This window comes from Zingiber officinale, chromosome 2A, assembly GCF_018446385.1.
Source record: "Zingiber officinale cultivar Zhangliang chromosome 2A, Zo_v1.1, whole genome shotgun sequence".
In the NCBI taxonomy this organism is placed as follows: Eukaryota; Viridiplantae; Streptophyta; class Magnoliopsida; order Zingiberales; family Zingiberaceae; genus Zingiber; species Zingiber officinale.
In genome coordinates, this window is record NC_055988.1 from 73,510,453 (window position 1) to 73,582,541 (window position 72,089).

Here is a 72,089-nt window from a genome sequence, read left to right on the forward strand (position 1 = left end):
CCACTTGTTGCCCGGCTTGGAGACCAATACTACGTTTGTTAGCCAACTCGGGAACTGAACCTCGCGTATATGGCCGGCCTCCAAAAGCTTCTCAACTTTCGCCCGGATGATGACATTCTGTTCGGTGCTGAAATCCCTTTTTCTCTGCTTCACCGGCCGAGCGTCCGGTCGGACATGTAGCTCGTGCTGCGCTATGCTCGGCGAAATTCCGGGCAGCTCGTGCGTCGACCAGACGAAGACATCACAGTTTCTCCGGAGACATTTGATCACTTCTTGTTTTTGGTCTGCCTCCAGGTCGGATGCAATGAACGTTGTGGCCTCCGCTCGGGTCGGGTGAATTTGTACTTCCTCTTTTTCTTCATAAACTAAAGAGGGAGGCTTCTCAGTTATAGCGTTCACCTCGATCCATGGCGACTTCCGAGCGGAATTGGCTTCTGCTCGGACCATCTCGACATAGCATCGCCGAGCTGCTAGTTGATCTCACTTCTCCCACTTTGTCCTCGACGGGGAACTTGATCTTCTGGTGGAAGGTGGAGACGGCCGCTCGGAACTCGCTGAGCGCCGGTCGTCCCAAAATGACGTTGTATGATGAGGGAGAGTCAACCATCACAAAGTTTGCTGTTCGCGTCCTCCTGAGCGGCTCTTCTCCCAGTGAGATAGCCAGTCGGATCTGTCCGACCGTAAACCCATAGAGGGGGGTTGTCATGGGCAGCAGCTCGGCGCGGTCAATTTGCAGTTGATCGAACGCCTTTTTGAATATGATGTTGACCGAGCTTCCTGTGTCAATAAAAACGCGATGAATAGTGTAATTGGCTATTACCGCTTTGATGAGCAGAGCGTCGTCATGGGGCACTTCAACTCCTTCCAAGTCCCCGGGCCCGAAACTGATTTCGGGCCCACTCGCCCGCTCTTGGCTGCAACCGACTGCATGGATCTGGAGCTGCCGGACGCTCGCCTTCCTTGCTCGATTGGAGTCTCCTCCGGTCGGCCCACCAGCTATGATGTTGATCTCGCCCCGGGAAGTGTTGTCTCTTTTCTCTTCCTCCCGGGTGGACGGTCTGGGTTGCTCAGCTAGACCTTCGGGGATTGTCTTCACGTCTCTGTGTATGCTACCGCTCGGGAGTCTGCCTTTGCCGCCTATCGGGTATTGTCCGCTCGGCTTCACGAGGCCTCTGTCGCCTGTCAGCCGATGGTGATATGCGACCGCTACACCGGGGAACGGGATGGGTGATTAAGGGCAGACTCCAACAATCTCTGGTGTTGTGCTTGTCCGTCCGGTAGAATGAATAGAACATGGGAGTCCATTTCTTCTTTGGCTTGGGTCGTTCGGCTGCTACTTCTTGGACATGAGGTCTTGGATGAGAGCGAATTGCTTCGGACCTTGGTCCTCTTAGCGGCTAATGAGCAGTGTGCGGCTTCCGCTCGGCCGGAGGAGCCCGTTCGGTTGGAGTTTCCTTTCTTTGGGAAGCTTGGGCTTCCTCCACATTGATGTATTCGTTGGCCCGATGCGAGCGGAAGAAGTCCCCGTCCACGAGGCCTTGTGTAAATGCGTTCATCATTGTCTCTGAGGTGGCTGTTGGAATGTCCATGGCCACCTGGTTGAAGGGTTGGATATAAGCCCTGAGCGGCTCCCTAGGCTCTTGTTTGATGGCGAAGAGGCTCACGCTAGTCTTCTGGTAGCGCCGACTACTGGTGAAATGGTGGAGGAAGGCTGTACGGAAGTCTTTAAAGCTTTTAATGGATCCGTCCGGCAGCCTCCGAAACCACCGTTGAGCCGATCCAGAGAGGGTGGTCAGAAAAACTCGACACTTCACCCCATCTGTATACTGGTGAAGGGTAGCGGTATTGTCGAACTTACCCAAATGATCATCCGGATCGTTGGTCCAATTGTATTCACCGATCGCCGGGGGCACATAGTGCTTTGGCAGAGGGTCCTTCAAGATGGCCTCTGAGAACTGACGATTGACCCGCTCGGGCGAAGCGTCCGCTCGGGGGGCTTTGCCTTTTCTGTTATCCCGCATTGGTACTTCATCTGACGAAGAGTCTCTATCACGATTAGCTGCTATGGCTTCAGGAGGAGTGCGGAAGAGAGCTCGATGGAAAGGAACTATGGCCTGTGGTGCTTCCGCTCGCCACACAGGACGATGTGGCTCGCCGAGCCGCTCGGTGTGCCTTCTTTTTGTTCCTGAGCTTAGCGGCCCTTAACTCGATCGGGCGTTGAGTTCCTCCGTGGAAAGCGCAGCTGTGTGTCATCGGCACCGTCCATTGCTTGGTCGGATGCGAGGCGTTCCAAGCGGCACCAAATTGATCTGTCCAGTCGAATCAGCAGACACTGGGCACGTGGCGCTCTCCGCTGGCTCGGGTCTTGAATCTGGTGCGAACTTCCGGCGATCCTGCGAAGTCGGGCCGGAAGAGGTTCCTGCGACCCTCCGGCTCAAGTCGAGCAAGCTAACGGTGAAGAAGTGGCTCCCAGTTGTAGAGAACGCGTACCTTGGTATAAGGCTTCTATATAGGCGGTGAAATAGCTCACGCACACCTACCGAGGCAAATACATGTCCTTATCCCATACCTCGGTATGTGTTTGTCGAAAGCTTACGACACCATCTTTCTGCAGCCCGACACGCTTCGATGGGACAGAACACCTTCGCCAGGTTGGAGTATGACCTAGTCATAGGACTTGGCTATCATAAGATGTTCCTTGTCCTTCTCTCCCTACTCCATGCCGGGCATCCGTGGTAACTATCTCACGTCCGCCTGGCCGACACTCACATCACGTCCGGCCTCCATATGTCGGTATCCGGGAGATCCTCGAAGTGCTATGTGGGGACCGCTAGCGAGATGTTACCTTATGTCTACTGAGCATGACTTCCGCTCGGCCCTCCGTTCTTGTTCAATTGAGCGGAACCCGACTCGCCGGGCGCCACCATCTGGTTATTCATCGGTCGGTACCGGTGGGAGGTCGGCCCATCCTTCTCCGGTCGGCCGACCGATCCCGGCCGACTGCCACTGTGACTTCCACGTGGCGTTGACCCCTCAAAATGGGGGTCCCCTGTTCTAACTGCCGGATCAGTAGGTTAAGGGGTTCGGTAGATTAGAAATGAATTAATTTGATCCTGTGCAAGGACAGTTGCGCCCTACATCACTCACCCAAACCCAACTTCAGTTTTCTCCTCGAGTAGTCTTTCGCTTCGGCTTCTCGTCCCTCTGAAGCACTGTGTTCGTCCTTCTCGCTCCACCAATGTACTCTTCCGCAACTTCTCGTCCCTAGATGCACCAAGCCCATCGACTTGATTCCGTACCATCTTTTTCATCCGCTCGACTTGTTGTAATCCTAAGCTCCTGCACACTTAGACACAAGGATCAAATACACAGGACCTAATTGTTGGTGCGGTTAACACTAACGGTCTAACTCATGTTTTGATGAATGACAAAGTAAATTAAGTTAGGTTTGTTGTGATCTCGCGATCTAACTGAGTGTGCAGGAGAAGTCTAGATAGGTCAATGGTCCGATCGAATATCTGGCAAGAAATCCAGCTAGGTCGACGGGCTAACCAGATAGTTGGTACGAAGTCCAGACAGGTCGACGGGTTGACCGGATGTTTGGCACGAAATCCATCTAGGTCAATGAGCAGACCGGATAGCTGGCACGAAGTCTAGCTAGGTCGACGGGTTGACCGGATAGTTGCCACGAAGTCCAGACAGGTCGACGGGCTGACTAGATGTCTGGGAGGATGGTATGTCACGCCCCCAAAGGAGTCCCTACCGAAAGATTTTGGCAGCATCTCCCCTATACCGGTGACAATATGAGGTATACATATATACAAAATACATCAGCCATATACGACTGGAATATATACACACAACCATGCAGTTATATAATCAGCCTACTCGGTTGGAACATAAATAAACATAACCACACAGTTATATATATACTAATTAGCCCACACGGTGGCTATACTAAAAACTAACATAGTGGAAATAACAAATAATGATCATAAAACCACAATACAACTAACTACCAGTCGACTCAGCTTGACACGACATCACCAAAACAAATACAAGATACCATAAAATAAAACTTCATATAATATAATACACAAATACAAGAACAAATACAAAACCAACAATGCGAAAGAAAGCACTAACGACAGAAGGTGCTCGATGTGACATGGAATTAGCAGACAGGATCTCCAAACGACTTCATAAATCCTTTACCTGCTACCTGGCGAAATAACTAATTTATGAGGTGATGAGTAAAAAGACTCAGCGGATAATAGACAGATTGTGCATGAGTATAGTAAAGAACTAGAGATATAAAGGTATATAGTCTCGTAGGGAAAATAGCAGATACTACAGTGATATTATAATAAATGTCCATACTTGAAACTATATCCTAGGCTAGTAATAGAAGATCAGAAGTTGCAAAGAACTACTACAGTACTACTCATAACTATAAGGGTAACATGTGAGGTATATATATATATATATTACCAATAAGTAAACCAGTGTCTAAACACATACCATATGTATATATCTCAACCTATGTAAGCATATCAGCATAACTAAGCAACAACAGAATAAACTAGCAACAACAGTATAAGTAAGCAACAACATCAGCAGGTATAATAATAACAACGTATGCACTGATGGTCACCTCGCCCACTTCTTTGCACCACGACCCCTGTATGGTCGAGAGGCCGGATCGATGACAACTGTACTACCCAAAGGCTGCCACTACTCTCGAGTGACCGGGTGGACAGGTGCTAAGTAGCTATCTAGTTACAAAGCAAAGGGGGTCTCTGCTGCTCGTCACTCTAGTTACCACTACCCATGAGTGGTCAAGTATAACACGATAGGACAAGCGACATCTCCTCCAGCTACCACTACCCATGAGTGGCCGAGTATGTGGCGCGGCCCGACGACTCACTCCCCCACAAGGAAGACATGGTTGCCTACAAGCATGCAATGACATGATGCGTAAAATGCAGCAGTCATCATATATATATAAACGAAAAACAGGTTTGCTACATGAAGCCAGCTTACTCAATAAGGTATGAAAACATACAGTATTCAAAGCAAGTAAACATGGTGTCCAGAAACCATATATCCAATAACTAATATCTATTATTTGGTAATTTGGTATCTGCTAACTAGTATCTGCTAAATATCATAGATAGCAACGGGAGACTGTATAGAAATCGAAACGAGTAGCTCAAACATTGAGTGGATAAGTCTCAAGCACAAGAAAAATATGAGTGGGTTCAAGATAACCATAATAACTATCTGAATATACGTAGATCATGTAATTAATGTACTAAAGAGATAAAGCAAGAAGTACCCGTCTAAAAAAAAAGATCGTGTCGATCGTCTCCAATAAGTCCAAAAGTTTACGTCCAACTTGATTCCTACAATTACAGGACACGAGGCACAACTAAGGATCATAATCCTGGTATCAACTATTAATTAAGCTAAATTGATCCAAACTCTTCTTTCATATGTTTCACTTTAATCCGATAAAGACATAAGCTAATAATATAGGATTAGGGCACTCTAACCATTCCACAACTAACACTCCATATATGAAATTAAACCTAATTTATTAATCAATAGCCTTTTAAACAAGAAATCTTACCCCCAATTGATCCATGACTTCTGGTTGGATCGATAACACTTGCTAAATCTTATTTGAATAGTGCTTCTTGGAGGCCTTGGCCGAAAGCTTCTCATGGGACCAAGAGGACTTAAGAATAAAAGGGTAACTAGTGGTTGATACAGCCGTCCAGACAACTCACAGGGGCAGCGGCCGACAATGGCGCGATTTGTGTTGATGAACTGCACAAGGGCGGCATTAGAAACTAGGGCACAAAGCAGCATGGGAAAATTGAGAGGAAGAAGAAGGGACCTCGGCGTCGGCTGCTCGTGTGGACGAATGACAACACCGGCAGCTAACACACGATAGTGACGACGCGAGTAGGACAGATCTAGGGCTCTGCTGGCAATGGGTGCTCGGTGTCCGTAGCCGGAAGAGGGTCGACGGTGTCGGGCAGTAATGGTGCAGAGAAGGGCAAACCCTTTTCACCTCTTGTCGGCGTTGGGGCGGCTCTTGGCTGGCTGGAGGTCCATTGGCTAGCGTCGGACGCTGGCCGGCGAGGCTCGCCTCTCGATCGGGTTGTGATCGGTGGCCGCGCGAAGAGGAGAGGGAAGAAGGAGAAGAGGTTGTGGTTCGTGGACCTCAGCGTCGAGGTCGGCGGCGCTTGGGCAAAGACGTTAGAGGAGTGGTTCGGCGCACGGGTGGCTGGCGATCAGTGTTGGGCCAAGGCGGTCGGCTGCGATGTGAGAGAGGAGGGGAAGAAGAGATCGACGAGGGAGGAGAAAGTGGCATCGCGGGTCGGCAAGATTAGGGCACGGGAAGAAATTAATGAAAAGGAAAAAGAAAACATTTAAGGAAAATAAATATTTCCTTGTTTAAATCGGGTAGCTTAAATAGGCTTTATCCTCACCCAATAATTTATCCTTTTAACATACACCACACACGTTTCGAAAAATTTCCAGAAAATTTCTAAAAATTTCTAAAATTTTCGTTAAGGCTATTAGCCCATTAAACCTTATTATTTAATCACTATATTATTATTATTTGTCAATATTTTACATTCTCGCTCACTAATAAAAATTTGGTCTCGAAATTTACATCTCAACTCAGGGATCCTCATCTAAGAGTAACAACCAAACAACATACTTATATACTACTTCATCCAAGTATCATTAACAAATCTCCAACTGCAAGGGATGACTCTGTGGGTTATGAGCTCATCCTGCTTCCGCTACTCCCACACTGCAACTTAGCCAACTATGTGTAAATCAATTACATCTGAAATCCATATTACACACTATCAATAGATCCTCTAACATCTTTTTAGTGCGCTCAGGCTGTCCATCAGTCTGAGGGTGAAAATCTACACTAAAACAAAACTCCATACTCACGATGTGCTATAAATCCTGCCCAAAAACGTGTGGCGAATCACGGATCTCAACTCGATACAATACTCAGAGATATACCATAAAGTCCGGTAATATCTCTATAGTATAACCCTGCTAAGGACAATATGTCCTAAAAATTTCACCAAAGGACAATCAAAATGCTCACTACTAAACTCCGTATAAAAAAAATGTTCCCAACGAAACATTTCTGGAACTATACGAAGATGGTGTTCGTGATTCACCTCAAATCAGGAAATAGATCACAACCTCGTCAATGAAGATAATGACAACTGATCCAAACATCCTAAGAATACCAAATTCATCGAGTCCATGGAAATATCTAGGGCTAAGCCTAAATGGCAATATCAAGTACTCCTAATATCCGTACAACAGACATACTCAATCATAAGATCACTGGCAACAAGTTTGTAATTTGATCATCAACTAAAATCACCACATCTACTCTCACAAATTGTCTTCTACATTTTCCTTCACGTGATGTCTAGTAACGTAAAGAGTAAGCAGCAACCTTTATCTTTCCTGCACCAGTACAAATCATATATTTGAATATACTCACCAAGTTATACAACCAAGTAACGGTTATATCCCGTAAATGTTAAGCAGCAAGCTCTACACTCTTGCACATCGGTGGGGGTCATCTATCCGAATGTACCTTCTAGGTTATCCAATCAAATACATACAATCCATGGTCAAAGCCCCCATAGAATAGGATACATCGATCCTCCACAGACTAGTCAAGCCAACAGTGGTATGCAGCTAATTCAGTCCATTCTACGTCTGTACAAGTCATGTACTCAAATGTGACTTCTATGTTATCTAACCAACCACAATAATCCAAACGTCAGAATCTTCAGGAAATAGTGTGATTCGGTCCCCTAATGACCGAACTAATAAAAGTACTCAGTACTCTACTAACTACACCAACAAGAATGGCTACTGATCAAGTCAACAAAGGTAAATTGAACCTCTATAGACTGAAGCAACAAGAGTAAATTGGTCCTCTACGGACTGAACCAACTCGGATAAATCGATCCTCTACTGCCCAAGTCAATAAGGGTAAATCGGTTCTCTACTAACCGAAGCAACATGCTATTTAGCAGATACTAACCACTACCAAATTAGTGATAACCGAAACTAATAAGACTAGTAGTTGTTTGATAGATCTAACTAATGACTGACACAATACAAGTCATACATGGTATAAACAACTAGTCAAGTAACAACGGAAGTGTATAATAACAATAAACCACATACCTCCTATAGCTTGGAGATTCCTGCCGCTGCCTGGTCCCAAAACTCGAAAAGTCACATTGAGAATCCAAATCATGAAAATCCAAAACACGAAAAATAGGCTTCGTAAACCTGTGTCTCTGATACCAATAAATTGTCACGCCCCCAAAGGAGTCCCTACCGAAAAATTTTGGCAGCATCTCTCCTGTACCGGGACAATATGAGGCATACATATATACAAAATACATCAGCCACATACGGCTGTAATATATATACAAAACTACGCAGTTATATAATCAGCCCACTAGGCTGGAATAGAAATAAACACAACCACGCAGTTATATATATACTAATCAACCCACACAACGACTGTACTAAAAACCAACATAGCAAAAATCATAAATAACGATCATAAAACCACAATACAACTAACTGCGAGCCGGCTCGGCTTGACACGACATCACCAAAACAAATACAAGATACCATAAAACAAAACTCCATATAATAGCATAAACAAATTCAAGAACAAATACAAAACCAACAATGCGAAAGAAAGCACAAACGACAAAAGGTGCTCGATGTGACATGGAACTAGCGGACAGGATCTCCAGACGACTCCATAAATCCTTTACCTGCTACTTGGCGAAATAACCAATTTACGGGGTGGTGAGTAAAATGACTCAGCGGGTAATAGACAGATAGTGCATGAGTATAGTAAAGAACTAGAGATACAAAGGTATACAGTCTCGTAGGGAAAATAGCAGATACTACAGTGATATTGTAATAAATTTCCATACCTGAAACTATATCCTAGACTAGTAATAGAAGGTCAGAAGTAGCAAAGATCTACTACAGTACTACTCATAACTACAAAGGGTAACATGCGAGGTATATATATATTATCAATAAGCAAATCAGTGTATAAACACATACCACAGGTATATATCTTAACCTATGTAAGCATATCAGCATAAGTAAGCAACAACAACATAAACTAGCAACAATAGCATAAGTAAGCAACAACATCAGCAGGTATAATAATAACAGCGTATGCACGGATGATCACCCCGCCCATCTCTCTGCACCATGACCCCTATATGGTCCAGAGGCCGGATCGATGACAATTGTACCACCCAAAGGCCGTCACTACTCTCGAGTGACCGGGTGGACAGATGCTAAGTAGTTATCTAGCTACAAAGCAAAGGAGGTCTCTACTACTCGTCACTCCAGCTACCACTACCCATAAGTGGCCGAGTGTGGCACGACAGGACAAGTGACATCTCCTCCAGCTACCACTACCCATGAGTGGCCGATTGTGCGGCGCGGCCCGACAACTCACTCCCCCACAAGGAAGACATGGTCGCCTGCATACATGCAATGACATGATGCGTAAAATGTAGTAGTTATCTGTTGGTTGCTACTCGGAAAACCTAGAGGTTTCACTGTACAAAAATTTTGTACAAAGGTCTGAACCTTTTCCTAGCTACCATGTGTTCTTTTAAATTAAATTTTGGATCGCCTGCGGAACTTAACACGTTTGATCCAAAACTTAATCTATTCGTTCTTTTAGGTTTTGACTTGGGTCTCCTGCGGAACTTAACACATTCGACCCAAATCACCTTAAGTTATTAATTCCATTAAATATTAATTTCCATAATTGGTTCCCAGTACTGACGTGGCGAGGCACATGACCTTCTTGGATATGGGAGCAACCACCACCGACTAGACAAAACCTTTTATGGAAAGCTAATATTTAATTTCCTAAAATAACTTTAGGTTAACCGAAAAGAACAATCAAATCACAAGGAAAAGAAAAACAAAAGAACACTATATCGAAAACAAATTCGAAACTCTAGAATCGTATGCCTCTTGTATTTAGTATTATTTCCAAAAATAACTAGTATGATGCGGAAAGAAAAATTACTAGTTATACCTTCTAGAAAAACCTCTTGATCTTCTATCGTATTCCTCTTCTAACCTCGGACGTTGTGTGAGCAACGATCTTCCGAGATGAGAACCACCAAGCACCTTCTTCTTCCTTGCAAATTTCGGCCATCAAAACTTCTTCTAGGATGAAGAGGTTCGGCCACCACCACCATGCTCCAAGGGATGCTAGAAACAAAGCTTTCTTTCTCTCCTTCTTCTTCTTCTTCTCTAAACTTGATCCGGCCACCATATGGGTCTCCACAAGAAGGATGAGGTTCGGCCATCAAAGAGAAGAAAGGAGAAGAGGATGACCGACCACACCAAGGAGGAAAAAGAGAGAGGAAAAATAATAGAGTTGTTCTCCATGAAGGCACCTCTACCCTCTCTTTTATAATCCTTGGCCTTGGCAAATAAGGAAATTTAAATAAAAATTTCCTTAATTCTTTTACCATTGATAAGGAAAATTTATTTAATAAAAAATAATTTTTTTCTCATCATCAATGTGGCCGGTCACTTTAAACCAAGCAAAGGAATTTTAATTCAATCAAGAATTAAAACTTTCCTAATTTGTTTCCGGAAATTTTATAAAAATTTCTCTAATAATTTTTCCCTTCATGATGGTTAATAAAAAGGAAATTTTATAAATTAAAATATTTCTTTTAAACATGTGGATAAAAAGAAAGTTATCTTTAAAAATTAAAATCTCTTCCAATCTACAAATAAGGAAAATATCTAATCTTTTCTTAATCATTGTAGAAGCTTTATAAAAGAGATATTTAATTTTTAAATTCTCTTTTAAATCATGAACATGATTAAAAGGAAAGTTTTACCAAAATTAAAATCAACCTTTTAATCTACAAATAAGGAAAGAGATTTAACTCTTCTCTTAATCTTTTGTAAAATCTTATAAAAGGAAAGATTTAAATTTTTAAACTCTCTTTTAAATCATGTTATCCACATAAGAAAAATTTAAAAATAAAATTCCTTTTTATTTTAATAGGGCCGGCCACCTAAGCTTGAGTTCAAGCTAGGGCCGGCCACATGAATTCACCCATGAACCTAAACATGGCCGGCCCTAGCTTGGTCTCCAAGCTAGCTTGGCCGGCCCCCTATAGGATGGGTAAGAAGGTGGGTATAAGTGGGTATAGTACTCTATAATTAAGAGGCTACGATAGGGACCGAGAGGAGGAATTGGTTTTGGTCTCCCGATAAAATTAAGCATCCCGTGTTCGCCCCGAACACACAACTTAATTTTATCAATAATAATTCATTCCACTAGAGAACTATTATTGAACTACCGCACCAATCCCAAATTACATTTTGGGCTCCTTCTTATTATGAGTGTGTTAGTCTCCCTGTGTTTAAGATAACAAATGTCCACTAATTAAGTAAGTTACTGACAACTCACTTAATTAATATCTAGCTCCAAGAGTAGTACCACTCAACTTCATCATCATGTCGGACTAAGTCCACCTGCAGGGTTTAACATGACAATCCTTATGAGCTCCTCTTGGGGACATTCTCAACCTAGATTACTAGGACACAGTTTCCTTCTATAATCAACAACACACACTATAAGTGATATCATTTCCCAACTTATCGGGCTTATTGATTCATCGAACTAAATCTCACCCATTGATAAATTAAAGAAATAAATATCAAATATATGTGCTTGTTATTATATTAGGATTAAGAGCACACACTTCCATAATAACCGAGGTCTTTGTTTCTTTATAAAATCAGTATAAAAGAAACGACCTCAAATGGTCCTACTCAATACACTCTAAGTGTACTAGTATAATTATACAGTCAAGATAAACTGATACCTAATTACACTACGACCTTCTAATTGTTTGTTCCTTTCCATTTTGGTCGTGAGCTACTGTTTATAATTTATATAACATGATCCTCTGTGTGTGACACCACACACCATGTTATCTACAATATAAATTAATTGAACAACTACATTTATCACAAATGTAGACATTTGACCAATGTGATTCTTATTTCTAGATAAATATTTATACCAAAAGCTAGGCTTTTAGTATACACTCTAACAATCTCCCACTTATACTAAAAGACTAAGCTGCCATATCTGCTGCCATACATCTGATTCCCATCCTTTCAACATGCCCATCAAAATCTCTTGCCTTAAGGACCTTAGTGAAAGGATCTATAAGTCATCACTTGATGCAATCTAGGCGGCAACAACTTCTCCTCGTTTATACGATTCCTCGTATTGGGTGGTACTTGCGCTCTATTGTGTTTACTTGCCTTATAGACTTATGATTTCTTCGAGTTTGCTACTGCACCAACATTATTACAATAAATTGTAATAATTTTTTGGACAAATCAGAAATCATATCTAAGTCTATCTTGAGGTTATTGAGTCATTCAGCTTTTATGGCTACCTCAGAGGCTTGCCATATACTAAGCTTCTATGGTGGAGTCCAGAAAAACACCTATGCTTATCACTCTTCCATAGTTATGACTTTACCTCCTAAAGTAAACACAAAACCCCGAGGTTGACTTATTATTGTCCCTATCCGATTGGAAGCCAAAATCCGTGTAACCCACAGGGACCAAATTAACTGGCTTGTAAGCTAGCATATAATCTCTAGCGCCTCTAAGGTACTTTAATATATGCTTTACTGCAGTCCAATGTCCTTGTCTAGGGTTACTTTGATATATGCTAACTATGCCCTTGGCAAAACAGATTTCTGATCTCGTGCATAGCATACATTAGGCTTCTGACAGCCGAAGCATAAAGAACTGTCTTTATTTCCTTTATCTCCTTTGATGTCTACAGAGACATATCTTTAGATAAAGTTACTCCATCCTGAAAGGTAAGAAACCTTTCTTGGAGTTTTGTATGCTTAAAACGAGCAAGGATTTTTTCGATGTATGAAGCTTGGGATAAGTAAAATATTCTTTTCTTGTGATCCCTTATTACTTTGATCTCAAGAATATATATATTCTCCCAAGTCCTTTATATCGAATCATTTGGACAACCATACCCCTACTTCTGACAACATTTTGATATTGTTTCCAACTACCAAAAATGCTATCTACGTATAGTACAAGAAATACCACCACGTTTCCATCACATCTTTTGTATCCACAAGACTTATCCATTTACTCAATAAATCCAAAGGTCTGGATTACTTTGATAAACCGGATATTCCAAGACCTTGAAGCTTTGTATCAGTCCATAGACTGATTGAGCTTGCACACAAGATGCTCTTAGCCCTTTGCAATGAACCCTTCTGGTTGCTTTATATTAATGCTTTCTTCAAGACTTCCATTAAGGAATGCTGTCTTGACATCCACTTACCAAATAGATAAAAGAATCCGGATAGACTTAAGCATGGCTACCAGTGAAAAAGTTTCCTTTTTCATCTAGCCTTGCTTTGAAAGTTTCTACCTTCCTGTCTATCCCTCTTTTCCTATTATAGACCTTTTTATACCCAAAGGCTTTTACACCATTTGGTGGTTCTACAAGCTTCCAGATTTTATTAGAATACATATATTCTAATTCTTTTATTCATTACTCTTTGCCAAGATGCTGCATCTTTATCTTGGAGTGATTTATCATATGACCGGAGATCAGGTTCATGTCCTCCAAGGATCGAGTCCAAAAACTCTCCCAAAACATGAATCTTTTTAGGTTGCCAAACAACCCTCCCACTACGACAAGGCACTTTCTGTAATTGTGTATCATTTGTGATACGTGTTGCAGTTTCCTTGTGGTATCTCATCTTGTACAATTGGTACTAGATTAGACATGCCTTTTATTATTTCCTTAAGAACAAATTTTCTTATAAGCACATGGTTTATTACATAGTCCTTTTCTAAAAATCGGTCATTGATGCTAACAATGACCTTCTGATTTTTAAGACTATAAACCTACTTTCATTTCACTAGGATAGCCCACAAACAAGTGAATTCCTGTCCAACTTATCATTGTCTCTCTTTTGCATATGTGCTGGACTACCCGAATCCGAATATGCTTCGAAATAGGCTTACGCCTATTCAGCAATTCTATATGAGTAGAGAGTTCTGACTTTAGAAGGTACTATATTCACTCCTGTTTCCAGAGTATATCCTTAAAATGATTTTGATAATATTCTTAATAACTCATCAATCTACTTATTTCCATAAGAGTCCTATACCTTCCTTTTCCTACACCATTCTGTTGGGGTGTACCAGGTGCAGTTAGTTGGGATTGAATCCCTACTTCTGATAAATGACTCCTAAATTCTCCCAAGAGGTACTTGCCACTACGATCTTACCGTAGTGTCTTGATACTTTTACTTTGCCGTTTCTCCACATCAGCCTCGTATTCTTTGAACTAATCAAAGCACTTAGACTTGCGGCACATCAAGTAAATATATCCGTATCTCAAATAGTTTTCTATAAAATAGATGAAATATTTGAAACAACCTCTTGCATGGATGCTCATAGGATCACACAAATCAGAATGAACAAATTCCAATATATCTTTGATTCCTTACCCCTTAGACTTAAAAGATTCTTGGTTATTTTTCCTTCCAAGTAAGACTCGTAGGTTGGAAAGATTTCCACTACTAATGAACCCAAAAGTTCATCAGCTACCAATGAATCCTACTCGAGTTAATATAACCTAGCCTTAGAAGCCAAAGATATAATTGGTTCATTTTCGAAGGTTACTTTCTCTTAAAGTTAGAAGATGTGTTACTAATCTCCATTTGTTGCATTGTGAGAGTTATTGGATTTATAAATTGCCAACCAACGTACCAGAACAGATAACTTCCCTCTTTTCCTTAATAACAACTTTGTTATTTAAAAGAGGCAGAATATCAAGTTCTTTGAATAGTTTAGAAACTGAAAACTAGTTCTTTCTAAACTTGGTGCGTAAAGACAATTACTAAAAATCCATATTTTATTCTTATCAAAAGATAAACATCTCCCACTGCAACAGCTACCATTTTTACAGTAGTGCCCATATAGGCGGTGTTTTAATTTTCATTTAGTTGTTGGGTTTCTGACCTGCAATGAATTGCGGACATGATTAATGACATCTGTATCTACACTCCAGGTTCTGGTAGATAACACCACTAAACATGTTTCAACCAATGAATTAAATACACCTATATTGTTCTTAGTTCTAAGAAGACAGTCTACCTTAATGTCCAAGTCCTATTTCCAATCATTACAATTGGGATTGCTAAGTCTTTCTTATAGTATGACTACTAGGGGATTGACAAACATTTTAAATCCTAAGAATCACAAAAATATTTGGTCAAGATCAATTCTTTAAAATCCCCATGCATTTTGTATGCCACGATAGTGTGGACGTATACAAAATCAAAGAGGAGATTTTATCCATTAATTTTATTATCTCGTCAACTTTACTTTATGACGAATAAAATTAATAGTTGATCTGTCTTTGATTAAATATTTGGTCAAAACCTTTTGAATTTAAAATAAAATATTGATTCCTCAAACAATATTTTTTAAATTCACCAACACCTCAAACACCGTGAATTTTACATGCCACGTTAGTGTGGACGTATACAAAGTCAACATTTGTAAAAGGAGGGTTTTACCCATTAACTATCTTGTCAACGTATCTTTATGACAAATAAAATTATCTCAAACACCGTTAATTTTGTATGCCACGTTAGTGTGGACGTATACAAAATCAATCATTTGTAAGAGGGGTTTTAACCCTTTAATTTTATTATCTTGTCAACCTAGTTTTATGACAAATTAATAGTTGGTTTCATTTGGTCACACAAATAATAGTAGTGACTCCGATGGGGAGGATACTATTAGATGTGTCTAAGTGTATACCATTACTTGACACTAAGTCCATTAATAAGATTATGCCCCTTTCGTTGGGGAAGATCACACGCTCTTAATTAACTTCCTATAGTCATCCAAAAATGGAAGTCTGTTCTAGTGATCCACAAACAAGCTCATCCGTTATGGAGGAAGGCACTCAGAGCCAACGCGCAAGCTTGTTTGCATCACTTACAAACTAGTAATGGAGACCATGGGATTTATTTAAAAATCCCTCTCCCACTTAGTTATTTATAAACGAGGAATTTTAACTTCTATAGCAAGTATTGAGTATTAACATGCACACGACAATATAAAAGCAATAAATAGAAAATCTAATTTTCAACTATTATGGCTTTTATCTCTAGTTGTCCTCCGTGTGTTGTCATCCCAAGTGCTGCCATATTTGGCCACCGCTACCGGGTCTGTCGCATCCATCTTGCTCCTTGTTCCACTGCGCCTCGGGTCCTTAGAAGGTTCCACGCTTTGCAAGATTCGATCCATGACATAAATAGAATTTTACAATTTTGATCCTACATTCCATAAAAGGAATGTACATGTATCTAAATCAAAAATAAAATCCTAATAAATACAGCTCCTGCTGTATTTTATAATACAATCATGCACACACATATAAATGCCTTGACATGTCCAAGGGTCCAATCACACACATAAAACTATAAGCCATAATAGTTGGATCCTGCATCCACAAAGTTAGCACATCCTACTATTATCCTGCCTAAATTATGTATGACATGTGCATAATTAAACTAATACCAAATACACAGAGGCAAAACCCTAGCTCTGATACCAATTGTTGGTTGCTACTCGGAAAACCTAGAGGTTCCACTGTACAAAAAATTTGTACAAAGATCTGAACCTTTTCCTAGCTACCATGTGTTCTTTTAAATTAAATTTTGGATCGCCTGCGGAACTTAACACGTTTGATCCAAAACTTAATCTATTTGTTCTTTTAGGTTTTGACTTGGGTCTCCTGCGGAACTTAACACATTCGACCCAAATCACCTTAAGTTATTAATTCCATTAAATATTAATTTCCATAATTGGTTTCCAATACTGACGTGGCTAGGCACATGGCCTTCTTGGATATGGGAGCAACCACCACCGACTAGACAAAACCTTTTATAGAAAGCTAATATTTAATTTCCTAAAATAACTTTAGGTTAACCGAAAAGAACAATCAAATCACAAGGAAAAGAAAAACAAAAGAACACTATATCGAAAACAAATTCGAAACTCTAGAATCGTATGCCTCTTGTATTTAGTATTATTTCCAAAAATAACTAGTATGATGCGGAAAGAAAAATTACTAGTTATACCTTTTAGAAAAACCTCTTGATCTTCTATCGTATTTCTCTTCTAACCTCGGACGTTGTGTGGGCAACGATCTTCCGAGATGAGAACCACCAAGCACCTTCTTCTTCCTTGCAAATTTCGGCCATCAAAACTTCTTCTAGGATGAAGAGGTTCGGCCACCACCACCATGCTCCAAGGGATGCTAGAAACAAAGCTTTCTTTCTCTCCTTCTTCTTCTTCTCTAAACTTGATCCGGCCACCATATGGGTCTCCACAAGAAGGATGAGGTTCGGCCATCAAAGAGAAGAAAGGAGAAGAGGATGACCGGCCACACCAAGGAGGAAAAAGAGAGAGGAAAAATAATAGAGTTGTTCTCCATGAAGGCACCTCTACCCTCTCTTTTATAATCCTTGGCCTTGGCAAATAAGGAAATTTAAATAAAAATTTCCTTAATTCTTTTACCATTGATAAGGAAAATTTATTTAATAAAAAATAATTTTTTTCTCATCATCAATGTGGCCGGCCACTTTAAACCAAGCAAAGGAATTTTAATTCAATCAAGAATTAAAACTTTCCTAATTTGTTTCCGGAAATTTTATAAAAATTTCTCTAATAATTTTTCCCTTCATGATGGTTAATAAAAAGGAAATTTTATAAATTAAAATATTTCTTTTAAACATGTGGATAAAAAGAAAGTTATCTTTAAAAATTAAAATCTCTTCCAATCTACAAATAAGGAAAGATATCTAATCTTTTCTTAATCTTTGTAGAAGCTTTATAAAAGAGATATTTAATTTTTAAACTCTCTTTTAAATCATGAACATGATTAAAAGGAAAGTTTTACCAAAATTAAAATCAACCTTTTAATCTACAAATAAGGAAAGAGATTTAACTCTTCTCTTAATCTTTTGTAGAATCTTATAAAAGGAAAGATTTAAATTTTTAAACTCTCTTTTAAATCATGTTATCCACATAAGAAAAATTTAAAAATAAAATTCCTTTTTATTTTAATAGGGCCGGCCACCTAAGCTTGAGTTCAAGCTAGGGCCGGCCACATGAATTCACCCATGAACCTAAACATGGCCGGCCCTAGCTTGGTCTCCAAGCTAGCTTGGCCGGCCCCCTATAGGATGGGTAAGAAGGTGGGTATAAGTGGGTATAGTACTCTATAATTAAGAGGCTACGATAGGGATCGAGAGGAGGAATTGGTTTTGGTCTCCCGATAAAATTAAGCATCCCGTGTTCGTCCCGAACACACAACTTAATTTTATCAATAATAATTCATTCCACTAGAGAATTATTATTGAACTACCGCACCAATCCCAAATTACATTTTGGGCTCCTTCTTATTATGAGTGTGTTAGTCTCCCTGTGTTTAAGATAACAAATGCCCACTAATTAAGTAAGTTACTGACAACTCACTTAATTAATATCTAGCTCCAAGAGTAGTACCACTCAACTTCATCATCATGTCGAACTAAGTCCACCTGCAGGGTTTAACATGACAATCCTTATGAGCTCCTCTTGGGGACATTCTCAACCTAGATTACTAGGACACAGTTTCCTTCTATAATCAACAACACACACTATAAGTGATATCATTTCCCAACTTATCGGGCTTATTGATTCATCGAACTAAATCTCACCCATTGATAAATTAAAGAAATAAATATCAAATATATGTGCTTGTTATTATATCAGGATTAAGAGCACACACTTCCATAATAACCGAGGTCTTTGTTTCTTTATAAAATCAGTATAAAAGAAACGATCTCAAATGGTCCTACTCAATACACTCTAAGTGTACTAGTGTAATTATACAGTCAAGATAAACTGATACCTAATTACACTACGACCTTCTAATGGTTTGTTCCTTTCCATTTTGGTCGTGAGCTACTGTTTATAATTTATAAGGTACTGATAACATGATCCTCTGTGTGTGACACCACACACCATGTTATCTACAATATAAATTAATTGAACAACTACATTTATCACAAATGTAGACATTTGACCAATGTGATTCTTATTTCTAGATAAATGTTTATACCAAAAGCTAGGCTTTTATTATACACTCTAACATTATCATATATATATAAACGGAAAATAGGTATGCTACAGAAGCTAGCATGCTCAATAAGATATGAAAACATACAACATTCAAAGCAAGTAAACATGGTATCCAAAAACCATATATCCAATAACTAATATCTATTATCTGGTAATTTGGTATCTGCTAAATATTATAGATAACAACGGGAGACTGTATAGAAATCGAAATGAGTAGCTCAAAGATTGAGTGGATAAGCCTCAAGCACAAGAAAAATATGAGTGGAGTCAAGATAACCACAATAACTATCTGAATATACGTAGATCATGCACTAAGATCAATGTACTAAAAAGATAAAGCAAGAAGTACCCACCTCAAAAAATAGATCGTGTCAACCGTCTCCAATAGGTCCAAAAGTTTACGTACGTCCAACTCGAATCTTACAATTACAGGACACGAGGCACAACTAAGGATCATAATCCTGGTATCAACTATTAATCAAGCTAAATTGATCCAAAATCTTCTTTCACATGTTTCACTTTAATCCAAGAAAGACATAAGCTAACAATATAGGATTAGGGCACTCTAACCATTCCACAACAAACACTCCATATATGAAATTAAACCTAATTTATTGATCAATAGCCTTTTAAACAAGAAATCTTACCCCCAATTGATCCATGACTTCTAGTTGGATCGATAACACTTGCTAAATCTTATTGGAATAGTGCTCCTTGGAGGCCTTGGCCGAAAGCTTCTCATGGGACCAAGAGGACTTAAGAATAAAAGGGTAACTGGTGGTTGATACAGCCATGCAGACAACTCACAGGGGCAGCGGCCGACGATGGCGCGATCTGTGTCGATGAACTGCACAAGGGCGACATTAGAAACTAGGGCACAAAGCAGCATGGGAAAATTGAGAGGAAGAAGAAGGGACCTCGGCGTTGGCTGCTCGCATGGATGAATGACAACATCGACGACCAACACATGATGGTGACTACGCGAGTAGGACAGATCTAGGGCTCGGCTGGCAACGGGTGCTCGGTATCCGCAGCCAGAAGAGGGTCGACGGTGTCGGGCAGTAAAGGTGTAGAGAAGGGCAAAGCCTTTTCACCTCTTGTTGGTGTTGGGGCGGCTCTTGGCTGGCTGGAGGTCCATTGGCCAGCGTCGGACGCAGGCCGGTGAGGCTCACCTCTCGATCGAGTGGTGATCGGCGGCTGCGCGAAGAGGAGAGGGAAGAAGGAGAAGAGGTGGTCGATCGTGGACCTCGATGTCGAGGTCGATGGCGCTTGGGCAGAGACAGAAGAGGAGTGGTTCGGCGCACGGGTGGCTAGCGATCGATGTCGAGCCGAGGCGGTCGGCGGCGACGCGAGAGAGGAGTGGAAGAAGAGATCGGTGAGGGAGGAGAAAGTGGCATCATGGGTCGGCAAGATTAGGGCACGAGAAGAAATTAAAGAAAAAGGAAAAGCAAACATTTAAGGAAAATAAACATTTCCTTGTTTAAATCGGGTATCCTGGCCCAATAATTTATCCTCTTAACCTACACCATACAAGCTCCGAAAAATTCCCAAAAAATTTCTAAAAATTTCTAAAAATTCCATTAAGGCTATTAGCCCATTAAACCTTATTATTTAATTACTATTTTATTATTATTTGTTCGGTATTTTACATGGTAAGTTAAGATAAGTCATTGGAGGGGAGTGACTTGGTGAGGACGTGTTCCCCGTTTGAGGGAACTGTAGGCATCGATCCAACTTAGATCCATTTTGGAAATCTAAGTTGAGATCGTGACTAGATTCTAGTATGAAGGAGACAAAATCTAATTACTACTCTATTTTTATTATATTTGTGCTAACTTTTGTTATGCAGGGTAGTATTGTTGAGATCTAGCGCGCCTAAGGCGCGGAAACGTAGTGAAAAAAATATACTAGATCCTCTTATCCAGTGGATCCATGCGAAGGGAAGAAACATCTTCTGAAAAACTAATCTATGCTAAGCTACATGATATAGTTATACCTTTGAAGCGTGCTCACAATCTCCCGACAACTCGGATCACAGCACGATCAAGCGTTCGCGCCTCTACGGTATCCACACGAACAAGCCTTGCCTTCGTTTGTCTCACAAACTCAACAAAATGGAAGAGAAAACACACAAGGTTGTGCTAGCAACCTCAGATGTATGTTTCAGCCAAGCAAAGGAAGGAGGAAGAAGAAGAAGCAAAGAGATTCTTCACCTTCTCAAGCAATGAAAAACTTATGAAAAATATCATCCAAATGATATTTATAACCATCTCATGGAATATCAAGAGTCTCCACCCTTTCATCTTCTAATCCAATGGCTCAAAATCAACCATTCAATCCAATGGTTGAATTTTGACCATTCAACTTCCTTGGTGAACTCAAGTTCACCCAATGAGTCTAACCCATTGATTCCCATGTAATTGAACTCAATCCAACAATTAGATCTATTTGAGTCTAACTCAATGAGTCTAATTCGGATTACACTTAATCCAATTAGTGGGTTCATTCGAGTCTAACTCAATAATTAATCCAAAAAACCAAATCATCTGATGATTAGCTCTAAGGGCTAATTACTAATAATCTCCCACTAGCACTAGTGCCAATCACCACTAAGATGACACTAACACTTTGGATTTACCCATTATTTTTAATATCCTTGGTATTTTAGTCAAATTAAAATACCCATCTCCATATCTACTTGTTCTTTGTGTGTGACCCTATAGGCTCTCGTAACGTTGACAATATATCCAAATCAACATTTGCGATACATAAGCAATGAGTGACATCTAGCAAGGCATCATTGCTACCCAAGTGACGAGAAAGTCATGATCCGACCTAACCTTTCCGTGGCTATCATCTTGTATGGCTTGGTCTCTCTATCCTTGATATCTAGATTGATCAATGAGGCATATACCGTGTTATCCTCTTATCAATCTTTGTGTTTCTTGATCTCCAAGTAGACACACTCAATCAAATAAGCTCAATATCTCATATTGACTCATTTGCGCATGGTCATGCTTTCTTGTGTCCTACTAATCAAGGGGTCCACAGATATCGCTTCCGTCATATGGAAGGGATAGATCCCATCTACATCGCTCACATCCCTCCACATAATTCATTGCATATCCAGTGATCGACTTTATAGTCCACCCTGTTACGGGTAATGTTTGACGATACCAAAGTATACAACTCCTTATGTAGGGAACCGTAGCGACTTCAGGTATAAGGACTATTCATACCAATAGTCACATGAGAATGTTTATGACACTCATACGACGATCCATGAAACATTCTCAGGGCGGGTCATTCAGTATATATTCTCTAATATATACCCATGTGTCAACCTGATATCTCATATCCATGACTTGTGAGATCAAGTCATCCGTTGACCTACATGCTAGTCTCAACGCATTAATATTGTCCTTGTATATTAATGCTCGACCAGGAATAGTTAAGAGTAGTGTTCTCTACAATATCTCACTATCAATTCAACTAATTGATATACTGTAGATATGAACCTACTACCCAAGGACATTATTATATTTATTCAATCGGCACTAAACTGAAATAAATATAATAACTATAACCATTGCCTTTTATTAATAATGATATATAATACAACTTGATCCCTCTACAATAATCTCATAATTGGTACTAGGGCTAATTCTAACAATCCATTAGCACTAGTGCCAATCCCTGAGGTATCGAATACCCATTGACCTAGTGTGACCATCATGTTTTCCCTGTGTCAAAGCTTTGGTCAAAGGATCCACAATGTTAGCATCGGTTGGGACTCTGCATATCCTTACATCACCTCTATCGATGATCTCTCGAATGAGACGGAATCACCTGAGTATGTGTTTGGATCTCTGATGAGAGCAAGGTTCTTTAGCCTGTACAATAGCCCCATTGTTATCACAATAGAGGTCTATTGGGTTCGCTACACTAGGAACAACACCAAGCTCTGTAATGAATTTCATAATCCAAATAGCCTCCTTTGCTGCAGCTGATGCAGCAATGTACTCGGCTTCTGTTGTAGAATCAGCGACTGTATCTTGCTTTGAACTTTTCCAGCTTACAGCACCACCATTTAAGCAAAATACATACTCTGATTACGATCTGTAATCATCCTTGTCAGTTTGGAAGCTAGCATCGGTGTAACCCTTTACAACAAGCTCTTTATCGCCTCCAAAAATAAAGAAATAATCTTAAGTCATTCTCAAGTACTTAAGAATATTCTTGACTATTGTCCAGTGACCTTCACCTGGATCTGACTGGTATCTGCTCGCCATGCTTAATGCATACGAGACATCTGGGCGAGTACAAAGCATGTCGTACATGATCGACCCTATAGCAGATGCATAAGGAATCTGATCCATACGGTCCTTTTCTATCTTAGAAGAGGGACATTGAGTCTTCGAAAGACTCACACCATGTGACATAGGCAAGAATTCCTTCTTGGAATTCTCCATGGCAAAACGTTTAAGCACCTTGTCAATGTATGTACTCTGGCTTAAGCCGAGCAATGTTTTAGATCTATCTCTATAGATCTTAAGACCTAAAATGTAGGCTGCTTCACCTAAGTCTTTCATTGAAAAATAATTCCCAAGCCAAGTTTTCACTGACTGAAGAGTAGGGATATCATTTCCAATGAGGAGTATGTCATCAACATACAATATGAGAAAGATGACTGTGCTCCCACTAACCTTCTTGTAGACACAAGGTTCATCTTTGTTCTTAATGAAACCAAACGTTTTGATCGCATCATCGAATCGAAGATTCTAGCTTCTAGAGGCTTGCTTTAATCCATAAATGGATCGTTGCAACTTACATATCTTTCCAGCATGCTCTGAATCTATAAAACCCTCAAGTTGTGTCATGTACACATCCTCGAGTAGATTTCCATTAAGAAATACAGTTTTGACATCCATCTGTTAGATCTCATAATCATAATAAGTAGCAATAGCAAGCATGATCCGAATGGACTTGAGCATCACAACTAGTGAAAAGATTTCATCATAGTCTATACCATGAATCTGCTTGAATCCTTTAGCAACCAATCTACCTTTATAGGTATACATATGACCATCCATGTCAGTCTTCACCTTGAAGACCCACTTACACCCAATGGATTTGATCCCTTCAGGTGGATCAACCAAAGTCCATACTTGGTTAGTGTACATGGATTCCATTTCATATCGCATGGCCTCTAGCCATTTCTAAGAATCTGGGCCCTGTACAGCTTCCTGATAAGATGTAGGCTCATTGAGACCAACAAGCTCTACATCACTATGGTCAGACAAGAGAAAAGAATATCTATCAGGTTGACGATGAATCCTATCAGATCTGCGTAGAGCTTGTGCTACTTGAATAGGTTGTTGCTCCACAACTTCTTGTGGTGTAACAAACTCCTAATCCACAACATCTTGTGGTTCCTGTTCAATTTCCATCAAGGTGTCAGTGCTAGTTTGTGTATCTTGAATTTCTTCAAGATCGACTTTGCTCCCACTAGTTTTTCTAGAAATGAATTCCCTTTCTAGAAATACATCAGTTCTGGCAACAAACACCTTGCCATGTGTGGTATTATAGAAGTAATATCTCTTCGTTTTATTGGGATAATATCCAACAAAATAGTACTTGTTTGATTTGGGTCCTAGTTTATCTGAGACTTGTCGTCCAATGTAAGCCTCACAACCCCAAATCTTCATAAAAGACATCTTGGGACTCTTCCCTGTCCATATCGTATATGGTGTCTTTATGACGGTCTTGGATGGAACCCTATTAAGTATGAAAGCGGTCATCTCTAGAGCATGTCCCCAGAAGGAAGTAGGAAGATCTGTATGACTCATCATCGATCGTACCATATCTAATAATGTACGATTCCTCCTTTCTGATACACCATTCCATTGTGGTGTTCCAGGTGGAGTGAGTTGAGATATGATCCCACACTCAACGAGATTGTCATGAAACTCTTGGCTAAGGTATTCCCCACCTCGATCTGATCGAAGCATTTTAATACTCTTACCAAGTTGGTTTTACTTTATTCTTGAATTCTTTGAACTTTTCAAAGGATTCGGATTTGTGTCTCATCAGATACACATATCCGTATCTACTGAAATCATTAGTGAAGGTAATGAAGTAATTATAGCCTCCTCTAGCTGCTATTCTGAAAGGACCACATACATCAGTATGTATGAGTTCTAACAGATCATTAGCCCTTTCGCCATGTCCACTAAATGGAGTCTTCGTCATCTTGCCTCGAAGATAAGATTCGCATACCTTATATGATTTAAAATCAAATGAGTCCAAAAGTCCATTCTTTTGGAGTTGGGATATGCGACTCTCATTTATGTGACCTAAGCGACAATGCCAGAGATATGTCTGGTTCAGATCATTGGATTTGAACCGCTTGGTATTTATGTTATAGATTGAGTTTTCAAATTCTAGAACATAGAGTCCATTTATCAGAGGTGCACTACAATAAAACATGTCATTTAAATAAACAGAGCAACATTTGTCCTTTATTATAAATGAGAACCCCTTCTTGTCTAAACAAGAAACAGAGATTATATTTTTTGTTAAAGCAGACACATAACAACACTCTTCAAGTTCTAAAACAAGCTCAGTGGGCAAAGATAAGGAATAGGTTCCTACAGCGACAGCGACAACTCTTGCACCATTGCCTACTCGTAGGTCCACTTCGCCCTTTGTCAATAATCTACTATTTCTCAACGCCTGCACATTACTACAAATGTAAGATGCACATCCGGTATCTAATACCCATGAAAAAGAAATAGATAGATTGACTTCTATAATATAGATACCTGAGGCAGAAATCTCACTTCTCTTCCTTTTCAGTTCCTCTAGGTACACCTTGCAGTTCCTCTTCCAGTGTCCGATCTCACCATAGTGGAAGCAGGTTCCTTCTTTAGTAACCCCACCTTTGGGTTTCAGTGCATTAGCCTTGCCCTTGCCTTTAGCTTGGGTTTTACCCTTACCTTTAGGCTTCCACTTGCCTTTGCCCTTTGATACTATCAGAATGGAACTAGGCTTCGCCTTCTTAAGGTTGATTTCAGCAGTTCTCAATATGCTTAACATCTCAGGCGGTTTGTCAATTTCATTCATGTTGTAGTTCATGACAAATTGACTATAACTTTCAGGCAACGACTGTAAGATAAGGTCAGTGGCCAATTCTTGGCCTAGTGGGAATCCCAACCTTTGCAGATTCTCTACATACCTGATCATTTTGAGCACGTGAGGCCCTACGGGACTTCCTTCTTACATTTTGCATTGAAACAGTGCTTTAGAGATCTCGAATCTCTCATGCCTTGCTTGTCCTTGATATAGTTGTCTAAGATGTTCAACTATATCATAAGCATCCAGATTCTCATGTTGCTTCTGACGCTCAAAGTTCATGGTGGCGAGCATGAGCCATGACACATCGAATGCATCATCTTGATGCTTTTTGTAAGCATCCCTATCAGCTCTAGTGGCATTAGCAGGGGGTGCTTCAGGAATAGACTGCTCTAGGACATACAGTTTTCGTTCTTGCTTGAGGACTATTCTCAAGTTTCTATACCAGTCCAGGAAATTAGCTCCATTGAGCTTGCCCTTTTCAAGGATAGATCGCAAAGAGAGGGTATTTGTTGTACTTGACGACATGGTAATCTACAACAGTGAAATGCATGTCTTAGTATCATATATCTATCATTTAATTAGGCCTTTAATTAAATGATTCTCCCACTAAATTCTAAAGCTTGATAGAAGCAAGTCACTACTAGTTCTAAACCCATAAGCAAAGACATTCTAGTGGGACAAGATCCACATTATACCTCATCTTGAGTTAGCTTTGGCTAATCACCCAAGACTTGTATAAATAGGTAGGCAACGTGTACCAATCAGACAAAATCCATATTATACCTTATCTTGAGTTAGCTTTGGCTAATCACCCAAGATTTGTATAACTTAGGTAGACAACGTTCACCAATTACATCCTATATAGCTCTTGTATCCTTAGATGAACAACACTGTTTGTTCGTTTTCCTATCTTATGAAATCCATATTATAATACATCTTGAGTTAGCTTTGGCTAATCGCCCAAGACTAGTATAATATGATTTACATCTCATGGGTTATGCCTTTAAGTTCTCAATCCAATTGAGGTAAGTCATACCCAAAGTTCAATAGTCAGACATCACAATTGTCCAGTCGCACTCTACCAAGATAAAATGAGTCACTTTGATTTGGCAAACCTGACTACAGATGATCGAGGTAGTAGTGAGTACCAAACATTGGTAGGCATATAAAACTGACTTACTTACGATAGCTACACATGCATCACATACATCATGGCATATCATGACATATATCAGCATATACACAAGTTTAAACGTGACATGGTTATGGCCCCCATAAACTATGATCTTCTCAAGCCAATGAGAAGAGCGATAAGTCAACTTATGTCTAAGCAGCTTCTCCAAGCGCTCCCTTGGTTGCCGTGTGTTTTTGTCCTTCCTTCCTTTTCATCCGTCGTCCAGAAGACTAACTATTTCTAATTTTGTACATTACAAAATCTAAATAAACTCGAGTTACATTCGAGTGTAGTCTATTTTACAATTAGAATGAAAAAGAAGAAGGCATGGCACACAGGCCGTATTATGAATTACAACATTACACACATCCAATCACATTGGGGTCAAAGGGCCATAACCATGCATCATGTCATATCTATTCATAATATTTTATGACATAAAATTTCCTGATTGCAACAATAAATTATGAGCCGCAACGCCACGGCGGTATCCGAGACCTAACTACCCACAATACCAACTATGTTTCGTTCTAAACAAAACATCTCTAGCCGAGGCCTTGTTGGTCACACGCCAACTTCGTTTTGTTCCAAACAAAACAACTCTAGCCGAGATCTTGTTGGTCACATATCAACTTTCAGTCAAGAGTCAAGATTTGGCCGAATTGGTCACACACCAACTTTCGGTCAAGACTCAAGATTTGGCCGAGACTCATAGTCTAGCCGAAACCCATAATCTGGCCGAGAGTCTTGTGTGGTCGAAACTCACAACTTTTCCAATCATAGAAAACCTATCATGCAATTTCTATATCATATATAAAAATTCTAATAACTTAGCATATCCCTTCGCAAGTGGCTCTAATACCACTGTTGGGATCTAGCGCGCCAAAGGCGCGGAAATGCAGCGGAAAAATATACTAGAAGTATAATGTTTATTGTCTTGGACTAATCTTTTTCTTGTAGGAAAAAGCTTTTACTAGAAAAAGGGGTCCGGGTGTCTAGAAGGGATCCGAGCGCCCGGAGTGTAAAAGTTTATCTCATCGCAACATGGAGCGCGCTGATTATCTGGGCCAACATCACGGTCCAGGCGCCCAGAAGGGATCCGATTGCTCGGAGCTTCCTATATAAGGAGTCCTCTACTTGGAGAAAATATAACAACTTCCTTCTGCGATTGCTCTATTGCGCACTGCTCTTGTGACGCTATGAAGCTCTTCCGACAACCTATGGCTTAATTTCTTATTCTTGTTGTCGGTATTTTTTTTATATAATTCTTGTACTCAATCGTGTAACATTTTACAAATTATTAATGATTGCCCAACGAAAGTGCTCTCACATGCAGGTCTTGGAGTAGGAGTCAACAAAGGCTCCGAACCAAGTAAATTGGTTTTGTTAGCGTTGTATTTTTCTATTTTCACTGCTTACTCGATAACGATTTTCAAAGATCACTATTCACCCCCCTTCTAGCAAGCTTTACGATCCAATAAGTGGTATCAGAGCAGATACCACTCTGATTTGGTGCAATCACCAATCAGGCAAAGGGGGTGAAGTTTTTCCTTTTTTTCCTCATTCATCGATTTTAAGTTTTTCAACATAATCCAAATTGGTATCATTAACTCTTTGGAAACATTTTTTTAATAACAATTCAAACTGAACTAGTGCAACACCAATTCAGTCTTAATTTTTTTTTCTTTTTCTCCCACACTGCTAAATCTAAGACCAAGTCTTGGGATCCTTTTTCTTTGTTTCTTTGTGTGCAAGAGTCATGGCTCAAATTGAGGGATTCAGCACTATCCGTCCTTCCCTGTTCAATGGTGACGACTTCCCATACTAGAAGAAGCGAATGGAGGTCTATCTAAAGACCGACTTCGACCAGTGGCTCAGCGTCACCAGGGGATATAAGGCTCCAGTCGATAACTTTGGAAATCCAATGGACCCGGAGAATTGAAACCCAGAGATGAAGAAAAAAAAGCCCAAATAGAATTCAAAGATCTTAACACCCTCCAGTGTGGGCTAACGAAGGAGGAACTGAACCGCATTGCCCCACATGAAAATGCTAAAGAACTGTAGGACAAGCTCATCGAACTGCACGAGGAAACTAGTGACGTAAAGGTAACCAAACAAGATCTTTATTTAATTAAGTTATTTAATATAAAAATGCAGGAAGGAGAATCGGTGAGTCAACTCCACGCGAGGATAAAGGATATCCTCAACGGACTTCACACCATCTGCCACCAAATGGAGAACCGCGACTTAATAAGGTATGCCCTAAACACATTTCCTTGAAATGCACTGTGGGCATCCATCGTGGATGCCTACAAAAGTTTGAAGAATCTTTCAAAATTAAAATTAGACGAAGTATTTTGTGAGCTTGCGCTACACGAGCAAACTAACGTTAGAATTGAGAAAGGTGTTGCTCTTTTTACAAGTTCCTCCAAAGAAAAGTCAAGAACCAAGTCTGAATCTGAAGGTGAGTTTGACCAAGACTTAGAAGATAAAGAACACCTGTTGAACTTGGTAAAAAAAATGTTCACCAGGAGAAATAAGAGCTTCAGCAGAAATGACCTGCAGAAGATCAACTCCACTATCGAACCAAAGAATGTGACCTGCTTCGGATGCAACAAGAAGGGTCACTACAAGAACGAGTGCCCAAAGTTGAAGAATGACAAAACCAAGACAACCAAGAAGAAGACACTCAAAGCAATGCGAGACGAATCATCTTCAGAGGAATCGGAAGCCGAAGAGTAGAAGCACCGAAGCTACCTCGCGCTAATGGCCTGCGAATCAGAATCAGAGGATGAATTGGAAGATGAGTCCGAATTGGAATCAAGCCACGAGTCCGTACTCATTTATGAAGGTTTCGATGAGGTAAACTTTAATTTAAGAAAAATGTTTTTTAAAGTCATTTCATGTTTAAATAGAAAATTAACTGAAAAAAATCAAAATAAATGCTCCTTGAGAAAAACCAACAACTCAAGGAACAAATTAAAAAATCAAATCCAAATCAAGTTATAAAACTTGAGGAGGAAAATTCAACACTAAAAATTAAAATTAACAAACTTAAAGGGTTGTTAGAAAATTTCACAATTAGATCTAAAAATTTGGATCCAATATTAAATAATCAAAAAGGAGTATACAACAAATTTAGACTAGGATACAAGTCCAACTCAACAAATAAATCATTTATTTCACTTATAACTCAAAACAAAACACAAACTAAAACTTGAGTTCCAAAAGTGTGTCTAACCACGCAAGTAGAAATTAACCAATACTATATACCTAAATATAAAATATATTATGTAAAATCAAATAACCCAGATCAAAATTTAAAATATAAAACTAAATCAACTAAACCAAAATTAAATAATAACTATACAACCAAATCAAACCCAAACTATCATCAAATTCATTACAATTATAAAAGTAATCGACATAAATCCAGAATTAAAATTTAATACAGATCAATTATTCTGGGGGAGGCTCCAAACTAGTTGACACCACAAAAAATAACCTACCTAGCAGGGTAATTTGGATTAGCTTAAAAAGGGACTAAGTTTAATTTAACCTACGGTACTGGTGAAGTATTGGATGATAGTAGGTTAGGGAAGCTTAATCTATGCATGTCTAGGAAGATATAGCTTCGACCTGGTGCATTTGGCTGAGTGGACCTAACTGAAGCTACCCATTATGGATCCTAAGTAGTTAGACTAAGGTTTTGTACTAAGTTTAGTGGATGAGACTATTTGGAAACCTCGAAGGCATGATTACTTTAATAATGTCCAGGTGACTCACCAAGCTAAGAAGTTTATCCAAAGAATGCCTGTCTATTGAGTCTAAAGCTAAACCTAAATCTAACACAAAGTTAAACTAAACTCTAAAATTGAACTTAACTCATCTCACAAAATTATAGGATTCCCTAATTGAAAACATAAATCGGGTGAGATGACTAAGGACTTAAAATGAAATGGAATTAAATTAAATCTCAAATTAATTCAAAATTTAATTTTAAATTATTTTAAACTAAAAAAATATTTTTAAAAATATTCTAATTAAAAATTATTTAAATTTAAAAATTATTTTTTAAAAATTATTTTAACTTAAAAATTATTTTAACTTTAAAATTATTTTTAAAAATTACTTCAATTTCAAATTATTTTAAAAATAATTTTAATTTAAATTTTTTTTAAAAATCATGTTAACTTAAAAATTATTTTAACTTAAAAATTATTTAAAAAATATTTTAACTTAAAAATTTATTTATAAAAAAATTATTTTAACTTAAAATTATTTTGAAAATTATATTAAATTAAAAACTATTTTAAAAATTATTTTAAATAAAAAAATTATTTTAAATAAAAAAATTATTTTAAAAAATTATTTTAAATTAAAAAATATTTAAAAAATTACTTCAATTTCAAATTATATTAACTTAATTTTTTTTAAAAAAATTGCTTCAATTTCAAATTATTTAAACGTAAAAATAATTTTTTTAAAAAAATATTTTATCTTAAAAATTATTTTAACTTTAAAATTATTTTAAATTAAAAATTATTTTAAAAATTACTTCAATTTGAAATTAATTTAAAAATTATTTTTAAAAAATTACTTCAATTACCAATTATTTTAATTTAAAAATTATTTTTTTAAAAAAAAAATTTAACTTAAAAATTATTTTAAAAATTTCCTTCAATTTAAAATTATATTAAAAATTACTTTAAATAATTTGATCAATTTAAAATTATTTTAAAAAATTATTATTTTAAATAATTACTTCAATTTAGAATTATTTTAAAAATTATTTATCTTAAAAATCATTTTTTAAAAAAAAATTGATTACTTCAATATCAATTTAAAAATTATTTTAACTTAAAAATTATTTTAAAATCTTTTTAATTTAAAAATTATTTGAAAAATAATTTTAACTTAAAAATTATTTTAAAAAATTTTCTTCAATTTGAAATTATTTTAAAATTATTTTAGCTTATAAATTATTTTAAAAAAATTATTTATATTTTAAATTATTTTAAAATTTTTTTAACTTAAAATTTTAAATTAACTTAAATTAAATTAAAATTTTAAATTAACTTAAGCTAACTTAAATTTAAATTATTTTAGTTTAAGTTAAAAAAAAGGGTCAGAAAGCAGGGGCGGGCTCCCGAGGTATTCCATTCCGGGCCCCCCCTCGCCACCCTGCTATGGGTGCTCGGACTGCCTAATATAAGTGGACGCAGGGGCGGCCCCAATAGCTGCACCTCCCTTTCTCTTTTGCCAAGACTTTCACTGGGCTTTAACACAAAAGAGATAAAATTTTAAATCTTTTTCCTTCTTCCTCTGTTTATTTCGCCGCTGCAGAACAACCGAGGTCGTCATTTCTATTATCTTCATTAACGATGCCTCGGTAAATTTTCCTTCCTTTCCCAAGTCTCTAAATTGTTTTATTTTATGCTTAGTTTAGTTTTCTTTGATAAATTAGGAAACGTTCTAGATTTGGTACTGAGCCCTCTACTGTAAGTACTGACCCTAGGTTTCTGACTGAGGAGCTTAGAATTAAGTTTGCAAGTACTATCAACATGCCTATATGGACTAGGTGTTTAGATAAACATTTTTTTATACGTTCACACATTCCTACTGTAGAGGTCATTGACTACTACAACTTGCATCGTCTGATTTATTGTACCAGTTCAGTCAACATAGGTTTATGTGCTGAACTGTACAATAACCTAGTTAGAGTAAATAACCTTATACACACCGCTAGGGTAGCTGGTATTGATATCACGCTATCCCCTGCTGTCATCCGTACCTTTCTAGGTTTACATCCATCTGCATGTACTTTTCAGTGCTATCCCCTAGGGATCCACCATTTGGTGATCCCTACTCACATATTACACTTGATACGATTTACTCGTATTTTTTTGGAGAAGAGCGAGTACACACAGTTATCCTATTTAGGTCAGTCTCCCTTAGAGTTCAGGACTATGCCCTTTATAGGGTCTTGGTATCTTGCATTTTGCCATTGACCACTCGTGATGTTGTGATGATGCGTCCTTTTCACTCATTCTGACTATATGCCCTATGTCATAGATTAGATATAGACATTAGTTTACATATTTTTCATGTCATTATTTACTCAACTGGACTCATCACCAGCAGACGGGTTCATATGTCATATTGCCACATCTTAACCGTATACCTTGCATCCTTAGATATTGACATCACTAGAGGTGATGTAAAAGCCCTGACTGAGTTTGACATGGTAGAATCTAGGAACTTTTCTTTAGGATACATTCATATAGATGACGAGGGTATCTTGTCTTAGTGGAGGGGGGCCCAGCACCAGCTTGACTTGGACGATGAGCCAGATGCTGAGGGGGAGGAGGCAGGGGTGGATGAGTGCATGGATGCGCTTTTTAGCGATCTCCCTGCTCCAGCACTGCCTCTAGCTTGAGCACCACGTCCCGCCCCTCGCACCCTAGCCGACTGAGTTACTGGCCTTGAGACAACTATTGGACCCTGTGGTTGTTTTGATGTGATCAACCAAGTTAGGTTATGTACTATTTTGTTTTGATCCCTGTGACTAAGTGTGCAGGAGCTTAGGAGCGTAGGAAGTTGAGCAGAAGACGCAGCTAGTGAGAAGGATGACACGGGAAGGGAGTTGACGGACTCAGTGCGTCTGAAGGATGAAAGAACTACGGAAGAGTACACCGGTGGACGAGAAGGACGTGCGTGACGTTCGAGGGATGAGAAGTCGGGGTGAAAGCCTGCTCGAGGAGAAGGCCGAAAATTGGGTTTGGGTGAGCCCTATTTCGGTTGGCCGTTCTTAGTATATAAAAAGGCTTCTCCGCCTATAGTGAAGGAGATTCGTAGTGAGCTTTTTCAATTGTGTTGGATTAATAACCACTTAGGTTGTAATCAAGTAAAACACTGAGTCTTCTCTTCTCTGCTTTACTTTTATTTCTGTTTTATGTTATTATTATTGCTATTCTTGAGTTGAAAGAATGAGGAGGGTTTTGTTTTATTTGCAGGCAATTCACCCCTTCCCTCTTGTCGGCCCCTCTACACCAACAAAAGGGAGAGGAGCTAGCGGTGCTTGAGCGTGGTGATCTGAGCGGCAATGACGAAAGTTAGGGATTGCGCGAGAAGAAAGAATCGACACTTGAGGGAACAGTATGCTCAGGCAAACTTTATAATGCAGCTGCGGAAAAAATACACGAATAGGTTATACATTAAATATGCTATATGATGTCATTATTAAAATTTGTCACCATATATAGTCTAAAATGATATTTTAATATTTAAAATAATCTCTTTTGATATATGTCATTATAAATTATTTATAATGATATTAAAATTTAAATGTCATAACGAAAGTGTCATAATAGATCATATTTCTAGTAGTGATTGTAATCAAGAAAAAAATAATAATAAGTATGCAGAATGAATTCACAAACCACAGAATTAGTGCATGCATATTTTAATAAATTATCAAAAAATAAATTAAAATTGATATTATAATTCTTACTTACCCAACATTATATGGTACCAAAACAAGTTTATTTTCTTGATGCATGATTCAGTTTATCTGGCAAAATACTTCCTCTTTCATTTAAGTACTCGATTTTACTATTATTGTCGAGTTGGGTCACACATGGCATATATGAGATTTGTGTGGATTCTAAATTTGTCGACCTTATTATCTTTTTTTATTTTTTTTATAAAAATGTTTGTCATTTTAATAAAGAAGAATGTTACAATACTAAATTAATAAAGTTTATACAATTTATATGTTAAAAAAATAGAATAAGAAGACTTACCACACGTAAAACCAATTATCAACTGGAGTAGTTTCATGATTATTGTACATCTTTCTTTTGTGAAACTTGCATTGTGATTCAATACCTGAGAAACAACAAAGGTGAGATCGAAGGTGATAAGTGAGGTGCACAATCAACTCTAATTCAACGATTCATCAATTTTAGGGAGAAGCAAAGGCGAATGCGATCAAAGATCCCATCTTCCAAAAGAAGGGATGAGATCCTAATGATTTTGAAATGCAATTGTTTCTTCATTTTGCTTCGCCTGTTTGAAATCTATAATAAAAATAAACATGGATAAATTTTGGATTGATGAGGCTTTTCAAATTTCTTATAATGTCATCTCAAACACAGATTGAAGTTTTATCATCAGAAGTCAAACTAGGCGAAGAAAACATAGGAAAGAGAAATCAAACAAGAATGGCCTCAAATCGACGCATCTTCCTTTTACTTTTTGATGCATTTGGCCATATGAATACAATCAAGTAGGCAAAAAAAACCTAACGCTAGTGACAAACCGATCAAACTAGAAATCCAATCATAACTGCCTAAATGGCAAAAATCAAAACAACAATAACAACAGCAACAATATCAAAACTAAAGAAATCTCTCTCCTCCTCTCATGGCATGGGTTCCAGGAATCAAATCTCAGCTCCTTCTTCTTCTTCTTCCCACCAACATCGTTGGTTCTTGGAACATCAATCTCAAATATACAAGGGAAAGTAGGGGCGATCAAAGATAAGAGGAAGAGGTTGGCAACAGCAACATACGAGTGGAGCAAGGTAGAAGAAGAAGAGTCCACTTCCTCGACCGGAGAGGGGTTGGATGGAGATGCTTAGGTTTTGGCAGCGTGAAGAGAAGAGGGAAATAAAAATTTCTATGGGTTCCGTAAGGCTAAGGGGGGAAACACGACACCAAAAGGTTTTCACAGAGAGGGAAAACAAAATTGCAAAGGGGAAAATAGGCGAATGAATAAAGTCAAAGATAACAGTTTATTAAAACCATTGTCTTTGACTATATAAACTATTGTTGTAGCCCAAAAAAAGTATTTAAACACAATAGTTTTTTAAACCATTGTAAAAAAGCATTGTTGATTTAAAAAAAAATCACTCAACAACAACAATTTTCACAAAACCATTGTCTTTTGAATTATATGAGAGCTTAAAGACAACGATTTATCAAAAACCATTATCTTTGACTAAATTCACAACTGTTTCTATTAAACTATTATCATTGTGGTGTTGTCTTTTAGCAGTTTTGTTGTAGTGGGCAGAAGACTTCTTTAGCTTAGAATGGAACAGTCCTCTAATCCAGCACACAGTCATATGATCTGACAAAGCGTTAGTAACCAAAGACCAGGAAAGGGATCCCTGGCAAGGTCCTCTGACACTCAAGTCAGCTCACTTTCCAGCGAGTGGGTGAAGAAGAAGAACAGTAGTAGATATGCACCAGAGTAAGGTCTAGATAATGCTAATTGCGTACCTTGCCACTGGAGAGTTGTTAGGGTCAGTTGGTGGCTAGAAAGGGGGGGGGGGTGAATAGCTTGTCGTGCTTCGGTTGTTTGCTTCCTAATTATGAAATGCAGTAGAAATACACACAAAACACATTCACAATGCTAACGCTAGGATTTACTTGGTATCCACCTCAAGAAAAGGTGACTAATCCAAGGATCCGACCCTCACACACATATCCACTAAGAAAACTCTCCTTTTTGGTAACTACCGGAGGTGGAGAAACCTCGTACAATCTCATCACAACAAGATGCACTCAAATATGAAGAAAATACACAAGTGTATAAATAAAAACCTTTTCTTGCTTGCTCTTGTTAATGTAGATCACCTCTTGACTCTTGGAAGTGCACCAACACTTATCCCCAAGAAGCTTCAAGAACTAGCGGAAAGATAGTCGGAGAGAATCGTGTGTGTCGGGAAGAAGAGTTGCGAAGACGAAGGCTCACCATAGCTTTATACCTTGCGCTTCTAGGGCTTCCAATTGATTGGGCTTACTCCCAATCGATTACCACATTAGATCAGCGTGATCCCAGCCGTCTAAAACCTGCATCCTGTGCAACGGTCATATCCCAATCGATCAGTTGATCGATTGGGGAGGCTTGAATCGAGTAGTCGATCAATTTAGAGCGCCTCTGTGCTCTCGCTTGAAAAGCCTGAATCGATTGATCAATCGATTCAGCCTTTCTCGCTATCGCGTGAGAAAACTAGCTCCAATCGATCAGCTGATTGATTGGGCAGCTCTCTGTGCCCCCGACAATTGCTCCCAATCGATGGGCCGATTGATTGGGCCGCTGCTTGTCGCAGCACTCTCGCAATGAATCGGTTGATCGATTAGGTTTAGGTCAATCGTTCAGCTGATTGATTGCCCAAACCTTGACTTGCCTAAACTCAAGTCTAAGGTCCCCAAATCCAACATCTAGTTAATCGTGACCTGTTAAAGCTCCTCATGCTAGCATTGGATCAACCTTGACCTGCTGGGACTTCTTCACCAAGTATCCGGTCAATCCTTTAACCCACTTGGACTTTTCTTCTTGTACCAAGTGTCCAGTCAACCTTGACCCACTTGGACTTACCGTCTTGTACCAAGTGTCTAGTCCTCCATGACTCACTTGGACTTCCTTCCACCAGATGTCTGGTCAACCTTGACTCATCTGGATTTCCTTGTGCTAAGTAACCGGTCACTCCTTTAACCTACTTGGACTTCTCAACACCAGGTGTCTGGTCAACCTCGACCCACCTGGATTTCCACATGCCTAGCTTCACTCACCAGGTCATTCTTTCTGCCTAGTTTCACTCACTAGGACTTTCCACTGGGCTTCACTCACCAAGACTTTCACCTAGCTTCACTCACTAGGATTTTCATCTAGCTTCACTCACCAGGATTTTTCTCTGCTTGGCTTCACTCACCAGGTCTTTCCTCTGCCTGGCTTCACTCACTAGGGCTTTCACCAAACTTCACTCACTAGGATTTTCACCTGGCATCACTCACCAGGATTTTCCTCTATCTGTCTTCACTCACCAGGTCTTTCCTCTACCTAGCTTCACTCACCAGGGTTTTCACCTAGCTTCACTCACTAGGATTTTCACCTGGCTTCACTCACCATGATTTTCAATTGCATAACCTCCAGTTAGAACTTTTTCTAGTCAAGTACCCGGTCAACCCTTTGACCTACTTGATTCTTCTTCTCATCAAACTGGTCATCCCTTGACCAGAGGGAAATTGCACCAACAATCTCCCCAATCGGACGATTGCATCTACAATCTCCATGTATTGTCAAATATCGAAACCCAAAGATCAAGACTCAAGCTTGAGCCAACTCAAGCTTAGTCAATCTGGTCAACCTGGCCCAGAGGATATTGCACCAACAATCTCCCCCTTTTTGATGTTTGACAATATCTTTAAGTTAGGCTAATCTATAACCTCAACTTTTCCTTCATGCCAATGCATGATTGAGGGTTTCCTTCATTCTCTCCCTTTCCTAGAGGGAAAACTCCCTTTTAAGGTAATGAAGGCATAATTTAGACCTACATTCTCCCCCAAACTTTCCTAGAGGGGCAATGAAGGCCTAACTTAAACCGTACATTCTCCCCCTATTGGCACACATCAAAAACTCTCCCTCTAAAGAATTATCCAACGTTTTTCACAACCTAACATGTTGTGTACTATACCACAATGAAGGTCTCATACTCTTCATTGTGTCCAATGCTCACCCTTGAGCATTCACCATTCCAACAATGAAGGTCTTATACTCTTCATTGTAGCCAATGCTCTTCCTAGAGCATTATCGCAAAAGAGGGTTAACCACCTTCCAAGGTATTTGAAAAATTAATTTTCATGTCCTTAAAGAGTAACTCCCCCTAAAGACATGCTTCAAATTTCTGTCATTACACCAACAATGACTTGCAGTCCCTAAAACCTTTAGGAAATCTAAAAACTAAAGTTTGGAGGCTTAAGTATCAATATTTGAATGCAAACCTCAACCTAAACTCTAACTTAGTGGTCCTTAACCATTTCGCCTTGTTTTCATCATGAAAACCATCCTTAAATGTATATAAATAGATTCCAAGGGGTTAGGAATGGTTAATGGGACTAAAAATGACTTAAAGTGTTGAAATCAAGCTTTCCTAGCCAAAATCAACCTTTTCAATTGATTAGGGTTGGGTCTCAATCGATTGACACCATTTCAATCGATCCACTGATCGATTCCGCGAGCTTCTGTTCGTGGAGAAAATGCTTTAATCGATCCATTGATTGATCCAGGGAGGAATGAATCGATCAGTTGATCAATTCAGCAAGCTTTTGCTCGCAACAATCCCCTTACTCAATCAATCAATTAATCAATTGAGGCATCCCAATCGATCGGCTGATCGATTGAGTTTCTGAAATTCTGAAATTCAATTTTAGTCAAATTTCAAAAATGCCCTAAAAATTCTATAAAATTCTAAAAATCATGAAAATTGTTATAGACATTATTTAGGGTATATACTATCATGAAAAAAGAATAGTTTTCTAAGAAAATACATCTTATTTTCAAAGATTGACATAAAATTGGAAACTTATAAAAACTTTAATATTTCTTTCAAGTTTATGTCTAACTTTTCAATGATGATTACTATCAAAAGATAGCCTTCACCAAGGTTTCCCAAAGCATATTTAAAATATTTTTCAAAACCAATTTCCAACCATGTTTTTTAGGCTCAATGCACATGACTTGTACATTAGCTTTCCCAATGATTGGAGTACACATAACTATGTGTTCTGATGAAACCAAAACTCAAATAGATGCACTAAATCAACATCTTGAGTTTTGTTCATCATCCTAACATCTCACTTGTATCTAATATGCACTAAAGTATATACAAGTCACCTTATAGTCTTTATGAGATGTAGATTCTGGTTTTACCCTAAACTAGGGATCATGCATATCTATCTAGGCATTTTAGAAATTATGAACATCCACCTAGGATGTCACTTGTTAGTAAATGACATTGTCCTTAATTACAAGAAAATTAAAATAATGCATGATGAGTTATGACATACATCAAAAAGAAATAATTTTTAAAAGATAATATACTATAGCTACATGATGTATGTATGTCATGCCATGGTATTTTTGTATTTTTCATAATAATCATGAATGCTACATGATGTCTGGCATATGATGGGCAAATAATCATGGCAATTAGAATTAATAAAATATACTTAGATATTCTATCTAAGTGTCCTTAATCCTGAGCTAAACCTAAAATTGATCCTAGATTTGCCTTAATTTTCTCAAGAAAATGCCAAAACCCAACTTGACATTTTTTTTAACTCTTGATTAATTATGCCAATTAAAATTAAGTACAATTCCTCAATTTTTTGACACATTTTACTCTTTCAAAGAGTAATCAATTTAAATTAAAGTCTAGATTGACCCTTAACTCCCTAAAAAAAATACCAAAAATCCAAACTTGGTATTTCTTATGCTTTTCCCAATTGTGCCAATTTAAATTAAATTCCAATTCCTCAAGTTTTGGCACATTTTATTCTTCCAAGGAGTAAGCAATTAATCCTTTACATTTTCAAAGGTTAACAAAAATCTTGAAAATGCCTTCAAGTGTCAACTTTATCAAGGTTAGGTTAACCATCCTACCCTTTTAGAGTTGATACTCTCTAACCCATCTAGGGTGTAGAGAATATGTTCCTAGGAACTCAAAACCTATTGATACTCCTTGGATGTTCTAGGTATTCACTAGGGATAATTTCCCTAGATACCTTCCTAATGACCTTTCTAGGCTTCTCAGAAGCCTTGGTCACTTCCTCTAGGTCATCTTTAGGGATAGCTTCCCTTGTGAGCTTTTTAGTGACTTTCTTAGACTTCTTATAAATCTTAGTCACATTTGTTGTTGCAAAGATACTCCTAGGGATAACTTCCCTTGTATCCTTAACTTGACTCCTAGACCTAGAGTTTGTTCCATAGGTATATGGAACCCTATGATATGAGGCTACATCCTTCTTAGCCTTAGGTTTGTATCCCAAACCTCTATGGTCGTTGGATGACTTTTGGTTTCTTAAACCTAGGTTATGCACTTTTTGCCCCTGAAGGATATTTTCCATCCTTTTTAGGGTCTTTTCAATTTTGTCAAGCCTTGACCTCAAGACATGATTTTCTTTCCATAAATCTCTAGATTTTGGTTTATCATTAAATCCTTGAGCATTTCTATTTCTAGGCTTATAACTAAGGTCTTTAGTGTTCTTGCCTATTTTGTTATTTACCTTTCTAACCTTAGGTGTAGTAGTCATGGCATGGAGAGATACATATTTTTCTCTAACATTATCATGCCTCCTATTTTTATGATAAATAGCATTGAAATGATAAAAATTAGAAATAGCAAGCTTTTTATCATGAGTTAAAGGAATAGGTTCAATAAATGATACCTTGGGTTTTACCTTGGAAGCTCCCCCTTGACTTGTGCTTCCTCCTTTAACTTTGGTTGGTTTCTTCCCTTTAGGACATTGGCTCTTATAGTGTTCTTTTTGATTGTACAAAAAGCACACAATGCACTCCTTGATTTTGCGGTCCACGGGACAGACTCTCTTGGGCTTCTCCTTGCCCTTGGGTGTCACTTGGCTCTTCTTCTTGGTCGATTTGGGGCACTTACTCTTATAGTGCCCATGTTCCCTACACTCAAAACATATAATATGATCTTTATTATTAATTGAGCTAATTATACGTTCACGTGTAGGGATGACACTTGATCCTCCATTTGATGTCTCTTGATTTTTGGAGGATGCCACATCTTCTTCTTCTTCAATTGACCTGGAAGTAGAAGATTCTCCTTCTTCTTGGTCCGGAGTCACCGAATGTCGCTCCCCCTCAATCCTAGAGGTGGAGACTTCTTCATCTTCATCTTGTACATGGGACAAAGAGTATGCTCCCTCTTTGCCCTTTGCATTGCATTCCTTTGAGGATGAAGCCTCTTCTTCCTCCGATGTTGAGCATCTCTCAACTTCGAGCTCCTCTCCTTCTTGATCCAATGAGTTGCCCTCTTTAGATTTTTCTTGAATTGGTACAGTGGAGGGAACCTCATGGAGTTTATCCAATTTTCTCCATAGCTCCTTGGCATCCTTGTACTCTCCAATTTGAGTCAAAGTATTGCTTGGCAATAAATTGGACAATAGCTTGGTCACTTTGTCATTTGCCTCGCTCCTTTGAATTTGCTCTTGACTCCATTTGTTCTTCTTGAAGAGCTTGCCCTTTAAATTTGTTGGAGCTTCAAAGTCTTCCATTAGAGGAAACCATTGCTCTATCTCCATTATGAAGAAGTTTTCAATTCTTGATTTCCAAGAATAGAAGCTTGCCAATGTGTATGGTGGAGGCACCCTTGTGTCGAATCCAAGTCCATCTTGGAATTCCATCTTGAAGTTGAGCCTTTTGAAGTCTTTGACTTTGATGAGATTGCTTCAACTTCTTCTCCCTCTAGCTTATTTCTCTTTCCGGCGATGATTTCAGTGAAGAGCGACTTTGCTCTGAAACCACTTGTTAGGGTCGATTGGTGGCTAGAAGGAGGGGTGAATAACTCATTGCACTTCGGTTGCTTGCTTCATGATGATGAAATGCAGCAGAAATACACACAAACACTACAACAAAAATGACTTTTCACAGCGCGCAAATTTACTTTTCGCAGCGTGCATTGCATGCTGCACAATTAAAAGCTGTTAAAAGTCTTAGGTTATTGACAGCGCACATATGCATGCTGCGGAAAACATATTCTGCAGTGTGCACTGCATGCTGCAGATATTATTATTCACGGCGTGCAATGCGCGCTATGAATAATAATTTCTGCAGAATGTGTGCTGCAGAATGTATTTTCTATGGCGTGTATACTTGCGCTGTTGATGTTCTTCTGCAGTGTAAGTTTGCATGCCGTTAAAATCAATTTCATTGATGAAAAATTAATTTCATTATAGATAAAAAAATCAATTTCATACGATAACGATAAACTAAATATTTTACAATAAATTATTTCCTTTGATCGAATTTCATTGTCTTAATTATTGTCCACTGCCATCGCTGTCAACGTTGGAAATGCATTATTTCTAAAAGCATAGCAATTCTGTTCAATACAGTACTCACCGTTCAGGCTAAACTACTATTAGCAAAAAGCAAGAATAGGAATGATAGAAGAACAAATATTCCACAAGCAAGTATGACTGACCGCTAAGAACAAGCTACCTAAGAAGGAATATTGTATCTATCTTCAAAATCCATTCTACATCCAGATTCAGGGTCTATTTCTCCTCCCAGCTTCCATGAAGTCGAGAATTGTGCTTGTGTTTCTCGCGTAGCTCCCATCCTGATGTCTAAATGCAACAGCTACACTTTCAACCTTAGAAGGCCTCGTGCGCAAGGAGCTGACAGCAAATGGCTACAATGGCACATTGTCTCTGGCATCGGGCAATCAGACACAACCTGTAAGTATGCATGGGGCAACCAACCTACACAGCCACAAGGCTAAATTATCTCTCAACCTGAGCTAGGAAATTAAGAAACTGAACAGCAGTCGGTACCTTGTAGGTCGTATTGGGGAGGGAAAAATTGCACGTAACAAAATGAAGCTACGACCAATCCTGCACAAGTGTAAATAGGTTAATTAAAAAAGAAGTCACAAAGAACTTTGGCATGCAATTAAGGCTCTCGATGACCTATTGGGTTCTGAAACAAAAGCGACTATCATTAATCAAGCGAACTATGCATAAAGAGAAGATCAAATATCTATAAGATTAGCATTTCCTGATAGAATCTGAAGTTTGAGAAGTAATAAGATGAATGCAGCTAAAGAGGAAATTCACCTACAAAAACAATGATATTTTTATTTCATCCTGCACCAGAAGACTAAATGATTAACAATTTAGAGAAATTCTAGGAAATTAAAAGAAGGAAAAAGAGATTAACCAACAAATCCAAATCACAACAAAATATCCAAAACAACACTGAACAAGAGAAAATTGAAAATAATCAGAATAACATCTTAATCACGCTCGTATCATATTCGTCATCATTCACAGCATTTCACAAGATGCAAACAACAATTGGATTCAATTGTCATACCCTCTTCATATTCACGACAGTAAATTCCCATGGTGTGTTCGGCTTGTTATCCGACAAATCAATGTGTTGAAAACAAAATGAGAAATTGAATCTTTAGTAGCTCCAAGCCTAATTCGAGAACCTAGCCAAAAAAAATTCGCATATCTATGTAATAGATCTCGTGATTTCTAAAGACTCACATAGTTCAGGGCTGTGAGAAGGATCTTGCGACAGTAGAAGAGGGTGAAGAAAGCTGGAAGAAATCCAAGACATTAGGGATCAACAAAGAGTTCGTGAGACAAAATCGAAGAAGGCAAACCCTACCGGCAACGACGGACGCAGCACCCGGCAAATCTCCAAGAGGCGCTTGGTCGCCAGACGCGAGAACATGACGGGCGATTGGCACAGAATGGTTCTTAGCGATTCCTCAAATAAGAGCAAGAGAAGAGAGCACTCACGCCCTTTTCGGCTATGTTATTATTGTCGAAGCTCTGGTTCCAGGAGGCATGGCGGTTTTCGACGGGAGCTGAGAAGGGCGACGAGCTGCGTGGGCGAAGGATTAGGGCTTTTTCTTTTTTCCGTTCTTTTCTCATTTAGGAAATAGAGTGTAGGTATGTGTATATTTATATTGGGTTATTAAATATTATGATATATATTTATTTTTTGGTAAATTATTAACAACGCGCATATAAGTGCATGCCGTCAAAAGTAATATCCGCAACGTGCTTTTAATGCACGCTATTGTTTCTATCAGGTGCAACAATATTAACAGTGCATATATGGATGCACGCCATAGAAAGTAGTATTTGCAGCATACTTTCAATGCACGCCGTTGATGACGCGCTGCGAAAAATTACTTTTGTTGTAGTGAAAGCACACTCACAATGCTAACGCTAGGATTTACTAGATATTCACCTCAAGAAGAGGTGACTAGTCCAAGGATCTGACCCTCACACACACATCCGCTAAGAAAACTCTCCTTTTCGATAACTATCGAAGGTGGAGAAACCTCGTACAATCTCCTCACAATAAGATGCACTCAAACAAGAAGAAAATACATAATTGTATAAATAAAATATTTTCTTGCTTGATCTTGTTGATGTAGATCAACTCTTGACTCTTGGAAGTGTACCAACACTTATCCCTAAGAAGCTTCAAGAACTAGCGAAAAGATAGTCGGAGAGAATCGTGTGTTTGGGAAGTAGAGTTGCAAAGACGAAGGCTTGCCACAACTTTATACCTTGAGATTCTAGGGCTTCCAATCGATTGGGCTTACTCCTAATCGATTGCCACGTCAGATCAGTGTGATCCCAACCGTCCAAAACCTGCATCCTGTGCAACGGTAATATCCCAATCGATCGGCTGATCGATTGGGGAGGCTTGAATCGATCAGTCGATCGATTCAAAGCACCTCCGTTCTCTCGCTGGAAAAGCCTGAATCGATTGATCAATCGATTCAGCCTTTCTCGTTATCGTACGAGAAAACCAGCTCCAATCGATTGGTTGATCGATTGATGTTGCCCAATCGATCGACTGATTGATTGGGCAACTCTCTGTGCTTGAGACAATTGCTCCCAATCAATTAGCCGATCGATTGGACTGTTGCTTGTCGTAGCACTCTCCCAATCGATCGGCTGATCGATTGGGCCTAGGTTAATTGATTAGCTGATCGATTGCCCAAACCTTGACTTGCCTAAACCCAAGTCTAAGGTCCCCAAATTCAATATCCAGTCAATCGTGACCTGTTGGAGCTCCTTATGCATAGCATCCGGTCAACCTTTACCTGCTGGGACTTCTTCACAAAGTGTCCAGTCAATCCTTTGACCCACTTGGACTTTTCTTCTTGTACCAAGTGTCCAGTCAACCTTGACCCACTTGGACTTACTGTCTCATACCAAGTGTCTGGTCCTCCATGACCCACTTGGACTTCCTTCCACCAGATATCCGGTCAACCTTGACCCATCTGGATTTCCTTGTGCCAAGTATCTGGTCACTCCTTTAACCTACTTGGACTTCTCAACACCAGGTGTCCAGTCAACCTTAACCCACCTAGATTTCCACGTGCCTAGCTTCACACACCAGGTCTTTCCTTCTGCCTAGCTTCACTCACTAGGACTTTCCACTGCCTGACTTCACTCACCAAGACTTTCACCTAGCTTTACTCACTAGGATTTTCACTTGGCTTCACTCACTAGGATTTTCCTCTGTCTGGCTTCACTTACCAGGTCTTTCCTCTGCCTGGCTTCACTCAACAGGGCTTTCACCTAGCTTCACTCACTATGATTTTCACCTGACTTCACTCACCAGGATTTTTCTCTGCCTGGCTTCATTCACCAGGTCTTTCCTCTGCCTGGCTTCACTCACCCGGGCTTTCACCTAGCTTCACTCACTAGGATTTTCACCTGGCTTCACTCACCAAGATTTTCAATTACCTAACCTCCAGTTAGGACTTTCCCCGGTCAAGTACCCAATCAACCCTTTGACCTACTTGACTCTTCTTCTTATTAAATTGGTCATCCCTTGACCAGAGGAGAATTGCACCAACAATCTCCCCAATTGGATGATTGCATCTGCAATCTCCATGTATTGTCAAACATCGAAACCAAAAATATTAAGACTCAAGCTTGAGCTAACTCAAGCTTAGTCAACTTGGTCAACCTGACCCAAGGGATATTACACCAACAAGAAAATCTCCTTTTATATACTACGTCTCACAACCTCTGTGATCATGAGGTGACATCTTGTGTTAAAGTTTGTTAGTTGATGAAAAGAGTATAGTCTGGGTGATCGACAATGATAGTTCGAGGAATCTTTTTTCTGCCCACAAATGTACCTCTTTTGTCGCTTATGCCTTAGGTCTTTGATGAGGTTATTGTGATATACTATTATAATAGATCAATTAGTGAGGAAATCCCCAAGGAATATTTCTCGACAACTTTGGCAGCCTGTCAGAATGTTGTCTGCTGCTTGTTTGCTAAATATATCTCGACTGGTCCTTAAGCTGACCGCTTAATTGGAATGTCTTTCATTTAATTTATTTTAGGCTGATCTTTCATTTAGCCGAGAATTTATAGTAAACACTATGAAATGAAGCACCTTTAACCTGTATTGGTATCAATCTGCTCTGTCATATGCTAAATACTTAAAGATCTGTTTAGACACTAGTATGATGGCCATAGTATGGCAAAGATCTATTTTAAGGAAATCATATGATAAATTATTTATGTTAGAGTCTTTATTTATTTTAGGTGCAATATACATAACATCATGTAACTTAAACCTGGACAACCTGTGTCCGATCAACCATATATGTAGAGTTTCCTAAAGATAAGTATCTTTAAGCCCGCTCGATCTTTGACCAGCCGGGCATACACATAGAGCCTTCAGTTTGACCAACCTTTACCCGACTGATCTAGTATAAAGAGATTTATGAGGCTAAGTGTCTTTAACCTCGCCTAGTCTTTACCCGGCCTGGCATACACATAGATCATTTTGTTCGACTAGCCTTTATCCGACCGATCGTATATTAAGATTTTTGTGAGGATAAGTGTCTTTGAGCCCTGTAGACTTTGCCTGGATGGGCATACACTAAAAGCCTTCTATTCGACCAGCCCTTATCCAGCCGATCATATATTAAGAATTTTACTAGGCTAAGGGCGCTAAGCTTGACCGACCTTTTGCCCGGCCGGGCGTACACAGAAAGCCTTATGTTCGACCGACCCTTATCTGGTCGATCGTATATTAAGATCTTTGTAAGGCTAAGTGTTTTGAGCCTGATCGGACTTTGCCCGACCGGGCATACACAGAAAATCTTATCTTTGACTGGCCATTATCCGGCCGATCGCATATTAAGTTCTTTGTGAGGTCGAGTGTCTTTGAGTCCAGTCGGACTTTGCCCGGCCGGGTGTATACAAAGAGGCTTATGTTCGACCACCCTTTATTTAGTCAATCGCATATTATGATCTTTGTGAGGCTCAGTGTCTTTGAGACTGGCTGGACATTATCCGATCGGACTTACACAGAGTTTTATGTTCGACCGTCCTTTATTCAGCCGATCTTATATTAAGATCTTTATGAGGTTAAGTGTCTTTGAGCCTGGCAGGACTTTGCCCGGCCGGGTGTACACATAAAGCCTTATGCTTGATCGACTCTTATCCGGCTGATCGTATATTAAGATCTCTATAAGGCTAAGTGCCATTGAGCCTAGCCAGACTTGGTCCGACCGGGTGTATACAGTAAGCCTTATGTTCGATCGACCCTTATATGGTAGATCGTATATTAAGATCTTTGTGTGGCTAAGTGTCTTTGAGCATAGTCGAACTTTGCCTGGCCGAGCATACACAGAAAGCCTTATGTTCAATCAACCTTTATCCAACTGATCGTATATCAAGATCTTTGTGAGGCTAAGTGTCTTTGAGTTCGGTCGGACTTGGCCCCACTGGACGTATACAAAAAGCCTTAAGTTTAACCAGCCTTTATCCCGCTGATATTATATCAAGATCTTTGTGAGGTTAAGCATCTTTGAGCTTGGCCAGACTTGGTCCGGCCAGGCGTATACAGAAAGCCTTATGTTTGACTAGCATTTATCCGGTCGATCGTATATTAAGAACTTTACTAGGCTAAGGGCACTAATCTCGGCCGACCTTTTTCCCAGTCAGGCATACACAAAAAGCTTTATATTTGACCGGCCTTCATTCGACCGTGTGAGCATAATGAGTTTTTAGAAGGCTTAAGTGCCTAGAGCCCGGTCGGGCTTTCTTCCGGCTAGGCTCTTTTGAACCCGTTCGGCCATTTATCTCTCGAGCGTATTATTTTTTTAGTTCTAGAGTAAAATCTAGAGTACTTATATCTGACCAAGTTTGTAGCTAGTCGCCCTTATCTGAGCGTCTTACTTTAAAGTCGTGCAGGCAAAACCTGAAAACTTTGGAGCTAGGCTGATCCTGTCTGAGAAGTTGGACAAAACAGAGAGCCAGGAGAAAAAAACCTATTGCTGATGGAGAATAATACCTATGGAACGCCGATCCGAGAAACCCAAAGCGAATCCAAGAAGATAAAGTCACAAGAGTGTCCTCTCAATGCAAGATACCAATGGCGATGAAGAGATCCGATCGAAGAACACCCAGCTTCGGAGCTTCTAAGGCTTCCTGCGCACAAGAGACCAACCAACACTACCGTCAGTGACCTAAGACCGGGTGGGAATCCCTGGCTAGGCCCTCCGACGCTCAAGTCAGTGATCTCTCTTGGTGTGGAAGAAGGAGGAAGAAGATGAACAGTAGTTGAAAAATTAGGGTTATGAATGTGCGCAATGATGTGAACTTGTCTGGCCAACGGAGAGGATTCCCCTTTTTATACCACTTCATATAATCTCCGTAGTCATGAAGTGGACCCTGGTTTGTTAGAATTTGTTATGAGATGATGTAAGCTGCGTACTTGTGATAAATAACTTTTAAGGAATCTTTTTTGTACCTCAGATGTACCTTCTTTGTCGTCTAGTACCTGAAAAATAGTCTAAAAACACATTTCCCACCAAAGTATATAACACCTGTTATACAATCATATACTGAATGTAACGACCCAATTTTTCTTATTTTAAGTTCTAAAAGTCCATAAAAATATTTGGAAATACTTTTCAAATATTCTAGAGATTTTTAGGAATTTTTAGAGCATTTTTATACAAATTTTGGAGGTCGTTTAGTAGGGTCACAAAAAGAAAGAAGTTTTGAAAAAAAAAAACGTTGAAGGGGAGACTCGAACCCAAGACCTTGACCCGAACCGAATCTCAGCCGAACCCAGCCCAACCAGCTAAGCTACAAGGTTTTTTGTTAACCTTATAAGGAAAGAATTAAGTTTATAGCATAGTTAAGCGATATTTTAGAAACCGAAAATAAACTTTGAAAATAAAAAGGTGCGCGGATAAGGATTCGAAGCCTAGACCCTTGGTTTGGTTGAGAGCCGACTAACCAACTGGGCTGCGCGTGTTTTATTAACCTAGTATGGAGAGAAATAGATTTAAGCATAGTTGGAATCGAATTAAAACTAAGTTATAAAGGGTTAAGTGATTTTTCCGTGACCTAAACCTAAGCTTTTCCTCTCTTTTTCTCTCCCGACGGCGCGATTCTTCTCTCGGGCGAAAACCGCAGCCAAGGCTAGGGTTTCCTCCTCTCGACGTCGGCGAGGCGTTTTCTGGCCGGTCTCCACGCGTGGGTGACCATTCCGGCAAGGGGAGCTCGGGAAATACAAGAAAAAGGGAGAAATCGGAGCTCCACCGAAACCCTAGAGCGTTTCCTTCGGATTGTAAGTCCAAGAACCGGAAGTAAGTGCTTCTCACCTGCGGTAGGAGTAGCTTTCGGGGTGTTTGTTTGCATTTTCTTGTTGTTGTGTAATGAACAAGAGCAGCCCTTCACCCTAGCCTATTGTCCAGATTTCAACCTTTGCTAGCATTTTGGTTTGGGTTTTGATTCAAGTCCTTTTTGTTGTTTTTTTGTGCACGAACAGAATTTTGAGGTCTTCCTTGATTGTTACAGCATGCTTAGTTAGATGTATTTACCTTACATTTCAAGCATGTCTAAGTAGTTATGCTTCTTTCCAGTCACGGCATGATTAAAGAATGGTTAAGATTCAAAAATAACTAGTTTCACAAGCTTGTCATTTGGAACCTGTTACTGCCGTGAGCCTGATCAAACTTATTTCCTAAGACCATGTAGGCTTTAAATTACTGATTGAGTTTGTTTTGAATATATCCAAATATATATTAGTGGCATATGGTTTTAGAATCTCTTGCACAATGTATATATGTGAGAAGTACAAGCAAAGTAAGACTAAGGTCACAAACTGATCTTGAGTTCCAGAATTTAGAATCAAAGCACACTAAATGCTTAAATCAATGCCAAGGCATTTTATTACAAGAAGTATTTAAAGAAGGATATAAAGAAAAGTATTTTACTTTTTAAAGGGCATGTACCGGACACAAGGTCCAAGGGATGAGCTCCAAGTTGCCCCTAGACATAAGGTCTAGAAGTGTCTTAATGGTTTTGGGATTAGCTACCTCAATTCTCATTAAGAAAGGCGCGCAAAGTGGTACAATGCCGGGCCCAAGTAAAGTTGAATATTATTTTAAAGTATAAAAGTATTAATTTGGAAACAAACAGAACAAGTTCTTTTATCTAAGTTGCAAATTCTAGCAAGTTAAATTGTTGTTTCCTTTAGAGATGCATGATGTAGTTCTATTTGCTATTTTCATGTTGAGCATGTACTCCCTGTTTCCAGTTATGTTTATGCATTCCTTATCGGATTTTGTGAGTAGAAAGCACTTACTAAGCTTTTAGCTTATAGATACTATTTTTTTTTCCTCCTACCGCAGATATAGATAAAAATAAAGGAAAAGCTAAAGTGGTGTAGAAGAAGGCGGCAAGGAGACGTTGATGATATGTGTGTGTGTGGCTGTTTATGGAAGCTTGGGATCTTGCTAGAAGAGTTTGGAAATGTTACTTGCTAGTGCTCTTTTGATTTCTGCCATAGTAAAATTACATTGCCATGCTAAGAATTTTGTTAGATGCTCAGTATGTTTTGGGTGCATGCTAGCATTCTGTGAGAGTCTTGTTTTATGAAAGGAGTTGCATATGAAGTTCAGATTTGTTTAAAATGCTCAGTAGTCTTATGTGAATGCTAATATTCTATATGAGTTTGCTTTGATGGAAACTGTCACATGAATTAACTTCTGCTGTAGTGAGATCATTTAAATTGCAGTGAGTAGATATATGAACAGCTAGTAATTTTCTATGCTCAGTATTCTTTTGTTACTGCTGGAATTTTAATCTGCCATGAGTTCAGTTAAGGTTTCACTGTTGTTGAGTTAATGTTTCCTTGTTAATGCCTGTGGTTACTATGCTCAGTATTCTTCGTTTCCTATTATTGACCTGTGCTCAGTATCAGTATTCTTCGTTTCACTGTTATTGGCAGTTAATGTTCCCATGAGTTCTTTTGTTTCCTTGTTAATGTTTCCTATGCTCAGTATTCTTCGTTTGTGACACCTGTGGTGATGAATGCAGCATGACAAGGGTCTTGCTGATTTTGGGAATTTTTCTTGGTAACTGCTTTGCATGCTAGTATTGTTATATGAGTTTTTGTCTTATTGAAGCATTGCATGTGATGTTCGGTTGTATGAAACTGATGAACAGTAGTTTTAATTTGTAGAATGAATAACTATATTCTGTTAATGAATGCAAGAAAAAAAAAACAAATATATATATATGTATCAAGAAAATTTTATGCTGCTATTTAGAGACATATTCTGATATGTGATATGTTTCCATTAGTTTAAAGTATCTCTGGTCTTAAAGTAAGTAGTATCAGTTATGTGTAGTTAGTAGAATCCGTAGCGGTCACCCTCAGAGTAGTAGTAAGGAGGGTGATTGTTACAGTTGGTATCAGAGCAGGTTCATTTTCCAGCAACACACACATCAGCATCTACCTTGCCGTCTTCAAGTAAGAAAGTATTTAAGTTCTTTCTTTAGTGCTTTCCTTTATTATTATTATTTGCAGTATGGATGGATTGTTTATAAGTGATTAAGTAAGATAAGAGTTTTTTGCTATTTCCTTTCTTAATATATAAATGTGTATGTTTAGAAAGGGTAGAGAAATTATCAAATTTTCTTATTTGTTTAACTAGATGTCGAGAAGAGGACGTCCCCGTACCGCTCGTACTGAGGACCAAGTTCAGGAGGATGAGAGGCCAGGCTCAACTGAGCCCAATCTTTCTGAAGTTGTTGCCCAACTCGAAACAAGTAGGCGGCAAGTAATTGCCAATCGATGGCAAATCAACAACGATCCCTCCTACTCCTCAAGCGATGGCATGGAGACTTGATGGTAGCGAGATTCCACCAGGCCCAAGTCGTCCACGGCACCCGAGACAAGAATCCTATCTCATTCAGTGGCTGAAACTGTCTCAGGCACAAATGAGCCCTGGGATGCCAGGCTTGGTTCAAAACACTAGAGAGCACCATGGAGCTTCTTGGCGGAAGTCGAGAAAGTCAAGTGTGCCTCCTTCTTCACTGGAGATGCACGCATGTGGTGGGAGAGAAACAGAGGGCAATCAATAAGATGAAATGGATTGATTTTGAGATAGAATTCTCTGACGAGTTCTTTCGCCAAAAGATCACCAACAAGCACTACGAGGAGTTTATGGAGTTGAGACGGGGATCGGCGGTAGAAGCGGTTAAGAGATTCAACGAGCTAGCTCGTCTCGCCCGAACTAGTAAGTCTGGAGAAGGAGCGAGTCGGACTAATGCTCGAATGTTGAAGCACTGTGATATCACTTAATGTGGCGGTGGGACTCATCATTTTGGAGAAGAGTTGGTCAAGAGAGCCTTAGTAGGCTGAGCACTACAAAGGCGGCATGAAGGCACAAAGAGAGCAACACAAGCCAATCAAGATGGAGACCAAGGCGGAAATCGAAACCCGGTGAAATAATCGAGCCGGAAGGCAAGGGCACTAAAAGCGGTGGGATTAGGAAGTAACGAAGGGAGGACGAGAAACCAAGCAGACTAAGCTCCTTCCCTCCTAAATGTGGGAGAACACATCCAGGAGCCTCTTGGGTAAGACTGGATGTTATTCTTGTGGTCAAGAAGGACACATGGCCAAACAGTGTCCTAACAAGTTCAAAGCACCCCAGCCACAGCCAATACAATATGGAGCCAAGCCTCAACTACATTATATGCCTGCAACTCTGGAAGGACCTCAGATCAGTCAAGGAAGGTTGGAAGCTCCACCAGTTCCAACCTTTGACAATGCCAGAGTATTCTCCCTTACCAAAGAGGAAGCTGCTAGTGCCTCCACGGTCGTAACAGGTCAAGTAGTTATTTTTCAGCATGTAGCTACTGCACTATTTGATACTGGGGTGACCCATTCTTTTGTATCCATACCTTTTGCCAAATAATTACAGGTACCTACAGAAAGCATGAATTCCAAGTTCCTGACAACCCTACCTTCTGGGGAAGTCATGGAATCTAGTCAGTGGCTTCGGTCTGTACCAGTCAGAATTTCAGACCGAGAGCTATGTGTTAATCTGGTAGTCCTCGCTATGCAGGATTTCGATATCATTTTGGGTATGGATTTCCTCAGCAAGTACAGTGCTTCAGTGGACTGCCGCAGAAGAAAAGTGATCTTTAGTCCAGAAGGTGAACCATCCTTTGAATTTACAGGAGTACCAAAGAGGAAGACCCAAAATTCCTCTCTTCTCTCACAGCTCACCAGATGTTAGCTAAAGGGTGTGCTGGTTTTCTTGCATTCATTGTGAGTACAGAAGAAGAAGAAAGACCTAAGCAGGAGGAAGTTCGGGTAGTCTATGAGTATCCGGAGGTATTCCCACTACCTCCAAACAGAGAAGTGGAGTTTGAGATTGAACTGGTTCCTGGTACCGGTCCAATTTCAAAAGCTCCATACCGCATGTCCCCAGCAGAGTTGAAAGAGCTACAAGAACAACTTCAGGAGCTGCTTGACAAAGGCTTCATCCACCCTAGTCACTCACCATGGGGAGCTCCTATGTTGTTTGTCAAGAAGAAGGATGGATCTATGCGGATGTGCATAGATTATAGAGCTCTGAATCAAGTGACCATCAAGAACAGGTATCCACTGCCCAGGATCGATGATTTGTTTGATCAATTAAAAGGGGCAACAGTGTTCTCCAAGATAGATCTGCGCTCTGGGTACCATCAGTTAAAAGTGAAGGAGAGTGATATACCCAGAACTGCTTTCAGGACCAGATATGGACACTATGAATTCGTGGTCATGCCTTTTGGTGTGACTAATGCACCTGCAGTCTTTATGGACTTGATGAATAGAGTGTTCAGTGAATACCTTGACAAGTTTGTCATTGTGTTCATCGACGACATTCTAATCTATTCCAGAACCCCAGAGGAGCATTACACGCACTTGAGAATAGTCCTGCAGACCCTTCAGCAAAAGAAGCTCTATGCCAAATTCTCAAAGTGCGAGTTCTGGTTGGAGCAGGTGGCATTTCTAGGTCACATTGTTTCAAAAGAAGGCATTCAGGTAGATCCAGCCAAAGTAGAAGCAGTTAGCAACTGGAAGAGACCTAAGAATGCCAGGGAGATCAGAAGTTTCCTTGGTTTAGCTGGGTACTACAGGAAATTTGTGGAGGACTTTTCCAGGATAGCCTCTCCACTTACAGCCCTCACCAGGAAGGACAAGAAGTTTGAATGGTCAGATAAATGTGAGCAGAGTTTTCAAGAACTCAAGAGGAGACTGACCAGTGCTCCTATACTGACTGTTCCAGAGGGTGACAAGAGTTTTGACATCTACAGTGATGCTTCCATAATGGGCTTAGGAGCTGTACTCATGCAGGAAGGAAAAGTTATAGCTTATGCTTCAAGACAACTCAAAGACTACGAGAAGAACTACCCCACTCATGATCTAGAGCTGGCAGCTGTAGTCTTTGCACTGAAACTCTGGCGACACTACTTGTATGGAGTCCAGTGCAGAATCTTCACAGACCATCAGAGTCTTAAGTACTTCTTCACTCAGAAGGACTTAAACATGAGACAGCGCAGGTGGTTAGAGTTGGTCAAAGATTATGACTGTGAAATCCTCTACCACCCAGGTAAAGCTAATAAAGTGGCAGATGCACTAAGCAGAAAGTCCAGTGCATCCTTGATGTCCTTATCATCATTAGCCCTGCCACTACAGAAGGAGTTGTCAGATTTCGGACTTGAAATTATTTATGGGCAACTTTCTGCATTGACACTAGAGTCAACCCTGCTTGAGGATATACAGAGAAAGCAAAGCGAAGATCCAGATATTCAAAAGATCAAGCAAGGGATACAAGAAGAAGGAAGTTCAGAATTTCGAGTATCAGACAGTGGAATTCTTTATCAGGGAAATCGCCTTTGTGTTCCCAATGATGAAGAGCTGAGAAAGAAAATTTTAGAAGAAGCCCATAGTACACCATACGCCATGCATCCTGGTTCTACCAAGATGTACCAAGACGTGAAACAGAAGTTCTGGTGGTCTGGACTCAAAAGAGATGTAGCTAAATATGTCAGTACCTGCCTGACATGTCAGAGGGTCAAAGCGGAACACCAGAGACCAGGAGGAGTTTTACAACCTCTTCCAATACCAGAGTGGAAGTGGGAAGACATATCTATGGACTTCATAACAGGTCTCCCAAGAACCACAAATGGATATGATGCGATATGGGTGATAGTGGACAGATTGACCAAGTCTGCTCATTTTCTAGCCATCAAAGTGTCTCACTCTATAGAGCAGTTAGCACAGCTGTATGTTAAAGAGGTGATAAGACTTCACGGAGTTCCCAAATCTATTATTTCTGATAGAGATGGGCGCTTCACCTCTCACTTTTGGGAGTGTGTACAGACTGCACTAGGCACCAAGCTCAAGTTCAGCACAGCCTTCCATCCTCAGACTGATGGACAGACAGATAAGATCCTAGAAGATATGCTCAGGGCTTGTGCACTAGATTTTAAAGGCAGTTGGTGCAAGTATCTGTGCTTAGCTGAGTTTGCCTACAATAATAGCTATCAGGCTACCATCAAGATGACACCATATGAGGCGTTGTATGGCAGATAGTGCAGATCACCTATATGCTGGCAAGAAGCAGGTGAAAGAAAAGAAATGGAAGTAGAGCTGGGCATTCAGACAGAGCTGATAGAAGAAACCACTCAGGCTATCCAGAAAATCAGACAGAGGATTGAGACTGCCCAGAGTAGACAGAAAAGCTATGCTGACACACGCCGTAGGCCACTGGAATTTCAAGTAGGAGATTCAGTTTTTCTCAAAGTTGCTCCTATGAAGGGAGTGATGAGATTTGGCAAGAAGGGCAAATTGAGTCCTCGCTATGTAGGACCTTACCTGATTACAGACAGGATTGGGAAGGTAGCTTACAAGCTGGAATTACCACAAGACATGTCAGCAATACACAATGTGTTTCATGTCTCCATGTTAAAGAAGTGCCTCCATGACCCTAGCCAAGTGATTGAGCCTCAGTCAGTGCAGATCCAAGAGGATCTTAGTTTTGAGAGTAGACCTACACAGATAGTGGACAGAGCAGTCAAGAGACTAAGAAGCAAGGAAGTACCACTAGTGAAGGTCGTCTGGCAGAACCAGAAGCACGAGAAAGTCACTTGGGAGCGGGAGGACAGTATGAGACAGAAGTATCCAGAGCTATTCTAAGTTCGAGGATGAACTTTTTATAAGGTATGGGGAATTGTAACGACCCAATTTTCCTTATTTTAAGTTCTAAAAGTCCATAAAAATATTTGGAAATACTTTTAAAATATTCTAGAGATTTTTAGGAATTTTTAGAGCATTTTTATGCAAATTTTGGAGGTCGTTTAGTAGGGTCACAAAAAGAAAGAAGTTTTGAAAAAAAAAAACGTTGAAGGGGAGACTCGAACCCAAGACCTTGACCCGAACCGAATCTCAGCTGAACCCAGCCCAACCAGCTGAGCTACAAGGTTTTTTGTTAACCTTATAAGGAAAGAATTAAGTTTATAGCATAGTTAAGCGATATTTTAGAAACCGAAAATAAACTTTGAAAATAAAAAGGTGCGCGGATAAGGATTCGAAGCCTAGACCCTTGGTTTGGTTGAGAGCCGACTAACCAACTGGGCTGCGCGTGTTTTATTAACCTAGTATGGAGAGAAATAGATTTAAGCATAGTTGGAATCGAATTAAAACTAAGTTATAAAGGGTTAAGTGATTTTTCCGTGACCTAAACCTAAGCTTTTCCTCTCTTTTTCTCTCCCGACGGCACGATTCTTCTCTCGGGCAAAAACCGCAGCCAAGGCTAGGGTTTCCTCCTCTCGACGTCGGCGAGGCGTTTTCCAGCCGGTCTCCACGCGTGGGTGACCATTCCGGCAAGGGGAGATCGGGAAACACAAGAAAAAGGGAGAAATCGGAGCTCCACCGAAACCCTAGAGTGTTTCCTTCGGATTGTAAGTCCAAGAACCGGAAGTAAGTGCTTCTCACCTGCGGTAGGAGTAGCTTTCGGGGTGTTTGTTTGCATTTTCTTGTTGTTGTGTAATGAACAAGAGCAGCCCTTCACCCTAGCCTATTGTCCAGATTTCAACCTTTGCTAGCATTTTGGTTTGGGTTTTGATTCAAGTCCTTTTTGTTGTTTTTTTGTGCACGAACAGAATTTTGAGGTCTTCCTTGATTGTTACAGCATGCTTAGTTAGATGTATTTACCTTACATTTCAAGCATGTCTAAGTAGTTATGCTTCTTTCCAGTCACGGCATGATTAAAGAATGGTTAAGATTCAAAAATAACTAGTTTCACAAGCTTGTCATTTGGAACCTGTTACTGCCGTGAGCCTGATCAAACTTATTTCCTAAGACCATGTAGGCTTTAAATTACTGATTGAGTTTGTTTTGAATATATCCAAATATATATTAGTGGCATATGGTTTTAGAATCTCTTGCACAATGTATATATGTGAGAAGTACAAGCAAAGTAAGACTAAGGTCACAAACTGATCTTGAGTTCCAGAATTTAGAATCAAAGCACACTAAGTGCTTAAATCAATGCCAAGGCATTTTATTACAAGAAGTATTTAAAGAAGGATATAAAGAAAAGTATTTTACTTTTTAAAGGGCATGTACCGGACACAAGTTCCAAGGGATGGGCTCCAAGTTGCCCCTAGACATAAGGTCTAGAAGTGTCTTAATGGTTTTGGGATTAGCTACCTCAATTCTCATTAAGAAAGGCGCGCAAAGTGGTACAATGCCGGGCCCAAGTAAAGTTGAATATTATTTTAAAGTATAAAAGTATTAATTTGGAAACAAACAAAACAAGTTCTTTTATCTAAGTTGCAAATTCTAGCAAGTTAAATTGTTGTTTCCTTTAGAGATGCATGATGTAGTTCTATTTGCTATTTTCATGTTGAGCATGTACTCCCTGTTTCCAGTTATGTTTATGCATTCCTTATCGGATTTTGTGAATAGAAAGCACTTACTAAGCTTTTGGCTTATAGATACTATTTTTTTTTCCTCCTACCGCAGATATAGATAAAAATAAAGGAAAAGCTAAAGTGGTGTAGAAGAAGGCGGCAAGGAGACGTTGATGATATGTGTGTGTGTGGCTGTTTATGGAAGCTTGGGATCTTGCTAGAAGAGTTTGGAAATGTTACTTGCTAGTGCTCTTTTGATTTCTGCCATAGTAAAATTACATTGCCATGCTAAGAATTTTGTTAGATGCTCAGTATGTTTTGGGTGCATGCTAGCATTCTGTGAGAGTCTTGTTTTATGAAAGGAGTTACATATGAAGTTCGGATTTGTTTAAAATGCTCAGTAGTCTTATGTGAATGCTAATATTCTATATGAGTTTGCTTTGATGGAAACTGTCACATGAATTAACTTCTGCTATAGTGAGATCATTTAAATTGTAGTGAGTAGATATATGAACAGCTAGTAATTTTCTATGCTCAGTATTCTTTTGTTACTGCTGGAATTTTAATCTGCCATGAGTTCAGTTAAGGTTTCACTGTTGTTGAGTTAATGTTTCCTTGTTAATGCCTGTGGTTACTATGCTCAGTATTCTTCGTTTCCTATTATTGACCTGTGCTCAGTATCAGTATTCTTCGTTTCACTGTTATTGGCAGTTAATGTTCCCATGAGTTCTTTTGTTTCCTTGTTAATGTTTCCTATGCTCAGTATTCTTCGTTTGTGACACCTGTGGTGATGAATGCAGCATGACAAGGGTCTTGCTGATTTTGGGAATTTTTCTTGGTAACTGCTTTGCATGCTAGTATTGTTATATGAGTTTTTGTCTTATTGAAGCATTGCATGTGATGTTCGGTTGTATGAAACTGATGAACAGTAGTTTTAATTTGTAGAATGAATAACTATATTCTGTTAATGAATGCAAGAAAAAAAAAACAAATATATATATATGTATCAAGAAAATTTTATGCTGCTATTTAGAGACATATTCTGATATGTGATATGTTTCCATTAGTTTAAAGTATCTCTTGTCTTAAAGTAAGTAGTATCAGTTATGTGTAGTTAGTAGAATCTGTAGCGGTCACCCTCAGAGTAGTAGTAAGGAGGGTGGTTGTTACACTGAAAATATCTTCATTAACTATTTTATTTAAAATATTTACTTCTATCCTGTTTCATAGGTCCTTTAAAGTGTTTCTATTGCTCATACATGCCCCTCCTGTTTTTGCTATATCAGAGATGACTTAATGTACCCATGTCCCTTGTATCAGTCGGAGCTGGGTTTAACTAGGTTTGATCAATTATTATTATCTCTTATGAAGCTCCCAGGGCAATGCTTGTCTGGGCTCCTTTATGTTTATTATTCTAGCTGGCCCTAGGCTATATGTCGATTGATATGGGTGTGCCTCTTTAGAGGTATATCCCGGCCGATATTGGCCTTCCTTTCTTAAAAGCATGTCTCGATCGATATTGGTCTGCTTCCTTAGAGGCATATCTCGGCCGATATTGACCTACCTCTTTTGAGGTATATCCCGACCGATATTGACCTTCCTTCTTAAAGGTATGTTTCGATTGATACTAGTCTACTCATTCGGAAGTATATCCTGGCCGATATCGGCCTTCTTCCTTTGAGACATATCCCGGACGATATTGGCCTACTCCCTTTGAGGCATATGTTGATCGATATGGGTCTTCCTCCTTGGAGGCATATCTCGGCCGATATTGACCTACCTCTTTTGAGGTATATCCCGGCCGATATTGACCTTCCTTCTTAAAGGTATGTTTCGATTGATACTAGTCTACTCATTCGGAAGTATATCCCGGCCGATATTGGCCTACTTCCTTTGAGGTATATCCCGGCCGATATTGGCGTACTCCCTTTGACGCATATGCTGATCGATATGAGTCTTCCTCCTTGGAGGCATATCTCGTCAGATATCGACCTCCCTCTTTTGAGATATATCCCGGCTGATATTGACTTATCTTCTCTGTTTGGTTATATCCTTTCCCTTTCTTATCGGGGACCCATGAAACCTAACCCATATCACTAGCCTTCCCTTCAAGTCTAGTCGAAGGAGGTATAGACGACTGACTAGACACAAGTCTGATTTTATTTTTTCCTACCCGTGACCCTGCCACAGATATTGAAGTGATCTCACAGATTTTATGTACAACTATCTTGTGATCCTGAGTACAGTGATCCCATGATCCTTAGTACAGTGATTCCTTAGGTCCTTTGATCCTTTAAATAAGGCAACAACCTTCTCTTCGTTCATCGCCTGCCTCAGTTCTTTTCCTTCTTTGCTGATCTTTCTTGCTAAGAGTATGGCAGGCAACAACCTTCTCTTCATTCATCGCCTACCTCAGTTCTTTTCCTTCATTGTTGATCTTTCTTGCTAAAAGTATAGCCTCGGATCCCCCTCTTTGGGGGCGACTTTTGTTGGACAAGGCGAGATCTATATATGAGTTTATTCAAGTTTTTGCTTCGGCTAACTCTAGGGTTCAAGGAACTGTCCCAAGAGATAAAGTTTCTCAAAGTCCAGAATTTTCAACCAAAGGTGCCAATGCTCTGAAGGCTCAAGAAACTTCAGAGAGGTTTTTGTTACTCATGGAGGGACAACCACATAGCCCCTGGGTATCAATACGAACGCGTAGGTCATGTTACCCTTGGGCTAAGCTTGGTGGCTTCAGTTGCAGAACTCCAGGGCTTGAGGAGCGGAGAGGCTCTTTCAGTCACCTTTGCACCATGGCTTGAATAAATCCATCCCCTTCCCCTTGCCCTTGGATCTTTCTGCTTCATAGTTTTCTTCATCCTGGGCCAAATATTGCCACTTATGCGCCTTGACAAGCTCGGACGAGCTTCCTCTGCACTAGGTAAAATGTTCCCACTTTTGCTCCATGGTAAGTTTGACTCCAGTGGGACTGAAATTTTCTAAGCATCTCAAGAGCTTATGTTTGTAATTTTTGTTATCTATTTGAGGTTTAATGTTCTGAGGGGAAATGTAATGTTATGTACTTGACCAGATTCTAAGTGTAAAAACAATCTTTTGTATTGAATTGAGTGACTCTATTGAATCCTTCTAATTCATAAGAATAGATGTTGTGCTCATTACCCCTTCGTATATCCTATTTTTTGTTATCTCGACAAATATTTTTCATTTATCATGGCCACGACTATCTTGACCACTGGAATACTTCCCTATTATAGCTAACATTATACCGACCGGTATTAGCTTGTTGATCACAAACAATGTTATTTAACCCTATGTTGTACTGGTCCAGCATAGCAGAAGTTATGTCGGTCGACATGAAATTATCTTGATCGATGCTAGTTTATATTTTATAATGATATTAATTTAAAATCACTACAAGAAAAAAGCCAAACAACAACGGTTTTTCACCATTGTCGTAGCCCCTTTAGAGCTGTTCTTAAATATCATGTTGTTAAAAGGGGTGCCCAAAGATAACAGTTTTTAACCGTTGTCTTTAATGGCAAAGACTACATTTTTACAATGGTGAAAAACTGTTGTCTTTTCCTTCAAAGACAACAATTTTTCACCGTTGTCTTTGAGCGTCTACCTTTAATAACAGGGTCTTCAACAACAGTTTTAAACTATCTACGACAACGGTGAAAAACCGTTGTCTTTTTTAGATAAAAAATAAAAAAAAATTAATACACAATTTTCTAATATTATAAATCATTCAAAATACTATATTTCAAAATAAAATTTAATATATAATTTTTTAACATTAAAAAATAATATCTATAACATTCCGAAGAAATTTCATAAGCAACCAACAAAATTTCATAAGCAACCAACAAAATGATAACACTATTAAAACAAAGGTGATATGCAAACACAAGCAATGGGATTGGTAGTGTAAAACATACAAGTACATACTTTAACTTGTTGTCAATTTGAGTGTAAGCTTCCAAATAAGAGTTGTCAATTTGAGTGACTTTTCTTCCAAATAAGAAAAGCCAACGTGCCCAGGTGAATCTATGAGGTTGATTAGATATTCATTTCCACTCCTTTCGCCCTTGTAGTTTTTTAGGGATTCCTCTGTCATTTCATAGTACAGGGAAATCCTAGTGGATTTGATTGTAATACCACGTTCAGCCTCATCTTGGCGAGTATCAGTCATCCTAACATCTCCAGCGACTTCTTGTTTGATGATTCCGGCAGCAACAACAAGAGAATCAGTGAGGGTTGATTTACCTGCAAATATAAGAAACAACACTTGATGTATTTGTTACTTCACATGGTATCAAGAAAGTATGAGCTAGGGAATAACTAACCATGATCGACATGTGCAATGACAGACATGTTACGGATGTTATGCTTCATGTCCATGATGCGACGGAGTTCTTCGACTGTGAACTTCACCATCTCGACCGGTTTTAGAAATTAGACAATCCTCCAAATGACCCTGTGAATGCACAAATGACAGAACAGGTTCCTGGTCACAATGAATCATATAACAATAGAGAAAAGAAAATTGAATAATGAAAAAGATAACTTATTATATAGTTAACGAAAGATAATAATGTGTTAATAAATTATAATAATTGAACACCAAGCAACAAATGAAACTATGAATTCGTGGTGATTGAGAATAGATGCAACAGATATAGGTGCAATCTCAAAATCTCAACAGATGCCATAATTTCAGCATCAAGAAGTAACTCAAACTATCTCAATTGACACAATAAACGTTAATCAATACCACAGACAAGGAAGCTGCACGATTTGTCAACAAAGCATGGATTTCCGCACAAACAAAAAATATTAAGCTAAGATGTAACAAATTTAAAAGGATTCTTGTTATAGGGCCATCATCCACAGTAAATATTGATTAGTAGAAAACTACAAATTAAGAAATAAAAGTATGAAAAACAACACCGACAGGAATTTAAGAACAAGAAAAAGAAATATGTAGGAACCATGAAAATATGTAAACATATGAAGCTAGAATATATCGATTCATCACTCAATAGAGTAAAGAAATAGTAAGAGAAGATGATAAAAACATTCAGAAACAAAAGGGTCATGCATCTAAATTAATATATAATACTAAATATATAGAACAACAGACAGATTCATTCATATTGTTGTATATCTTATGTTTCTTCAAACATATTTATACATCGTTAGGTTGAAAACATGATCCAAACCAAATTTACTTGAAACATTATACAGGAAATTGCATATTCAGTATAATTGTAAATAACACAAGTCATATTCAGTATAATTGTAAATAGCACACATAGATTACATCTCCAAATCTGAGAGAATAGGTCAATAGTATAAGAGTAAGGAAATTCATTACCTAACTCTTCTTCTTTGACAATGCGATGATGTCCAAAGGTCCCTAGCAGTGGCACGGTGGCCAGGGGTTGACTTTGATTGCTCTGTCTTAGGTGGCGTCCCCACTGGCTGGTGCAGGGAGGTGGGAGTTCTTAGGGCACCAGAACAAAAGAGTGCAACTAACTCACAGAAAAATTATTGTAGTATACCTCTTTCCAATGCATGATTTTGAACAACCTCATACAGAAAAATTATTGTAATGGATATTATAAATATACCTCATGTAATTCATTCTATGTATGAATGTCTTCTAAGCTCTTCAGTTATTATTGAAAATTGCAGAGCACCAATTAGATGCTTTACTATAACTTAAGGCAAACTCATCTAAAAAATATGAATAGATTTTGCTGAACTAAAATTCCACTTCCATCAATTTCAGAAAATGGTTGGTCCTTCATTAATAGAATGAAACTAATGCGAAACGGGAAACATATAAGAACTCACACAACCTATTAATTCCCAATGATTGAGCGTTCAGTGTCACTTTCTGTCAAAGAACTATTCCCCATGTTTAAATCACATGGGATCTAGTGCACTTAGTTGCACAAGTTTCTACCGCACAAGATGATGCTGCAAGTTTTTCAAACACAACAATAATGTTAAGAGTGCCTATCTTCTTCAATAATTTTGCTACACAGTTCAATCTTTACCATGCTCCACATGTTGAAGGAAACTATTTCCTTACATATGCAAACAACAAAATCAAAGAAACAGAATATCCATATGACTTCGACAACTTTATAAAAAAATACACTATCAAGTCACGTATATTCCTGGAGCAAAGATTGTACAAAGTTTATCAAAGGCAAACACATTGCTCCACTCAGGCCAGAAATGATGACGACCTTCATCCTAACTAGTCAACAACCTCATCTGTTGCTCAAATCAGTCTATTAGTTCAGATCATCAAGCAAAAAGGGCATAAACATGTCCAATCAAACAATTTGAACGCTTCCCTGTTAATAGTACAAACATCTAGGATCAAATAGACGACTCATTGTAAGAATCACCCAGCACCTCATAGATCCAATCGAAAGAGGGAAAAGGAGCAAAACTGGAGGGAAACCCTAAAGAAGAATTTAAGAAAAGAATACATAAAGCGGAAGCAGCAAAGGGACCAACCTTGACAGTGTCGAAGGGATGGCCGACGATCAGATGGCTCTAGCTTGATCCCAAGGCACCAGAACAAAAATTAGGGCACGACTATACCTCAGACGTCGGCGACGATCCAGGGGAAATCGGAGCACAGGGAACCTATGCACTCCCTCGATCAACGGCGTTGTCGATCTATCCTCAAGCCAAGGCGATGATGGCTTTGCGAAGGAAGGGAGAGCTCGGCAGTGTCGGCGTCGCGTGAGAGAGGAGAGGGAGGACTCGGCGACGAAAAAACCTAGGGCTCGGGTGGAAAGAGTTGAGAAGTGGGTTTTAGGTTTTTTTTCATGAAGTTAAAAAAATTGTTGTGTTTTTAGGATTCAACAACATTTAATAGACAACAGTTTAATAAAACTGTTGTATATTATCACATAAGCAACACTAAAAGACAATAGTTTTTTAAAATTGTTGTCTTTGACACACATTAGACAACAGTTTTTTGAAAAACTGTTGTTATTTAAAAAACATTATGGTGAACAACAACAGTTTTCAATAAAACTGTTGTTAAATGGAAAAAAGACAACAATTTCTTGAAAAACTGTTGTATGTTAGGTGTGGTTAAATCCAGAAATTCTTGTAGTGAATCTATTATTCGCCTAAATCGCTATCCTTAAATGTTCTTGTCCTTAGCCTGGACTTAGTCAAACTCAGTCTCTCTCCCTTTATTATGCCTAGTTAATTACGTCTCCTTTCAAAACTTCCTGATTGGTGATTGACTCTACTTTGGGTAAGAGAATGTTAGAAGCGTACAACGAGGTGTTACCAACCCCAGCGTGATCCGATCTGTCACATCCAGTATAAATGTTTCTTTATGATTATATGACACATACTTTCTCTTGCTGCCACGTCATGTGCACCTTTGCCTTTTTCCTGTGATCCTCAGCATCTGCTGAGATAAAAACGTTTTGATCTGACGACGCCTGTGTGTTTTTCAAACCCTAAACCCTTTGTCTTCTTTTCAACTTTGTCCCTGTTGGGTTTTTCGGGCCGCGAAAACTACTTTTTTACGTCGCGAAGACCCCGAAAACCCCGCCATCAGATCCGTGAGAAGAAAAATAAACACAAAATACGAGTACGAGTTTCTAAAGTCTAGATCTACACTAGATAAGAGTGTTACCCTCGATGCGATGCCCTTCGTTATCCCGCTAATCCAACGGTTTGCCGGATCTCAAGATTGTCAAAGTAGACAACCCTCTAGAAGTATCCACACGAACAAAATTAGGTGGAGGGGACCAAACAAAGGTGTGCTAGCACCTATGGTGTTCGGCCAAGAAAGGAGAGGGAGAGCAAGAAGAGAGAGCTCTAGGAGCAAGAAGATGAGAGTTACTTCACAAAACGAAAAAACCCATCTTGCAATTGATGTGGTCGGCCACATTAAGAGGAGTTGTAACCTCCATGGAATGCCAAGAGTCACAACTCTTGGTAACTACCATGAGGTGGCATCCCACTTAAGTAACCATGATGATGTGGAACATCATCATTGGCCCACTCAATGCCAACTCACCAATGAGGTGGCATAAAGTCAAGTCAAACTTGACTCTTCATCTTCCTCTCAAGTCAAGTCAAACTTGACTTAATCTCTCTCATGGTTGATCTAATCCAACCATGTAATTCAAGTCAATTTAATATAATGAATCTAATTCATTTAATTAAATTGATTCAATGAGTCATAATCTAAATTAGACTCATTGAACACATGAATCAACTTGAGTCCAACTCAATTAGCCCAATTAGGATTACTCTTAATCCAATTTGATTCATCAAATGAATCTAATTCTCTTGGTTCATCATATGAACCTAATCTCCATCTAATTGTCCTTAGTGTGTGACCCTATAGGTTCTTGTAACGTTGGCAATGCCCCTAAACCCATTTAGGAGCATAAGTAATGAGTGGTATCTAGCAATACATCATTACTACCCAAGTTATAAGAATGTTGAGATCCAATATCACCTTGTGACTACTAATTGTGGCTCCCCACAATATATGACAAGTGTCCTTCTATCCAAGACATCTAGATTGATCAATGTGAGGCATAGACCGTGTCATCCTCTAATCAATCTAAATCTTGAACTCCAAGTAGACTCACTAAATCAAATGAGCTCAATATCTCATATTGACTCATTTGGGCATGGCCATGCACTTCATGGTCTCACTCTATCAAGAATATCGATGTCGCTCCCGTCATATAGGAGGGTTAGATCCCATCTACATCACTCACATCCCTCTGCATAATTCGTTACATACCCAGTAATCACTTTTATAGTCCACCCAGTTACGGGTGACGTTTGACGAAACCAAAGTACATAACTCCTTATGTAGGGAACCATGGTGACTTCAGGTCTAAGGACTAGTAGTCATACTAATAGCCACATGAGAAAGTATATGACACTCATATAACGATCCATGATACTTTCTCATGGCGGGTCATTCAGTATACATTCTCCAATGCATACCCATGTGTCAACTTGATATCTCTATATCCATGACTTGTGAGATCAAGTCATCGAGTTGACCTACATGCTAGTCTTATTGCATTAACATTGTCCCTAAATGTTAACACTCGATTAGGAATGATTAAGAGTAGTGTTCCCTATATCATCTCACTATCGGTTCAACTAACTGATTGATATAGGTGAGAACCTTCTACTTAAGGACGCTATTATACTTAGTTTATTTGGCACCAATACAAGTAAGTATAATAACCAAAAACAAATGCCTTTATTTATATAAGAATATAATACAACAAGTCCATAATACAATCATCAAATGATTGGCTCTAGGGCTCTAACTAACAGTCCCTTATTTTCTTACCTTAGCGTTCTTCTCTTGCTACAGTTTTCGACCAAACCTCGTGCTCATCGTTTCTCAGCGATCTCCTTTCTTGCTTTCAGTAAGTAATCTGTTGTTTTGCTAGCCTCTACTCTTGTCTATGGCTGAGGAAGCGATTGCTCCTTGGTATGTCCACATGTCTTCTTCCTTTGATAAAAGTGCTAGGCTTACCATCCGTCGTCAATATGAAATTCCCCGGGAGTATGGCATCATAATCCCGAAACCGGATGATCGTCCTCATCGTCCCCCTGTTAATTGCGTGACTTTTTTCAAGGATCAGTTGATAGGAGGTTTAAGGTTTCCCATTCCTCCTTTCCTGATCGAAATAAGCCAGTATTTTGATGTTCCTTTGCAATAGTTTGCCCCTAATGCATTTCGTTATCTATGTGGTGCTTACATGCTGTTTCGTTTGCTAGATATTCCTCCTACTCCTCAAAATTTCTTCATGTTTTCTTATCCCAAGTGTTCGGAACCTGGTGTTTTCTTGTTCCAGTCACGAACTAAAATGGTTCTTTTTGAGGATATGCTCTCGTCTCTTAAAGCTTGGAAATCCCGCTTCTTCTTCATAAAGTTTCCCGGACCCATTCCTTGGTCTTATGCTTAGAAATCCTCCTTACCCTCTTTGCCCGATGTTAAAGAGTTCCATCTCCATCTTTCTTTTCCTATTTATTGTGAAAAGTTGTTGAATCGTCGACTTTCTATTCCCAAGTGGCTGAGAGTCGATCTTCTATACTTGTTCGGCCTAAGCCCCGTCAAACCTGATACATAAGGCTCTTTAGGTAAAACCCTGTTTCTTTCTTGTTGATTTTAACTAACTAAACTATTTTTCTTTTCTATATAGTGGAAAGCTTTTATGATGCTTTGATTGATGAAGAACTGCGTTTGGAGGAGGGCACAATTCGCGCCAAAGAAAAAGAGCTTCTGGCTGCTATTACTCTGCCACCTTCAATCGAAGAGCCGGCTCCTTTAGTTGGGTTACCCATCTTTTCGGGAGTTCTTGAGGCTCCTGAAGGTCTTCCTGCAGAAATCCCTGCTGTTGCTTCTCCAGTGGCTGCTGCTACCTCGTCGTCCGCCCCTCTTCCTATCATTGAACTCACGTCTCCTAGTAGCCCAGGTAAATCGATAGCTGAAATAGCTACCGGCAAACGTCCGGGGCGCAAACTTACCAGGTTTCCTCCGTCAAAAAGGAGGCTTATCCTTCCCGCTGACGAACTGGTTTCAGAAGGTTTTGTTTCTGCTAACCTTCCTTCTGATGAGCCTACACTGGCTGACCTTTACCCTTCTCTTAGTTTTCCTGCCTCCCCTTTCTCCAATGCCAATGCTTCTGGCGATGTCTCTTTCACCTTTCCATTGTCTATTCCAGCGTCTGGATCTTTACCCTCCTCACCTTCTTCTTATTTAGTCTTTGCTCCTCCATCTATTCCTACCTCCTCCTTCTTTGCTGGTTCTTCTACTATTCCTGTCCTCCCCATATTGCTAGGAGGTTCCTTTGCCGACGCTTGGGATAAAGTTCATCCCGTTTTTGAAGAACTCACTACTCCCGAAACAATTGATCGTTTCTCCCATAATGAGAATTAGGTATGTTTACTAACGCCTACTTTCTATTTCTTAGCGATCATCTCATGACCCTTTATTATATCTCTAGCGATGGATAGAAAACATGGGCTTATCGCGGCTGATGCACAATTTATACAACGAGAACAAGAAGCTGAGATCTGAGAATGATAAGCTGAGACAACAGGTTACTGAGTTATCTTCTGTCTCCTTTTCTGCTGCTGCCAAGAAACAACTTGAAGCTCAGCTTGAAAATATTCAAGCACAATTCCAATCAGCTATAGATCTTAACCAAGAATTAACTTCCAAAATTGGTGAACTAAAGGCTGATTATGAAGCAGAATTGGCTGAAAAACTCAAAGTCTTGCAGCTGAAGGAAGATGAAATAACTTCCTTGAACACCTCCCTTAATTCAGTTAAAACCGAGGTTTCTGTTAAAGAAAATGGACTGAAGACTTCCCAAACGGCTCTGGTGGTCTACAAGGCGAACGAAGATACTCGTTACAAGGAACGGGCCACCATCATGATTGAATCCCCTGAATTCAATAGGTCGATCGTGAAGTCAATCTTAGCAGCCTTTACTGCGGGAACTAAAGGGGCGATTCAACAATTGCGAGAGGAAAACTACTTATCTCGTGATCCTCCTCCCAACTTCCTAAATTATCGCAAACTTATTGAGAACAAGCCTCCTGATCTATTCCCTCAATTGACCCTAGTATGACTTTCTTTTCTTACTTAGATTCGAATCCCTGTAAAGGGGGACCAAAACTTTGTGATGACAATCTATCGAACTCATGTAAAGTTGATTATCCCTTTTCATTGTTAAATTTACTCTTCCTTATGACGATCGTCTGTTTTGTTTAAATATGTTAAATGTCGCTTGACTGGTCATCACAAAACCTCACTCAACATAGTATTATGTTTATCTATTTAGATTGTTTCATCATGACCGGGTGGTATATATCAATGCTGACAAATATCGTCTGATACTTTATAGATTAATTGTGTCTCGTTCGATCTAGTACAGTCCTATTGCGATATTCTCAATATCGATTGATTTGTTCTACTTGATTGATTTACGCTCGTATCTACATATGTCATCTTATGTGTTAACCAAATTTCATATGGTTTTATCATAGTGTATGCCATTTGACTTATCATGATAAGCCTTTGGTTAACACATTTGAATGACACTTATCTCGGCCGATCTATTATGACCGAACGATTCATAGTTATGAATCTCGTCCGGTATCCTTTAACCAAGTCCCGTCTATTGACTAATGCCTTGTACCCAACTTTTGCCTGGTCTTATTATGTCCTTTTGGGTTTGTTATTTTATTAGACAAATAATCCGAACTTTTCTTTATATTCGTTAGACTTTCTTAAGCATTAAAATTATATCTAGGGAAACTTTTCGCATTTTTCAAGAAAGATTACTTAACTACACCTCTCTTTCTCGGGATTCATTCCCCTTTTTTAGAATTTGATTTTATCCTTTAATGTTACCACCCCTTTATGACGATTGAATACTTTTTCTTTTCTTGTTTCCTTCTGCTATCTCTGTTTGGGGGTTTTAGCACAGGACCGAAAGGAAAACAAGGGTTTTAAGAAATTCTCTCCCGCTTTTCCACTTTTCTCTTCATCT